Here is a 70,147-nt window from a genome sequence, read left to right as displayed (position 1 = left end):
AATCAACGAGGGCAAGACCATCATCATCCTCGCCTTCTTCCGCCATTAGCACCTGGCGAGAGGCGAGCTCATCGGAGCCCGTGTCGACTAGTTCTGTCGACTCCTCCACCACGGTAACCAACGGCCTGCCTTCCTAAAAAGGCAAGGGCTCGAGATGGGCCACAAGTCGACCCTCATCCTCGAGTAGATCGGAGAGCGCCATGCCCCTCCAGTGCACAATGTGCCCCTCAGGCGTGGAGGTGATCGTCAGATCACCGGCATCAAAACTACCCGAGGCCTCCCGACTTGCGGTGGCCTCGGGCCCTCCGAGCTGGAGCAGAGAATCTAGGTTTTTCTCTAGCGCGTAGAGAAACCCAGAGACGTTGGCCTCCTGAAGATCAGTGACCAAGTTGCGTGAACCAAGTTTGAATTGGTTACACGAATTCTTAGATTGGAACGAGTCCAACCTAAGAGAAGTTGCTGCAACGTCGGAAGAAGTCGAGCTTGGAGGAGTCTCCACCTCGATCGTTGTTGCAGAAACACAGATCGGCAAGTTGTCGAGCTCGTCGACGAACTTGTCTAGGTCGCTGCGGGGATCCGCAGCGGGAGTCTTTGGCTTCATGTCGACGAGGAATCGCCGAAAATTGTCCGCACCATCTGCGATGCAGACCCATGAACCAAAGACGAATGTCGTACCCTGGGAGGGAACTGACCTGATGAATTTGAACGATGCCATCGAGCTCGCTAGTGAATCTTCGACACGCTCCCCTACCTGGCGCGCTAGCTGTCGGTGTTTAACCGGCTGCCCACCGAGGGGTATACCTAAGGTGGTAAGTTTTGGGTGAGGGGACGCCGAGATCAGGAACTCGAAGGTGCAAGGAACACAAGACTTAGACAGGTTCGGGCCGCACGAAGCGTAACACCCTACGTCTTGTATGGTGATTTGTATTCCCTTTGGTGTAGAATGACCTAAAGATCATCTGTTTTGAGAGGGGTCCCTGAACTCCCTTATATATCTGAGAGGCTAGGGTTACAAAGATACTAACCAATACCAGCTAAGGAATCGTACTAGAACATATCCCGAGTAGATTTCCCCTGTATCGGTTAGCCTCATCTCCTATTTAAACAGAATAAATAAGAGATAAACAGGATGAATAAGAAATAAGACGGACTTAATCTCTTAGACCTCTTTAAACTATGTTATGTACCCAGCCCGGTGGCCCCGGGTCTGACAAGCGCCGCTGCCACAGCACAGACAGCCGAACAACGGTCGAAACAGAACAGCCGCCGCCGCAGGCTCTGCGCGCCTGAGCCCTCTCGCCTCTACGCGCGTGAGCCGTCGCCCTCCTGCGCAGCGCCCGGCCCTGCCCTGCTCCGTCGCCCCCTGCCTGCTTTCCCCCCTGCAGGCCGCCGCCGGGAGCAGAGCGCTGCCGCACAGAACAGACCGCCGGCGCCACTTTCTCTTGCGAAATTCGATCGCCTCGGTGCTCCTCCGCTGCGGGTAAGGCATGGAATCGAACCCCCTCCCTCTCCTCTTTCTTTTCCCCCACTTCCCGCGCTCTCCAGTGGCCAAAATCGCTCCAATTTTGGCCGGCAGCAAGCTCCCGTGCGGCAGCCATGGAGGAACATGAGATTTTGCACTCCAGTCCCTGGAGAAAGATGTAATTTTCCTGTTCTTTCTTGTATCATGTAAAATTTGCAGAAAACCCCCTGGATCTATTACACCTTCTCAATCCAGCCCCACCATAGAATTTTTTAGATCTAACCCTAATCTTTTCTGTATTTGCAAGCACTATTTTCTGAGTCTAGTATTTCTTTTCTGCTAACCCCTGAAAGCTATAGTTAATTACGTATAGGCCCCTGCAGCTCTGTTTCATGCGTAGTTTCCGCGTTTTAGATCTGTTTCGATCAGTTCTTTTTGCTTTGGTCTTCTAAAACCCTAAGCTATCGTTTAGCGGTGTTGTTGTACCATAATTCCCATTTTTAAAATTAGATATCAATTTAATTTGAATAACATTCTCTCATCTAGTTTTCCGAAATAAAATCCAATTAAGTCTTTACTCTGGTTTTCATAATTAATGTTAATTTGATTAATATCAACTTAAATATGTTTGTAATTTAATCTATTTAGTTCAAATCGAATCGTAAAGTTATGCGTTTAGATGTTCTCACAAGTTTTCTTTTCTAATTAATTGTTTAATTCGGATAATTTGTACATAGAGAATTATATATAAAATTTGACTAAGTTCTACTTCGTTTTTATAAATGCAATTATAATATGAGTTAATTATAATTAGGGATATTTCTCTTTTATATTTTTTACATTAGTTTTCTAAATTAAAATAAATGGAAGTCTACAGTTCTTTTATTTCTTTTATAATATAAATCTTCCGATAGCTGTATCTTTTCAACCCTAGCTCCGTTTTCCGCGTTCCTTTCGCCCTCGTCACCGTAGCAACGAGCCCTATCCTTTAGTACGCTCTTCTAAAGCTTTTCTTTTGTTTGGTGTATCTGTGTTTAGTCGTTCTTGTTTGTTTGCTTGTTTGTATGGTTGGGCCGATGCTTGTGTGACATTAGAAGGAGCGCGATCGAAGAGTTTTGAAGATTTAGAGTTTCAAGAACAAGAATTGAAGACTCTGAGCAGCTATTCTCTAAAAGAAAGGCAAGTGTTTCCTTGATCATGCTTTTGTCCTAATAATCACAATAAATATAACTTTTTATTTTTATGCATGCATGTGTCCTAATATTGATGGATTCTAAACAAGGATATGCCTAGTCTTTATGATCATTCCTTGTCAACCTAGGTTTTACCTTTATGTTGGGTAGCTATTGCTTAGTTGCTATAATTGGTTATGGTTTGGGAATAATATATAATCATGATGATAACGATGATGATGCTACACCTGTTTTATCCATATTCATGCTTTTTGTGTTGTTGATCACAAGATCATATGTTTTAATTGGAACATGGAGAACCACCTAGGAAAACAGTGCAACCACAATACTATATGGCTGTGTCTTGGCTAATTAATTAGAAACTCTAGCTTGTGATGATCTTACCGAAAAGGCAAAAGGGGAGTGCGTTGATGGGGTATAGCCCGGTCCTCTTGAGGCGTAGATATGTTCCAGATTTAGGCGTCTTCCTCATTAGGGAGGGTTATGACCACTGCGGCCTGAAACTTTAGCGGATTGTCATAAGTTAGGGAATCTTTGTAAAGGCCTCGTAGTGAATCTCTTGCCACTTACCTCGGAAGTGTTTAAGAGGCTAGCTACCTCGGGCAAATCAGGAGACACGAATTGTGGGTAAAGTGTACAACCTCTGCAGAGTGAAAACTGATATATCAGCCGTGCTCACGGTTAAGAGCGGCTTGGACCCTCACATGATTAATTGAACTTGAAGATGAATTAAATCGTGGACCATGGTTATGGTTATGGTTATTGTGGACTATGGTTGTGGTTATACTTATGCTGTATCTCTTCTCTCTCTTTTTAATGTGGATTTTTGGTATGAACTTATAGCTTAGTAATCAGGTGCTAATAAAATTTGACCAACTAAAATTGCTTATCGCAGTAAGCCAGTCAGCTTTTCCTTGATTTTGGCCTCCATGTCATATATTTTCCAACACTTGCTGACTACCAACCATAAGTGTACTCACGCTTGTTATAATTGCTGCTCAGAGGAGAAAGTGATGTGAAGTTTTTTTAAGATGATGCTGAGTTCTAGGTTTGAGCAACCCTCGGTCGATTGCCTGTGAAATTTGGAGTCTTCGTTTTCAGGATAAGTTGTATAACTCTGATAATCTTTATCTTTATAGTGTTTAAATTCTCTTTTCGTGATACTGTTGCTGATTATTCACTGATGAAGTTACTATATGTATGGAACTTGATCCTAACATATATATAGTTATGCATTCGGTTTTATCCTTTAAAAACCGGGTGTGACACAATTATCTACGCACCAATTTAGATGATATCCTGTTTAATTACAGGATAATACCTAATCCCTTGTAGCAACAGATACACGCTGTTCGGCTGATACACGCTGGATACGGCTGCTGTCTCCTCTCTGGCTGCAGCTGCCGATAGGCTGCTGGCTGGCTGCACGATACGGCTGCTGCTGGCTGGCTGCAGGATACGGCTGATACTGTTCACCCGTCGCTCTCGCTTACTGGCTGCCTGCTCTGCCAATCAGACTCCCACCCTGCCGCCGCAGTCTTCTAAGCCGAGGCCACATCGCCACGACCTCGAGCACGTCTCCGCCATGGCCTCCCCATCCCCTCTCCTGCTCGCCCTCGTGGCGGCGGCGCTCCTCCTCCGCACGCCCACCGCAGCCGCCGCGCCCGACGACCACCTCGTCACCGGCCTCCCCGGATTCCACGGCTCCTTCCCCTCCAACCAATACTCCGGGTAACAACAATAATCTTCCTCCCACGCCGCCTTCTGCGATCATCAATTAGTTCGAGCTGCTGGCTGCAGGTATGTGACGGTGGACGAGGCCAGCGAGCGGAGCCTCTTCTACTACCTGGCGCTCTCGGAGCGCGACCCGGCCGCCGACCCCGTCGTGCTCTGGCTCAACGGCGGCCCGGGCTGCTCCAGCTTCGACGGCTTCGTCTACGAGAACGGGCCCTTCAACTTCGAGCCCGGGAGCACCCTGCTGCCCAGGCTGCAGCTCAACCCCTACAGCTGGTCAAAGGTAAAGCTGATCGCTGCTGATGCAGCTCCTTCGCTTCGACTTCTCGAGATTTCTTCATCCTACCATTACAGGCTTACAGTTACAGCCCGATGTCACTATCTCTCCCTAGGAGTAGGTGCCCTTTTGTCCTGAGTAGGTGCATAGAAAAAACATTATACAATTTATAAACGAAGTAATTATTGTGGTTTGTTGGATCCTTCGTCCTAAAGACCTAAATCATATCTGAATACTAATTAAAAAAACGGACCACTAATACTCTTGTTTTGCTTGCACTTGCACATTTCTGCAACTCTTGCTACACCACCTGTTTAAAGGGTACTTGGTTTATATACCTTTTGGCAAAAGTATGGATTCAAGACGTTCACAGTTACCATTCAGAAAGTTACTATAATATCATGAAGTGCGTCCAGTGTGTTTGGCAGTTCATTTTGTGCTCAATCTGTAGTCCTTCTCTCCGCCTGTTTACTGGCCCTGTCAATTTGCCAATCCAAGTGATTTCAGATTTCTAATTTGTATAGGTATCAAACATCATGTACCTGGACTCTCCTGCTGGCGTCGGGATGTCGTACTCGTTGAACAAATCGGATTATACGACAGGTGACCTGAAAACTGCAGCTGATGCGCACACATTCCTTCTGAAGGTGCTCTGCTTCACTACCTCTAGTTGTTGCTTTGCCTTCTATCAGGTGCTTTGTGTGTGGAACTTGATGCGGATTAACGTGCTGCTGCAGTGGTTCGAATTGTACCCAGAGTTTCAGTCGAACCCGTTCTACATTTCCGGGGAGTCATACGCGGGGGTTTATATTCCCACGCTTGCTGATGAAGTTGTCAGAGGTTGCCACTGACTCCCTAAGATACAAATCACTGAGCACATGACTAAGATCATCAAAAGTTTTACCTCTCCTATGTTTATGTGCTGACAGGGATAGAAAAAGGTGTGGAACCAAGAATCAATTTCAAGGTTATTCCTTTCCTTCAGTCTCATTGCATTGTTATTCCATTGCACACCTGTATGCGGCAAATTTATGTATGAGTTACAAACAGAAGTTTGCTACATCTATTCAGGGCTATCTGATTGGCAATGCATTCACTGATGTCGACTATGACTTCAATTCCTTCGTTCCTTTTGCGCATGGGATGGGGCTTATCTCAACTGACATGTTCGAGGTCTGTGATTCAGCTCTTAAGTCTAGTTTCGTTGAAAGCACTACTGCTTAGAGAAGAATCTGTCACTCTGAATCATCTTGGTGATAGATGATCGCAGTTGCAGATGTAGGTATCGACACCAAAGATAGTTTTCGTTTCTGACCACATAGCAAACTAAAAATGATCTTTTCAGGATGTCAAAGCCAGTTGCCACGGTACGTTCTTTGGCGACGTAGACAACCTGTGCCAAGAGAAGATAGAAAGAGTTCATTGGGTAATATGCAGGGCATACAGATCGACCACATATGTGCAATCTTGTGGGTTCTGTAGTAAGGCTCCATTTCTGGCGTCTGCAGGAACTGAAAGACCTGAACAAGTACAACATCCTTGCACCCTGCTACCATCATCCTGAAATCCAAGAGGTAGAGTTCGCCAACAGCAGCTTGCCGTTGAGCTTTAGGAGGCTCGGAGAGACCGATAGGTCATTTCCAGTGAGGAAGCGTATGGCAGGGCGTTCATGGCCCCTCCGTCTTGCTCTGAGGGGTGGACGAGTTCCAATGTGGCCAGGGCTTGGTGGTAGATCACTTCCCTGTACGGTATGAAATTTAGGATGATGTCCTGCTTAACCGATCTTGCAACTTTTACATTTTTCCTCCTCCATAAAGTAAAGCTTTCAATTAGTGGTCCAGATCATTTCAAAAAATAACAAAAAAAATATTGAGCTTTCTTTTCTGTTTCACTTGGTGCTAATTTTGAGGACTTGTTCAATTGTCAATGTGATCACAATATTTTTCAGATTATAACTATCTTAGTTGCTAATTTCATTAATATGGTAGTCAGTATGGTTGGTTGTGTTTGTCATTAATTGAACAGAACAATGGTACTTACTTGATCTTTGGACAGCTCTTTTTGGCCCTTCTTTTTGTTTGACATTTGCTTGTACTTGCAGAGTGATGAACTTGCTACTACATGGCTAGATGATGAAGGTGTCAGAGCTGCAATTCATGCCAAATCGGTATGATGATGTGTAAGGAATCAAAAGTTATATTTGAAGTAACCCTAAAATTTAGAACTAACCTGCTCTTCCTTGGGAATTGCGTCAACAACCATGACACATCAGAAAAGCTTAATAGGGTCATGGGAACTTTATACAGCAAGAATAGACTACACTCATAATACAGGAACAATGGTGAGCTATCATAAAAAGTTTACAGCCCTTGGATACCGCGTGCTAATTTACAGGTACAGAAAAAACCAGTTAATTCATCTTTTGGGGATGTTAAGTATGAGTAATTAAATATTCAAATAAAGTGCAAACAAACTAGGGGCTACAATAGAATAGTTTTGGTTGGTTCTTGGAAGCATATTCTCTGGTTAGGAAATGAGCATAAGCCAATGTACCAAGCAAAGGAGATTTCATATTTTATTTGAACTGGCAATCAGAGGAGCATAAATCTCATGTCTTATTTGTTGAATTTCTGTTTTCAACTCAAAGCAAAGGATGTGAATGTAAAAAGTATGAAAAGAATATATATTGTTGAATGCTTGATACTACTAAATTTCACTGTAATATTTCGCAGCAGTAATGCTACTAGCCTACTACTAAGGATACTTGGTCTAGTAAAGGCATTCCTTCAGCACCTAAGATATGGTCCTATATGAAAGGGCATTTTTAGATGAAGCTTCTAATCTAACATATTATAGGCTAATTGCGAAGGCTGAAGCATACGCCTTAGAGAAAATGGCAGATGATATAGTAGAAACATGTCTAATAACTTACAAGACTATCTCACAATGTTTGGCCGTTACATTGCAGTGGAGACCATGATCTATGCATTCCTTTCCCTGGAACTGAAGCATGGGTGCGGTCAATAGGCTACCAAGTTGTCGATAGATGGCGGCCATGGTACTTTGGTGATCAAGTGGCTGGGTACAGTTTTCTCGGTCCTTCCCCTTCACCTTTTTGCCTTGGAATAAAAAGATCTCACAGTACATGAATGATCACTCATTTAAAAGTTCTGCACTAACATGGCCCTTTAGAGCAATCAATCAATGAAACCTTAGTGACCATGAGAGTTCAGGAAGAATTTGTTCAATTTAGTTAGTGATTAATAATAATACTTGGGTGCCAGTTAAAGTTCCTCCAAAACTGGTTCTGCAATGAAAAAAAAATGGTTCTGCCTTTGAGTAGAAACAACGATGGAATTGAAATGAATGTGTCTGGTAGGACTCAAATTTGATTTGCTTCATCTTTTGGAGGAAACAGTATGTCCCAAAACTTTGATACTAAGTTAATTTGTACCATTGCAGATATACGCAAGGCTATGATCGCAATCTCACCTTCCTCACAATAAAGGTACAGTTCCTTCACCTCTACTTGCACCTGAAAATACATCTTGCATGTGAGACTAGTGTTTCCTCACGTTCACATTTCAACTAGATGGTTCAGTATTGAATCTCCTTACCTGAATGAGGATGTCAACATAACATTGATCAGTTGCGCTGCCATCGGCTGAACTCGGTGAATTCCCTCTTGCAAACATGTTTGAATCTTATAACGTGGCCGTGCCAACATTTCAGGGAGCCGGGCACGCTGTCCCTGAGTACAAGCCCAAGGAGTCGCTCGCGTTCTACAGTCGCTGGCTGGCAGGAGAGAAGTTCTGAAGTGATCTGATCGGAGTTGCAGCAGAAAACTTGCAGGCCGCCTTTTGCGCTCTCGAAAAGTTGCGGTCAGATCCAGATGCATGCCTTGTTGATGCAGTCGGTACAAAATGTAAGTGAATTCAAAAGATTTTGTTTGGATGGGTAACGATTTAGATATGTCCCTATGTGGGAGATGATATATCCAATCAAGCTTCATGCAAATTGGGAAAACTCAAATGCTTGCTCCTTCGAATTGTGAAGTATCAAAAATTCTTCAAATAGTGAAATTGTTTGAAAATGCAAGCCAAGCTGAAAAACATTGCACCGATGCACATAGAAACAAGATGAGACCCAAAAACAAAGTGCAGGGGAAATTCAAATGCTGCTGCATCCGAGAAAGAGAACTCCATTAGACCAGCACTGCCATGTAGGGTTATAATGTACCAAAAAGGTTGAACTGCAAGCACAAATAAATATTATACAACCTGGAGGTCCACCTACTACCAGGAAAATGTTACATCAATGAGGATATTACACCAATCAATCAACCCAGGATCTCCTTTCCCCAATGACGCAAGTTCAATGTTCATCTCATCCACTATGATCAAGTTCACCGGAATTCAGCTGTCACTTTTCACCTAAATGGACTAAGCTACTGCAGAGGCAGAAAGTAGTAACAAGGTAATCTAGTAGAGATAACAAACGACACTCCTACAGACATGCCTCCTCAAGTGAGGGAGGTTCAGGAAGCAACCACGCCACCATAGCAGCCAGCAGGTACAGTTCACCTGAACTTTGGCTTCTTGGAGGGCGGAGCTCCCTTGAAGCCGCTGCGCTCAGGCGCGCGCGACTTGCCAAAGGTCTTCGCCTTGCGGCGCCTCCGCTCCTCCTCGCTGTCCGACTCAGCACCATGCTCCCGATCCGCGTTACTTGCCTCGCGCTCCAGCTCCTCCCACGTCTTACCCTTCTCCTCCTCCGAGTCCTCGTCGGACTCCTCATCAGCATCATCAGATTCCACCAGGGACTCACTGTCAGAGTCATCATCTTCTGACTCGGACTCAGGCTCAGCGTCAGAAGGCTCATAGCCCTGGTCCGACTCCTCTGTCTCCTCAGTCTCAGAGTCGCTCGCCTCCATGTTCAGGAACTCCCAGCCACCGTCATCAATGAACTTCTGAGGATCATCAATGATAGTTTTCAGGATTGGACGCCAGTTCAGATTCAGCCTGCTCTCGTAGTACTTGAGGTCAGTTGTATCCAGCCACTCCTTTATCGCGTCGAGTGATGTTGAAGGGATGGAATCTATGCGGAGAACATCCTTCTTGAAGTCCTTGAACACGATAGCCATGTCAAAGTTCTTTGTTCCAAAGCCCACCCTCTCCAGGTTAACAATCTCTATCTCGCTCAGGCTCACCACAAGGAAGGGGGTCTCAATCAGCTCAACCAAACAAGTAGAAGTTGGAATTATGAAAGCAGAAGCCTTGTAAGGGACCCCATGAAACCCAAGCTCTCTCAAAGGGACATCAAACTCCAGATCGAGCCCTTTGAACTGTGGCTGTGACCAGTGGTCATTAACCTTGTTCACAAAGTTCTGGAAATCCATGTTTATTCTGTTCTTCCTGTCCCTCTCACGCTGCTCTTCCTCAATCTCATCAGGATCGAGTGCAGATCTCCTACTGCCACCAAGAGTTTGTACAACATCCATCACTTCAACATAAAACTGGACATCCTTTGTCTTCTTGTTTCCAACCATGATATGGTTGTGCAAATGGAAATGAAGCAGAGTAATCATTTCTTTCTCTGCAGGCTGGAAAAAGGCATGCTTTATATTCCCGTACATGATGTCCACACGCTCATCAGCCCTTGAAGTAGAATATCTGAAACCATTGAAATGAGCCTCAAGATTTCCTGTGAGCTTCCTCCCGCGGCCACCAAAAGCAGGTCGGATCCACACATCAGAAAGTCTCATCATCTTCATTCTGTTGTTTCCCATCTGAAGCTTCTCCTGAGTAACAAGGGTTGCCCTTTCAGCTCTCTCTGACTCCCTTGAAGCAACTTGCCTCCTCAACGTTTTGATCTGCTGAACAACTTCACTGCTATGCCGTGGGTCTTTTGAGCGGAATGTAATTTCTTTCAGGTAGATAGCACCTTGAGAATTCAGCTTGCTATCATTTGAGAATGGCATGCCAGGCACATTGAAGAAGATGCGGATAGTACAGGTACGGTTGTCCTGGTGGCTTGTCACACTCTTCACAGTAGAAACATGGAAAGGCACCATGCTGCCATAAATAGGTAAGAGAACAGCTTCGTTCTTCTGATCTACCTGTATCACCAACTCTCTTGCAAAAGGTACATCATTAACATTCTTGTATGCAACAAGCTCATTCGACGCTCTCGCAGGACCACGTCCTTCACCAGAACCAGAACCACCCCCAGCAAGCCTTCTAGCAGTCTCTTCATTCTTTTGACGAGCAAGTTCAGCCTGGTGCTGTCTCCTGAGCTCTTCCTTGGACATCTCCTGGTTGTCCGACCTGAGAGTTGCCTTGGTTGGCACGACATCCACGGGCTTCGACTCCACTTTCGCTGCAGGAGCATCTTCCTCATCTTCATTGAATGAATAGGCAACATCCTTAACAGCCTTGGAGCATGGTGCCGTCAAGATCTCATTTCCTTTTTCAGTGACATAAACAGTATCAGCTAACAACAGCGAAAACTGCTTCGTCTTCTCACTGGTGGTTTCTGCCTGGAGATTATGCAAACCAAGAGAAACATTAAAAATCATTCCCTGTTTTACCCGACGATCATTCTTGGCATTCAGATTTAAGCCAGATTCTCGGAACTCAAGGCCTATTCCAGTTCCAGCTGACTTTGTTAAATGGGGAAGTAGTTCAGGAGCGTCTCTCTCAATCACTGCCACTGCAGCTTGATAAACCGCACTCATCTGATTGCCTGGTTTCAATGTTTGTACAGCAGCATCATGAGCTTTCAGAAGGGTCTCATATGCTTTACTCTGCGTAGGGGTAGCATCTATCAGATATGTCCGGGCAACATTTGAACAATAGCTCGAGTATTTGGACCCAATTGCACAGATGATAACACTTGCAGAATCATAATAGAGATACTCATCATTGCTAGAGGCACCAGGCTTGAGATCAAACTTCCCCCCACTTTGAAAGACTGGTGGGTAGCAAATATCAACATTTTCAGGCTTCAACTTCACCTTTACCTTGAGGGGGTCAAGAATAGCCTTTTCTGTGTCATCCATCAATGTGGAGTGTGAGACTTTCTTCTCCTCATCAATAACCTTCTCCAACTTTGGAACCACAAAATTTCTCAGTACAGATGTAGTTAAGTAAGCAGCCTTCTTCACACAAGTGATCTCTGTGGTGTCCTTCACAGAGAAAAGCTCAGAGAAGCCATTTGTCACATCTGTAAGTTGTATAGATGACCCAGATAACTTGTCTGCCCATGTTTCAAGAAGCTTACCCTCAGGTGCCTCTTTTGAGATGTGCCCAATAATTGGATTGCCTGATTTCGACTGATTGCGAACAGTCTGCAGTATGTCATCCATCAAGTCAGCACCATCTCCATTCTTAGCTTTTACATGCAAGACAATGTCAGCACCAACAGCCTCACTTGCAGCCTTCTTGAGGGTCCCAATCAGATTTGCTTTCTTCTGACTACACAAGACATGTATTTGCTTGTGCATGAAGACAATTATCGTTTCTGGAAATTCATATCCAAGTAACCAAATATCCAGAGCAGAGGATTTCAAATAACGAAGATCCTCAGAAGGAGGTGGGGTAGCAATTGCAATAGCATCAGAAGAACCCCAAAGATCAGACTTGTGTTCCTTCCAATGGTCATAGAACACCTTCAGCCGCTTACTGAAGTTATCTAGATTGATTGTATAGGTTCCAGAACCCCCTTTAGCATTACCATTATCAGCCATCTTTTTCAAGAAGCTAGCATTAACCTAGGCAACTGCAGAAAGAAAATTGACCAAGTTAATCAAATGCAATCACCCATCATTTGAAGATTACATGCTTATCCTAACAGCAGGTAATGTTATGAAAGTATGAGCATGTCAAAAGATATTGTAAAACAAAGACAAAACTGTACAGGCAAAAACGATGGAGCAAGATTGTTAAAACTGTTAGTTTTTTTCTGAAACACACAGGAGAGCTGTGCATCAATATATTAAGAAGAAATTGTGAAACTAACAGTGGTTATCATAATGGTTTTATTCCTCTAAGAGAAAGTCTTGCAAGAAGCATCAACAATTATGGATCAGCTATTGTTATAGCAAGCAATCATTATCCCAATAACACCAAAATAACACTGTAAAAAGACATTCTTTTTAACATTAAACAAAAAAATAACTAGTCCAAACTTGCATCTCAATAGCATATCAACTGCCACGGATCAATCTAGATAGGGGAATCAGGATCCAAATCCTTAGGAACTTACTTCGTCCAAACGGACCCTAAGTGGATTATGAAACATGAATCAGTATCCATATGACTGGTAACTAATGGAATGCAGAACTCGGATCATTGTTTCGATAAATATCAAAAGACATTGTTGAAGCGGTGTGCCTCAATAAGACATGGTGGTACAAAAAAATGTTTAATGATGGAATTATGTAACATAGTGTTTTGCGACATTCATGAACTAATAATCATGTCAAAGAGAACAGCGCCACATGTATTTTTCTTTTATAATGACAACACTTGGAGATTATATTACCCACATAACATGTTATGGGCATGTATCAAAAGCATATTTACTAATCATGCTGCATCTGAGATATTTAAAATATAAGTCGAATCAGTACTTCGAGTGTCATAACAACATTCCTAAAAAAAGGGTGTATTTAATAAAGTAACGGCATACAAACAACACCTGAAACGTGTCCTGCAATTTCCTTAAAAAGATCCCCCATTTATGTCATGGCACTATTAACCTTTAAATGAACCAAACGTGTTACAGATTTCCAAGGTAACCGCTACTTATAACACTGCAAACCTTAGAAACTCAAAAGGGGATTGCACACGTGGGCGTCGCCGCGTGGGTGTGGGCGTGGCCGTTAGCTGGAACTGTGGAAACACTTTCAGTTTCTTTGCAACGACTTCTGCCACACGAGACGGATGCGGCTTCCGAATCTGGCGCACGCACCCCTGAGGAATCCTGGATCTAGCACGCACACCTCTGCACCAGATAGCCACGCTCCACCCTGGAGAAATGCCTCCAGCTCCAGAATCTCGATCTATGCCATGCCCATGAACACTAGGGGACGATCACCATCTACAAGACCAAGGGAGAAGAGCAATCTTCCCAATCGACATCACCATCCAGGACCACGGTAGCTCAAACACACGGCCCTAAGCCTCAGCTCCGGCCTAGGGTTCCTTCAACGAACCCTACGGTCGGTGTGACCAAGACCGTCCCGATGCCATGGGGAGAGGCCTTCGGCCGAAACGGACCCGAACCCCGCAAGGACATCGCATTTCGGACGCAACAGCTCCCCCGCAACGCGGGGCGCGAATCCGCCACGGTACCGAGGCGGATTGGGGCGCCCGTCCGCGGGATCACGGCACCGGAAACACCCCACCGGAGCGGAATCGAGCGGGGCGGAAGAGCAAGCGAAGGCTAGGGTTTCCTTACCCGACGGCGCGAGGAGGTGCGAGAGGCGCCGCGACGCGCGCTCCCGGCAGTAGGGGTAGGGCGCACCAAGGCTGGAGAGGCGGGGCGCGCTCGGCGCGGGGGGCGGCGGAGCTCGCCGGTGGAGACAGGCTCCGGGGGCAGGACGGAGGGGCGCGCCGGCTCGTCGGGGGTGGCCGCCGCCAGCGGGAAGAGGGGGGATGGATTTTTGGTTAGGGCTTGGGAGTGACGGCGACTGGGTGCGGGTGGGGGTCTGGGGGAGGAGTGTTATGGTGTGGGGAACGGGAGGGGGGAAGGGATGGGCTGATGGCCGCACCCCGCGCATCCACCGTTCATCCGGTCCAGCGGCGTGCGTTGGCGCACCACGCGCCCGCGCCCCCGGCGCGAAGGTTCTATTCTTCTGTATCGTCCTCCGGCTGCCAAATCCCACGCGGGAGAAATGCAAGCACTCAAGCAGAAGGGAGAAGAGATCTATCTAGAATTAATGCAATTTCTTTTCATAGGAAAAATATTTTAGACCAACTACCACTAAATACGCCCGTTCATAACTATATGTTGAACTAGTTGTTAGGTATATGTAATCTATATTCATAACTATAGCAATATGTGTAGATGACAGTAGTGAAATTGAATAAATTAGAGATCTAGCTTAGGAGGGATTTGAAAAAGGTAATATAAATTGGTCGACCAGTTTGCAGTAGAAGAAGCATGACGGTGCATGCGACCTCGATTTGATTCATGTGCGCATACAATTCGAGACATAAATTGGATCATTCGGTGCAAAGACCTCAGATATGTAGGTTCACGATGCAAAGCAATATGACCGGTTATTGAGTAGTTATATAAACTTACATTTGCGTTTTCTTCCAAAGTGTGGAACACCTGCATATTCGATCCCGCGAACTTATACAGACCAACACACATCAAAATACATGTGTTGGCCAAGCTATTGGTGGGAAACTTTAGTTGCCTAAGATACTTGTATTCCTCTTCCCTTTCGCAACGGTTACCAAGGTACAAATAGCTATAATTTGGATCGAAATGGAGGTATTGTATAATCAACACTAAGAAACGGATGCGCTCTATGTAATTAGAAGTTTAGGACTAAGGAACGAGAAGCATTATGTTTTCTTGGCAGAATGTATCAATCTCTCATTAAATTTAGCATGGTAGGGGTAGGAGTGATTGAGGCATGGCCTAAGGAGGCATTTTTAGGTATAAAACATACAGATATGATTGATAAATAGTCAGCAAACTTGGGATAGCATTTGAGGGATCTAATGGAAGGAAAAATCTATCAAGCACGATGTGATGCTGCCGGAGGTGGACAAGGGAGATTAGAGCTAGGTTCTTCGGTGTTCGTTGACTATAGAAGCAATGCTAGAGGATAGTGGAGGCTAAAAAGGCCCATGCCCCTAAATTAAATATGCTAATTCCTCAGGTATAACGGTGATTATTCAGGCTTAATTGTTGCTAATCCATTTAGATAATCACTAAGATCCCCCAACATTGACCAAAAGCTCCACCAATATAAGGGGGAGCTGGGGTGGAGACGGCTGAGGGATGAGCCCCGATGGGTGGTGGGCAATGGCAACAAAAGAGGTGATTGAGATTGTCGGAGCAAGGTGATAGGCAGTGGTGACGAGGACATCAAAAGAGGCAAAGGGTGAGGAGGAGGCGAGAGAGTGGATGACAGCGAAGGCTAGCAAAATTATTAGAGGTAGATAGGATGTGCAACCGGCGGGCATTTGAAGGATGAAGACCGCGTTAGGCTCTAGGAGGAGAAAATAGAGTTACAAGTGTAGAAAGAAAATGACAAGTGTGGTAACAATCCTGGCTAGCCACATGCAAGGAGGTGGGACTCTTTTTATCCCTTTGAATCAGAAATAAGAACTTTTATCCCCTAGCAGGTATGGATGGGTTATGAATATTAGTCTCAATTTATAATCATATGACCCCGTATCTACTTGACGATATTGATGACAAGCAGCTTCATATATGGTAGTTATATTTTCTTTAACAATGATATAACATATTATATAGCGGAAAATAATGAGGGTTTATAGTGATTTTTTGTTTTAACTAAGATTATGTAGTATGTTGAGTTACTCTCCATTTTAGTCATAACAAATCAATTATCTCTAGAATATATAAGTACCAATTACCAACGTGGTTTTCAGTACGGAGAAGCCAAGGCTTATACGTAGGTACGAGGATTGAATGGAACAACTTTTTGTTCATGGTGTGCATGAGTATCCCCTCTCATCCTCCACTGGGTTCTGCCTCCATTGCCATCCTTAGAAACGATTACCTTTCTAAAGTAAATTGAGCAAGCTAGTTAGAATGTTAGATTTGAGGATGGAACTCAAGGCCAAGCTCAATCGTAGCCTCTCCCCTGTCCATTTCATATTATCCATGTCGGCGTTGGTATATATGTATATAATGGTGGAGGAAAATCTACCAGAAGTAAGCATATCTTGTACATCATGATCCTAGAAGGGATCTTGCTCTACCAGAACCCACGTGGATGTTACGGTAGAATTTTTAATCTATTTTGGACGCGTGCTAGGGTGCAGTGTGTCTACTTATCCTCCGGATAGAGGGGAGCAGGAGGAAGAAGGAAGCGCATAGAGAGATGACACAATCCTTTCCCTACAGAGTTTACAGTTTTCTTATCCCTGTTAGCGCTGGAATTTTTCTTTGCTATTAAATTCCTTGGTTTCCAAAAGGGGCAGATAAGCTCAAAGATGGACTTCCTACAGGTTTTGAGAGGAGGCCTTTTTTATTTTAGGTTTATATATATAGGAACAATGTGGAGAATTTTCTAAAGAAAATTGCTAGCACCTTGTCAATTTACAAACATTTTCACTCGTCATTTGACCTCTAGTTGAACGCTCATGGTTCCAAAAAATGCACCAAATGACAAAATTCCGGTCCACAAGTAATCAACACTTCCACAGACATGAAACTAACCAACATTGCATCTCAAAGAAACTGATGTTAAAAAGGAACATTAATCAAGCTGAAATTTCTGCTCCTCACTGAAGCTACTTATAGCAGCATTTCTTGCTCGCAAGCATCTTTGCTGCAACAAGTTGCATTGTGTAATGAGAGGCACTTGGTGGTGCTGATGACAAGCACAGGAGCGGCGAATCCGCTGGAAGAGCATAAGCAACTGCATGGTCCCTACAACTGTGCATCCAGGTCAGCTGCAGTAGTCGAGCCACTGGCGTAGACAGGGTGGAGCACATGACCAGCCATAGGGTCAACATGAACCCATTTCCTGCCAGTCAGCTTGTTGCGCTCGAACCGAACATGGCCTTCCTTCAGGCAGAAGAGAGTGTGATCCTTGCCCATGCCAACATAGTCCCCAGGGTGGAAGCGCGTTCCTCTTTGGCGAACAATGATGTTTCCTGGTTCCACTTTCTGGAAAGTTAACACAAATGTACATAGTCAATTAACAGACTAATAGCATCAGATCAATTCCTATGCATGATAGTTATTCAGAAAACAAGTATCAATATGGCACCTAAAGGCTCCAAATGGTAGCAATTTTGATGCAACTAATAAAGTTATTCCGAATCCCATCAATGTCATGGAGTAAGAATTATAGAAAGGGTGTACCTCTCCACCGAACTTCTTGACACCCAGGTATTTGGGATTGGAGTCACGGCCATTTTTTGTCGATCCAGCAGTCTTCTTGGTGGCCCAGCGTCTAAACACCAAGCTCATTCCTCCAGAAGATTCTGGAATTGAGAATATCTCAGGCAGGTAAAATACTTGTTCAGAATGGAAGAAAAGTACGAGTCACACCAACTGCACAGACGTTATCACCTGTTGCGCTAGCATACACTGAAGCATTTGAGATCAGTTCTTTGACATTCACTCTCCGGAAAACCGATGAGAAAGCCATTTTGCTTGCCACGAGCCACCTGCAGTCATGAATGATTTTGTTAAACTAGTCTATACACAAACATGACAGTATCGGATAAGAAATCTAAGTACAGCCAGGCATCGTCAGATTTCCAACTTCGTCAACTGCAGTCATTTTGGTGCTTTGGTTTTAGTCTGTTATCAAGCCTAAGTCTAAGCCTGTAATGTCAAAACTAGGTTCCCCACTCAACTACAATAAACTGATTCTTGGTAGTTCTTGTATTTACTGTTTTTCATTTGCACGACTCTTTTTGATGTCAGAAAATGCAGCAAGCAAGGCATTCAAAACACAGGGCATATTGAGAAACTGCAAAGATGATTGCATGTCTATCTTCCATTTCACCAAGAAAGGAACAACAAATTAATGAATCATAAGCTCCTGAATATATAAATTATTGATAATATGTCTGTCAAAGACTGGACTATTTTGAAAAAAAAGAGATTAGTATACTGTTTCTTTCAATACTGGAATTTGTTAAGATGGCTGGGTAGTACAAAGTTGTAACATATTTGGAATGACAATGACAGAAAAATAATAAACATAGTTCATAGTAATTTTGGCAGACATCAATGATAAAGCTTCATTATTAATGAACAATAATACAACATAGAGGGTAGACGTAATATAGAAAGGCAGCAGCCTATAAGAATGCATTTTGAGCTGAAAGTTCTCACTTAGTACTAAATCTGCAAAAGCTTTTTTCATACAGAACAACAGCTTTTGCTGGGATAGATCCGCAAGTTTTCTTCTGTAACAACAAATATTTTCATATTCTTGATATTATCTAGTAAAATGAAATCAAATTTATGAAATCAAATTTGTGCAAGAAGTAAATATTAAATACACAAATTAAAGAACTAATGTTTCATAACACCATAACCTTCCCCCGAGCTGTATGCGTAGTTTTGCACGTTTTGAACAGTTATATTGGGACAAGTTTAAGGTGATTCAAAATCAGTACCAGCTGTTTAGAATTAAGAGCGAAAACCAAGAACATGTTAACCAATTTCATTGACTAATCACATCTGAAAAAAGCCACCGAAATGCAGCCATAAGGAAATGTTTCGAGAAATCAAAGCTCTAGCTCTAACGATTACTACGGTAGCTCGGTGTTGACTGCTGGATCACGCATTCATCCACTAAAAACATCGTTCCGTTCAGAACTAGCCTATAAGGCAGTGAAGATCGCTTGGGTCGGAAGAGAAGGCAACGCAAGGTGGGCAGCACGCACTCGGCCGCCAGGGCACCAGCGGTGTTCGCGCCTAGCAGGCATTTCACCGAGCAGGTGGTGGCCAGTGCCCGCATCAGGCACGGACGGCGCAGCGCAAGACCGTGCATCCCCAGCACGCAGCACATACAGTACGAGATCAGCACATCCGCAGCTCACATAAACGGATGGGGGGATCCCGCGGAACAAGAACTAGCAGTACGTCCTTGCGTTGCCTTCTCTTCCGACCCAAGCGATCTTCACTGCCTTATAGGCTAGTTCTGAACGGAACGATGTTTTTAGTGGATGAATGCGTGATCCAGCAGTCAACACCGAGTTACCGTAGTAATCGTTAGAGCTAGAGCTTTGATTTCTCGAAACATTTCCTTACGGCTGCATTTCGGTGGCTTTTTTTCAGATGTGATTAGTCAATGAAATTGGTTAACATGTTCTTGGTTTTCGCTCTTAATTCTAAACAACTGGTACTGATTTTGAATCACCTTAAACTTGTCCCAATATAACTGTTCAAAACGTGCAAAACTACGCATACAGCTCAGGGGAAGGTTATGGTGTTATGAAACATTAGTTCTTTAATTTGTGTATTTAATATTTACTTCTTGCACAAATTTGATTTCATTTTACTAGATAATATCAAGAATATGAAAATATTTGTTGTTACAGAAGAAAACTTGCGGATCTATCCCAGCAAAAGCTGTTGTTCTGTATGAAAAAAGCTTTTGCAGATTTTGTACTAAGTGAGAACTTTCAGCTCAAAATGCATTCCTATAGGCTACTGCCTTTCTGATATTGCGTCTACCCTCTATGTTGTATTATTGTTCATTAATAATGAAGCTTTATCATTGATGTCTGCCAAAATTACTATGAACTATGTTTATTATTTTTCTGTCATTGTCATTCCAAATATGTTACAACTTTGTACTACCCAGCCATCTTAAAAAATTCCAGTATTGAAAGAAACAGTATACTAATCTCTTTTTTTTCAAAATAGTCCAGTCTTTTACAGACATATTATCAATAATTTATATATTAAGGAGCTTATGATTCATTAATTTGTTGTTCCTTTCTTGGTGAAATGGAAGATAGACATGCAATCATCTTTGCAGTTTCTCAATATGCCCTGTGCTTTGAATGCCTTGCTTGCTGCATTTTCTGACATCAAAAAGAGTCGTGCAAATGAAAAACAGTAAATACAAGAACTACGAAGAATCAGTTTATTGTAGCTGAGTGGGGAACCTAGTTTTGACATTATAGGCTTAGACTTAGGAAGGCTTAGTCGTGCAAATGTAATCATTTGAAGATTACATGCTTATCCTAACAGCAGGTAATGTTATGAAAGTATGAGCATGTCAAAAGATATTGTAAAACAAAGACAAAACTGTACAGGCAAAAACGATGGAGCAAGATTGTTAAAACTGTTAGTTTTTTTCTGAAACACACAGGAGAGCTGTGCATCAATATATTAAGAAGAAATTGTGAAACTAACAGTGGTTATCATAATGGTTTTATTCCTCTAAGAGAAAGTCTTGCAAGAAGCATCAACAATTATGGATCAGCTATTGTTATAGCAAGCAATCATTATCCCAATAACACCAAAATAACACTGTAAAAAGACATTCTTTTTAACATTAAACAAAAAAATAACTAGTCCAAACTTGCATCTCAATAGCATATCAACTGCCACGGATCAATCTAGATAGGGGAATCAGGATCCAAATCCTTAGGAACTTACTTCGTCCAAACGGACCCTAAGTGGATTATGAAACATGAATCAGTATCCATATGACTGGTAACTAATGGAATGCAGAACTCGGATCATTGTTTCGATAAATATCAAAAGACATTGTTGAAGCGGTGTGCCTCAATAAGACATGGTGGTACAAAAAAATGTTTAATGATGGAATTATGTAACATAGTGTTTTGCGACATTCATGAACTAATAATCATGTCAAAGAGAACAGCGCCACATGTATTTTTCTTTTATAATGACAACACTTGGAGATTATATTACCCACATAACATGTTATGGGCATGTATCAAAAGCATATTTACTAATCATGCTGCATCTGAGATATTTAAAATATAAGTCGAATCAGTACTTCGAGTGTCATAACAACATTCCTAAAAAAAGGGTGTATTTAATAAAGTAACGGCATACAAACAACACCTGAAACGTGTCCTGCAATTTCCTTAAAAAGATCCCCCATTTATGTCATGGCACTATTAACCTTTAAATGAACCAAACGTGTTACAGATTTCCAAGGTAACCGCTACTTATAACACTGCAAACCTTAGAAACTCAAAAGGGGATTGCACACGTGGGCGTCGCCGCGTGGGTGTGGGCGTGGCCGTTAGCTGGAACTGTGGAAACACTTTCAGTTTCTTTGCAACGACTTCTGCCACACGAGACGGATGCGGCTTCCGAATCTGGCGCACGCACCCCTGAGGAATCCTGGATCTAGCACGCACACCTCTGCACCAGATAGCCACGCTCCACCCTGGAGAAATGCCTCCAGCTCCAGAATCTCGATCTATGCCATGCCCATGAACACTAGGGGACGATCACCATCTACAAGACCAAGGGAGAAGAGCAATCTTCCCAATCGACATCACCATCCAGGACCACGGTAGCTCAAACACACGGCCCTAAGCCTCAGCTCCGGCCTAGGGTTCCTTCAACGAACCCTACGGTCGGTGTGACCAAGACCGTCCCGATGCCATGGGGAGAGGCCTTCGGCCGAAACGGACCCGAACCCCGCAAGGACATCGCATTTCGGACGCAACAGCTCCCCCGCAACGCGGGGCGCGAATCCGCCACGGTACCGAGGCGGATTGGGGCGCCCGTCCGCGGGATCACGGCACCGGAAACACCCCACCGGAGCGGAATCGAGCGGGGCGGAAGAGCAAGCGAAGGCTAGGGTTTCCTTACCCGACGGCGCGAGGAGGTGCGAGAGGCGCCGCGACGCGCGCTCCCGGCAGTAGGGGTAGGGCGCACCAAGGCTGGAGAGGCGGGGCGCGCTCGGCGCGGGGGGCGGCGGAGCTCGCCGGTGGAGACAGGCTCCGGGGGCAGGACGGAGGGGCGCGCCGGCTCGTCGGGGGTGGCCGCCGCCAGCGGGAAGAGGGGGGATGGATTTTTGGTTAGGGCTTGGGAGTGACGGCGACTGGGTGCGGGTGGGGGTCTGGGGGAGGAGTGTTATGGTGTGGGGAACGGGAGGGGGGAAGGGATGGGCTGATGGCCGCACCCCGCGCATCCACCGTTCATCCGGTCCAGCGGCGTGCGTTGGCGCACCACGCGCCCGCGCCCCCGGCGCGAAGGTTCTATTCTTCTGTATCGTCCTCCGGCTGCCAAATCCCACGCGGGAGAAATGCAAGCACTCAAGCAGAAGGGAGAAGAGATCTATCTAGAATTAATGCAATTTCTTTTCATAGGAAAAATATTTTAGACCAACTACCACTAAATACGCCCGTTCATAACTATATGTTGAACTAGTTGTTAGGTATATGTAATCTATATTCATAACTATAGCAATATGTGTAGATGACAGTAGTGAAATTGAATAAATTAGAGATCTAGCTTAGGAGGGATTTGAAAAAGGTAATATAAATTGGTCGACCAGTTTGCAGTAGAAGAAGCATGACGGTGCATGCGACCTCGATTTGATTCATGTGCGCATACAATTCGAGACATAAATTGGATCATTCGGTGCAAAGACCTCAGATATGTAGGTTCACGATGCAAAGCAATATGACCGGTTATTGAGTAGTTATATAAACTTACATTTGCGTTTTCTTCCAAAGTGTGGAACACCTGCATATTCGATCCCGCGAACTTATACAGACCAACACACATCAAAATACATGTGTTGGCCAAGCTATTGGTGGGAAACTTTAGTTGCCTAAGATACTTGTATTCCTCTTCCCTTTCGCAACGGTTACCAAGGTACAAATAGCTATAATTTGGATCGAAATGGAGGTATTGTATAATCAACACTAAGAAACGGATGCGCTCTATGTAATTAGAAGTTTAGGACTAAGGAACGAGAAGCATTATGTTTTCTTGGCAGAATGTATCAATCTCTCATTAAATTTAGCATGGTAGGGGTAGGAGTGATTGAGGCATGGCCTAAGGAGGCATTTTTAGGTATAAAACATACAGATATGATTGATAAATAGTCAGCAAACTTGGGATAGCATTTGAGGGATCTAATGGAAGGAAAAATCTATCAAGCACGATGTGATGCTGCCGGAGGTGGACAAGGGAGATTAGAGCTAGGTTCTTCGGTGTTCGTTGACTATAGAAGCAATGCTAGAGGATAGTGGAGGCTAAAAAGGCCCATGCCCCCTAAATTAAATATGCTAATTCCTCAGGTATAACGGTGATTATTCAGGCTTAATTGTTGCTAATCCATTTAGATAATCACTAAGATCCCCCAACATTGACCAAAAGCTCCACCAATATAAGGGGGAGCTGGGGTGGAGACGGCTGAGGGATGAGCCCCGATGGGTGGTGGGCAATGGCAACAAAAGAGGTGATTGAGATTGTCGGAGCAAGGTGATAGGCAGTGGTGACGAGGACATCAAAAGAGGCAAAGGGTGAGGAGGAGGCGAGAGAGTGGATGACAGCGAAGGCTAGCAAAACTATTAGAGGTAGATAGGATGTGCAACCGGCGGGCATTTGAAGGATGAAGACCGCGTTAGGCTCTAGGAGGAGAAAATAGAGTTACAAGTGTAGAAAGAAAATGACAAGTGTGGTAACAATCCTGGCTAGCCACATGCAAGGAGGTGGGACTCTTTTTATCCCTTTGAATCAGAAATAAGAACTTTTATCCCCTAGCAGGTATGGATGGGTTATGAATATTAGTCTCAATTTATAATCATATGACCCCGTATCTACTTGACGATATTGATGACAAGCAGCTTCATATATGGTAGTTATATTTTCTTTAACAATGATATAACATATTATATAGCGGAAAATAATGAGGGTTTATAGTGATTTTTTGTTTTAACTAAGATTATGTAGTATGTTGAGTTACTCTCCATTTTAGTCATAACAAATCAATTATCTCTAGAATATATAAGTACCAATTACCAACGTGGTTTTCAGTACGGAGAAGCCAAGGCTTATACGTAGGTACGAGGATTGAATGGAACAACTTTTTGTTCATGGTGTGCATGAGTATCCCCTCTCATCCTCCACTGGGTTCTGCCTCCATTGCCATCCTTAGAAACGATTACCTTTCTAAAGTAAATTGAGCAAGCTAGTTAGAATGTTAGATTTGAGGATGGAACTCAAGGCCAAGCTCAATCGTAGCCTCTCCCCTGTCCATTTCATATTATCCATGTCGGCGTTGGTATATATGTATATAATGGTGGAGGAAAATCTACCAGAAGTAAGCATATCTTGTACATCATGATCCTAGAAGGGATCTTGCTCTACCAGAACCCACGTGGATGTTACGGTAGAATTTTTAATCTATTTTGGACGCGTGCTAGGGTGCAGTGTGTCTACTTATCCTCCGGATAGAGGGGAGCAGGAGGAAGAAGGAAGCGCATAGAGAGATGACACAATCCTTTCCCTACAGAGTTTACAGTTTTCTTATCCCTGTTAGCGCTGGAATTTTTCTTTGCTATTAAATTCCTTGGTTTCCAAAAGGGGCAGATAAGCTCAAAGATGGACTTCCTACAGGTTTTGAGAGGAGGCCTTTTTTATTTTAGGTTTATATATATAGGAACAATGTGGAGAATTTTCTAAAGAAAATTGCTAGCACCTTGTCAATTTACAAACATTTTCACTCGTCATTTGACCTCTAGTTGAACGCTCATGGTTCCAAAAAATGCACCAAATGACAAAATTCCGGTCCACAAGTAATCAACACTTCCACAGACATGAAACTAACCAACATTGCATCTCAAAGAAACTGATGTTAAAAAGGAACATTAATCAAGCTGAAATTTCTGCTCCTCACTGAAGCTACTTATAGCAGCATTTCTTGCTCGCAAGCATCTTTGCTGCAACAAGTTGCATTGTGTAATGAGAGGCACTTGGTGGTGCTGATGACAAGCACAGGAGCGGCGAATCCGCTGGAAGAGCATAAGCAACTGCATGGTCCCTACAACTGTGCATCCAGGTCAGCTGCAGTAGTCGAGCCACTGGCGTAGACAGGGTGGAGCACATGACCAGCCATAGGGTCAACATGAACCCATTTCCTGCCAGTCAGCTTGTTGCGCTCGAACCGAACATGGCCTTCCTTCAGGCAGAAGAGAGTGTGATCCTTGCCCATGCCAACATAGTCCCCAGGGTGGAAGCGCGTTCCTCTTTGGCGAACAATGATGTTTCCTGGTTCCACTTTCTGGAAAGTTAACACAAATGTACATAGTCAATTAACAGACTAATAGCATCAGATCAATTCCTATGCATGATAGTTATTCAGAAAACAAGTATCAATATGGCACCTAAAGGCTCCAAATGGTAGCAATTTTGATGCAACTAATAAAGTTATTCCGAATCCCATCAATGTCATGGAGTAAGAATTATAGAAAGGGTGTACCTCTCCACCGAACTTCTTGACACCCAGGTATTTGGGATTGGAGTCACGGCCATTTTTTGTCGATCCAGCAGTCTTCTTGGTGGCCCAGCGTCTAAACACCAAGCTCATTCCTCCAGAAGATTCTGGAATTGAGAATATCTCAGGCAGGTAAAATACTTGTTCAGAATGGAAGAAAAGTACGAGTCACACCAACTGCACAGACGTTATCACCTGTTGCGCTAGCATACACTGAAGCATTTGAGATCAGTTCTTTGACATTCACTCTCCGGAAAACCGATGAGAAAGCCATTTTGCTTGCCACGAGCCACCTGCAGTCATGAATGATTTTGTTAAACTAGTCTATACACAAACATGACAGTATCGGATAAGAAATCTAAGTACAGCCAGGCATCGTCAGATTTCCAACTTCGTCAACTGCAGTCATTTTGGTGCTTTGGTTTTAGTCTGTTATCAAGCCTAAGTCTAAGCCTGTAATGTCAAAACTAGGTTCCCCACTCAACTACAATAAACTGATTCTTGGTAGTTCTTGTATTTACTGTTTTTCATTTGCACGACTCTTTTTGATGTCAGAAAATGCAGCAAGCAAGGCATTCAAAACACAGGGCATATTGAGAAACTGCAAAGATGATTGCATGTCTATCTTCCATTTCACCAAGAAAGGAACAACAAATTAATGAATCATAAGCTCCTGAATATATAAATTATTGATAATATGTCTGTCAAAGACTGGACTATTTTGAAAAAAAAGAGATTAGTATACTGTTTCTTTCAATACTGGAATTTGTTAAGATGGCTGGGTAGTACAAAGTTGTAACATATTTGGAATGACAATGACAGAAAAATAATAAACATAGTTCATAGTAATTTTGGCAGACATCAATGATAAAGCTTCATTATTAATGAACAATAATACAACATAGAGGGTAGACGTAATATAGAAAGGCAGCAGCCTATAAGAATGCATTTTGAGCTGAAAGTTCTCACTTAGTACTAAATCTGCAAAAGCTTTTTTCATACAGAACAACAGCTTTTGCTGGGATAGATCCGCAAGTTTTCTTCTGTAACAACAAATATTTTCATATTCTTGATATTATCTAGTAAAATGAAATCAAATTTATGAAATCAAATTTGTGCAAGAAGTAAATATTAAATACACAAATTAAAGAACTAATGTTTCATAACACCATAACCTTCCCCCGAGCTGTATGCGTAGTTTTGCACGTTTTGAACAGTTATATTGGGACAAGTTTAAGGTGATTCAAAATCAGTACCAGCTGTTTAGAATTAAGAGCGAAAACCAAGAACATGTTAACCAATTTCATTGACTAATCACATCTGAAAAAAGCCACCGAAATGCAGCCATAAGGAAATGTTTCGAGAAATCAAAGCTCTAGCTCTAACGATTACTACGGTAGCTCGGTGTTGACTGCTGGATCACGCATTCATCCACTAAAAACATCGTTCCGTTCAGAACTAGCCTATAAGGCAGTGAAGATCGCTTGGGTCGGAAGAGAAGGCAACGCAAGGTGGGCAGCACGCACTCGGCCGCCAGGGCACCAGCGGTGTTCGCGCCTAGCAGGCATTTCACCGAGCAGGTGGTGGCCAGTGCCCGCATCAGGCACGGACGGCGCAGCGCAAGACCGTGCATCCCCAGCACGCAGCACATACAGTACGAGATCAGCACATCCGCAGCTCACATAAACGGATGGGGGGATCCCGCGGAACAAGAACTAGCAGTACGTCCTTGCGTTGCCTTCTCTTCCGACCCAAGCGATCTTCACTGCCTTATAGGCTAGTTCTGAACGGAACGATGTTTTTAGTGGATGAATGCGTGATCCAGCAGTCAACACCGAGTTACCGTAGTAATCGTTAGAGCTAGAGCTTTGATTTCTCGAAACATTTCCTTACGGCTGCATTTCGGTGGCTTTTTTTCAGATGTGATTAGTCAATGAAATTGGTTAACATGTTCTTGGTTTTCGCTCTTAATTCTAAACAACTGGTACTGATTTTGAATCACCTTAAACTTGTCCCAATATAACTGTTCAAAACGTGCAAAACTACGCATACAGCTCAGGGGAAGGTTATGGTGTTATGAAACATTAGTTCTTTAATTTGTGTATTTAATATTTACTTCTTGCACAAATTTGATTTCATTTTACTAGATAATATCAAGAATATGAAAATATTTGTTGTTACAGAAGAAAACTTGCGGATCTATCCCAGCAAAAGCTGTTGTTCTGTATGAAAAAAGCTTTTGCAGATTTTGTACTAAGTGAGAACTTTCAGCTCAAAATGCATTCCTATAGGCTACTGCCTTTCTGATATTGCGTCTACCCTCTATGTTGTATTATTGTTCATTAATAATGAAGCTTTATCATTGATGTCTGCCAAAATTACTATGAACTATGTTTATTATTTTTCTGTCATTGTCATTCCAAATATGTTACAACTTTGTACTACCCAGCCATCTTAAAAAATTCCAGTATTGAAAGAAACAGTATACTAATCTCTTTTTTTTCAAAATAGTCCAGTCTTTTACAGACATATTATCAATAATTTATATATTAAGGAGCTTATGATTCATTAATTTGTTGTTCCTTTCTTGGTGAAATGGAAGATAGACATGCAATCATCTTTGCAGTTTCTCAATATGCCCTGTGCTTTGAATGCCTTGCTTGCTGCATTTTCTGACATCAAAAAGAGTCGTGCAAATGAAAAACAGTAAATACAAGAACTACGAAGAATCAGTTTATTATAGCTGAGTGGGGAACCTAGTTTTGACATTATAGGCTTAGACTTAGGAAGGCTTAGTCGTGCAAATGTAATCATTTGAAGATTACATGCTTATCCTAACAGCAGGTAATGTTATGAAAGTATGAGCATGTCAAAAGATATTGTAAAACAAAGACAAAACTGTACAGGCAAAAACGATGGAGCAAGATTGTTAAAACTGTTAGTTTTTTTCTGAAACACACAGGAGAGCTGTGCATCAATATATTAAGAAGAAATTGTGAAACTAACAGTGGTTATCATAATGGTTTTATTCCTCTAAGAGAAAGTCTTGCAAGAAGCATCAACAATTATGGATCAGCTATTGTTATAGCAAGCAATCATTATCCCAATAACACCAAAATAACACTGTAAAAAGACATTCTTTTTAACATTAAACAAAAAAATAACTAGTCCAAACTTGCATCTCAATAGCATATCAACTGCCACGGATCAATCTAGATAGGGGAATCAGGATCCAAATCCTTAGGAACTTACTTCGTCCAAACGGACCCTAAGTGGATTATGAAACATGAATCAGTATCCATATGACTGGTAACTAATGGAATGCAGAACTCGGATCATTGTTTCGATAAATATCAAAAGACATTGTTGAAGCGGTGTGCCTCAATAAGACATGGTGGTACAAAAAAATGTTTAATGATGGAATTATGTAACATAGTGTTTTGCGACATTCATGAACTAATAATCATGTCAAAGAGAACAGCGCCACATGTATTTTTCTTTTATAATGACAACACTTGGAGATTATATTACCCACATAACATGTTATGGGCATGTATCAAAAGCATATTTACTAATCATGCTGCATCTGAGATATTTAAAATATAAGTCGAATCAGTACTTCGAGTGTCATAACAACATTCCTAAAAAAAGGGTGTATTTAATAAAGTAACGGCATACAAACAACACCTGAAACGTGTCCTGCAATTTCCTTAAAAAGATCCCCCATTTATGTCATGGCACTATTAACCTTTAAATGAACCAAACGTGTTACAGATTTCCAAGGTAACCGCTACTTATAACACTGCAAACCTTAGAAACTCAAAAGGGGATTGCACACGTGGGCGTCGCCGCGTGGGTGTGGGCGTGGCCGTTAGCTGGAACTGTGGAAACACTTTCAGTTTCTTTGCAACGACTTCTGCCACACGAGACGGATGCGGCTTCCGAATCTGGCGCACGCACCCCTGAGGAATCCTGGATCTAGCACGCACACCTCTGCACCAGATAGCCACGCTCCACCCTGGAGAAATGCCTCCAGCTCCAGAATCTCGATCTATGCCATGCCCATGAACACTAGGGGACGATCACCATCTACAAGACCAAGGGAGAAGAGCAATCTTCCCAATCGACATCACCATCCAGGACCACGGTAGCTCAAACACACGGCCCTAAGCCTCAGCTCCGGCCTAGGGTTCCTTCAACGAACCCTACGGTCGGTGTGACCAAGACCGTCCCGATGCCATGGGGAGAGGCCTTCGGCCGAAACGGACCCGAACCCCGCAAGGACATCGCATTTCGGACGCAACAGCTCCCCCGCAACGCGGGGCGCGAATCCGCCACGGTACCGAGGCGGATTGGGGCGCCCGTCCGCGGGATCACGGCACCGGAAACACCCCACCGGAGCGGAATCGAGCGGGGCGGAAGAGCAAGCGAAGGCTAGGGTTTCCTTACCCGACGGCGCGAGGAGGTGCGAGAGGCGCCGCGACGCGCGCTCCCGGCAGTAGGGGTAGGGCGCACCAAGGCTGGAGAGGCGGGGCGCGCTCGGCGCGGGGGGCGGCGGAGCTCGCCGGTGGAGACAGGCTCCGGGGGCAGGACGGAGGGGCGCGCCGGCTCGTCGGGGGTGGCCGCCGCCAGCGGGAAGAGGGGGGATGGATTTTTGGTTAGGGCTTGGGAGTGACGGCGACTGGGTGCGGGTGGGGGTCTGGGGGAGGAGTGTTATGGTGTGGGGAACGGGAGGGGGGAAGGGATGGGCTGATGGCCGCACCCCGCGCATCCACCGTTCATCCGGTCCAGCGGCGTGCGTTGGCGCACCACGCGCCCGCGCCCCCGGCGCGAAGGTTCTATTCTTCTGTATCGTCCTCCGGCTGCCAAATCCCACGCGGGAGAAATGCAAGCACTCAAGCAGAAGGGAGAAGAGATCTATCTAGAATTAATGCAATTTCTTTTCATAGGAAAAATATTTTAGACCAACTACCACTAAATACGCCCGTTCATAACTATATGTTGAACTAGTTGTTAGGTATATGTAATCTATATTCATAACTATAGCAATATGTGTAGATGACAGTAGTGAAATTGAATAAATTAGAGATCTAGCTTAGGAGGGATTTGAAAAAGGTAATATAAATTGGTCGACCAGTTTGCAGTAGAAGAAGCATGACGGTGCATGCGACCTCGATTTGATTCATGTGCGCATACAATTCGAGACATAAATTGGATCATTCGGTGCAAAGACCTCAGATATGTAGGTTCACGATGCAAAGCAATATGACCGGTTATTGAGTAGTTATATAAACTTACATTTGCGTTTTCTTCCAAAGTGTGGAACACCTGCATATTCGATCCCGCGAACTTATACAGACCAACACACATCAAAATACATGTGTTGGCCAAGCTATTGGTGGGAAACTTTAGTTGCCTAAGATACTTGTATTCCTCTTCCCTTTCGCAACGGTTACCAAGGTACAAATAGCTATAATTTGGATCGAAATGGAGGTATTGTATAATCAACACTAAGAAACGGATGCGCTCTATGTAATTAGAAGTTTAGGACTAAGGAACGAGAAGCATTATGTTTTCTTGGCAGAATGTATCAATCTCTCATTAAATTTAGCATGGTAGGGGTAGGAGTGATTGAGGCATGGCCTAAGGAGGCATTTTTAGGTATAAAACATACAGATATGATTGATAAATAGTCAGCAAACTTGGGATAGCATTTGAGGGATCTAATGGAAGGAAAAATCTATCAAGCACGATGTGATGCTGCCGGAGGTGGACAAGGGAGATTAGAGCTAGGTTCTTCGGTGTTCGTTGACTATAGAAGCAATGCTAGAGGATAGTGGAGGCTAAAAAGGCCCATGCCCCCTAAATTAAATATGCTAATTCCTCAGGTATAACGGTGATTATTCAGGCTTAATTGTTGCTAATCCATTTAGATAATCACTAAGATCCCCCAACATTGACCAAAAGCTCCACCAATATAAGGGGGAGCTGGGGTGGAGACGGCTGAGGGATGAGCCCCGATGGGTGGTGGGCAATGGCAACAAAAGAGGTGATTGAGATTGTCGGAGCAAGGTGATAGGCAGTGGTGACGAGGACATCAAAAGAGGCAAAGGGTGAGGAGGAGGCGAGAGAGTGGATGACAGCGAAGGCTAGCAAAACTATTAGAGGTAGATAGGATGTGCAACCGGCGGGCATTTGAAGGATGAAGACCGCGTTAGGCTCTAGGAGGAGAAAATAGAGTTACAAGTGTAGAAAGAAAATGACAAGTGTGGTAACAATCCTGGCTAGCCACATGCAAGGAGGTGGGACTCTTTTTATCCCTTTGAATCAGAAATAAGAACTTTTATCCCCTAGCAGGTATGGATGGGTTATGAATATTAGTCTCAATTTATAATCATATGACCCCGTATCTACTTGACGATATTGATGACAAGCAGCTTCATATATGGTAGTTATATTTTCTTTAACAATGATATAACATATTATATAGCGGAAAATAATGAGGGTTTATAGTGATTTTTTGTTTTAACTAAGATTATGTAGTATGTTGAGTTACTCTCCATTTTAGTCATAACAAATCAATTATCTCTAGAATATATAAGTACCAATTACCAACGTGGTTTTCAGTACGGAGAAGCCAAGGCTTATACGTAGGTACGAGGATTGAATGGAACAACTATTTGTTCATGGTGTGCATGAGTATCCCCTCTCATCCTCCACTGGGTTCTGCCTCCATTGCCATCCTTAGAAACGATTACCTTTCTAAAGTAAATTGAGCAAGCTAGTTAGAATGTTAGATTTGAGGATGGAACTCAAGGCCAAGCTCAATCGTAGCCTCTCCCCTGTCCATTTCATATTATCCATGTCGGCGTTGGTATATATGTATATAATGGTGGAGGAAAATCTACCAGAAGTAAGCATATCTTGTACATCATGATCCTAGAAGGGATCTTGCTCTACCAGAACCCACGTGGATGTTACGGTAGAATTTTTAATCTATTTTAGATGCGTGCTAGGGTGCAGTGTGTCTACTTATCCTCCGGATAGAGGGGAGCAGGAAGAAGGAAGCGCATAGAGAGATGACACAATCCTTTCCCTACAGAGTTTACAGTTTTCTTATCCCTGTTAGCGCTGGAATTTTTCTTTGCTATTAAATTCCTTGGTTTCCAAAAGGTTAGTCCGAGTCATCGCTCCTCCCCGGTATCAGCTATGAAGAGCCGATTGCATCAGTACCAGATCGGATTTTTGGGACAGGCAATATATATATATATAATAATAAAACAGATCTTGCTTAATGAATGTCAATCTAATCCAATCTACGATAACTAAGCCCTCACTGCACGATCGGAATATCCTACACGTGATTGAGCCTAACGAATACGCAAAAGCATCGAAACAAACAACCTAAACAGAGATCCTAAAAACAACCCAAGAGCCGATTCCTAGAGAAACCTCTACTCAAGCTACGATTCGATACTAAACGTATTGCCAAAACTTTCAACTCGTTTGCAAGGCCTAATTGTGCACATATCGAGCTAAATCTCTAATAGATAGAAACTAGCCATAACAGATTGGATCTATTAATAAAAACGAAGCAAGATGCAACCATCGCATCCATGATCGAACACGATGATTGCGAAGCGCACATGAGCAACGAACAGAGCAGGATCGGGACATAAAGAAATTAATGTTACCCTATGCGCGCTATGATAACTAGTGCTACTCGCCATCTACAAGGCTTCAGAACGAGCAACACATGAAATGAACGAGCAAGGGTAATGCTGCCCCGATCACGCAGAGCATGATCGGGACCGCATGGCACTTACCCGATGAAAACCCTGGAACAGGGGAGGCGATGCGCCGTGAGTTGTTGATGAACGATCTCTCTTTCTTGTTTATTCGTGGTACATATTTATAGTCCGTAGACTTGTTCTCTTTAACTAACCCTAACCCAACACGACACGAATCTTAACTGCTTATTCCTAAATTACACGGCCTTTCTGGCCTCAATCACCCGCACAGGGTCCGATTCGCAAGCTTCTCGTGATTGTCTTCTAGGCCCATCTTGCTCGATGGCCCACTTCCGGCCCGGTCAAATTATGGCGATAACACATGCCCCCCTTGTTTCGGCGATGGTAATTCCGAAATCACCTATTTAAAAATCGCCACGACCCTTCGGCTTCCGATCCGTACAGCCATGCCCTTTCGACTTCCAACGGATGTGACTGCTCTGAATCAGTCTCCTAGGGAACTGTCACGGTGCCGATTCACTTCACCTCTCTATTTGCCTTTATAAACTTACCCCCGGCATCTTCCCCAACTATCTTTCTCTCACAGCCATTGTCAATTACGCTCCTTCTCTTCTTTTGCCATGGCTTCTTCTTCTTCTTCCTCTGTCATTTCTTATGAATCTGAATCCTCCCAAGAGCCAACTCCAGAATACGATCCGATTGCCGCTTACGAAGTCCGTGCCCCCCTGCATTGGGACGCAGAGGAATGGGACTTTCGTTCCCAGTCAGAGGATGACGAATCCCTGACTGATGGTGAAGATCTCGCACTCCTCCTCGGAGCCGAGCTGGAGGAAGATGAAGACGACGCATCTTGGGGGGAAGACCTCTCTTCCTCGGAAGAAAGAGCCGATTCCTTCTCCGAGGAAGATCTGATGGCAGGTACCTTCCTTTTTGGCAAGTCATCGGATGAAACTTCCGACGACACCGAAGAAGCCGAAGATGATGACGGCTTTGCCAGCGACAGTAGCGGGGATGACGACGACGGCAGCAGCAATAGCGGTGATAGCGGTGCTAGCGTTGCTCCGCCGACCAAGCACCGCAAGACCGCTGGCGTGTACTGGTGGTAGGCCGTAGTGTCCCCATTAGGCTATCTCAAGGAGTAGTTAACTCCTCTTTTGTACTTACTGGCTTGCTGTGAATGGAATCCTCTTCGTATTACCACTTTTCTTGCACATAACATTCTGCTCAAGAGCCGATGGCAACGTATCGGCCTTAGGATATACCAATCCAGATCCGAAATAACCTTCCAATTTGCTTTACCCTCTGCCGGATCTCAAGTCCAAAGCAAATCTCCGATGGTCCTGGAATCTAGGCTGACTGCGCACCTCTTTTGCTCATAAACCCTAGCCGCAAAATCCTCCTCTGCTCCTTGAAACGCACACTCGATCCTGCGCCGCCAACCTTAGATCTACTCTCCAAGATCTCGATTCCAGACTCCCGATGGCGGAATCTTCGAGCACCGCCGCCGCCGTCTTTGGCCTGAAGGTAAACTTCGACCCCCATTAAATTAATGCAGCAACCGTGGAATTTACTGCGTGGTTAAATGACTCCTTCCTTGGCAACATTGTTTTCTTGGGGTTTTTTCAGGCTTCCGATATCTTCTTACCACACCCTTCTTCCCCCAATTCTTACTGCCTCGGACCTCGTTCCTTCGAGAAGCCCATAGATCTGATTTCATCCGAAGCCAATCGGATCCCTTTCGTGAGTCAGGACATAGACCTAGAGTCTTGGTCATATAGCCTCCGCGCTTGGCCAAATCCTCCTGAAGGTTGGATAGTTTGGTATAACAGAATGGCGGACGCCTACTAGCCCTTGTGGGAATCCATTGGGATAGCCGATGCCCTGTCTCTGTCCCTTTCTCCTCTTGAAAAAGATGAGAACCTTCTGAAGACTATCGGCTACTTCTGGTCCGATGCCTTGAATTGTTTTCTTTTTGGGCATGCCTTGAACTCTCTGTAGTCCCCTTCAAACTGTCTTCCAAGGCAGAATGTACTAACTGGAGTACCTACTTGAGCCAACACCAGAAAAGCAAGGGTTCTGTATCGGAGAAGGAACACACGGCCTTCCTAAACTTGTGGCTTGAACATTTTCTCTTCTGTGGCCCGTCCCTTGCTCCCACTAAGATTTGGCCAAGGGTCACCCTATTGGCCTTGGTAAATTATTCCTTGGGGAACTTTACAGATATCTTCACCTAATGACTTCGAGCCTTCTTTCACAGAAAAAACTCAGAACTGGTGGTCCGTGGTGGTTCGTCCAGTTATGGGCTCATCTTTACTTCCAGAGCTCGATCCCCAATTTCCCTTCTCTAGTCGGCAATTCTTTTCCTGACCTGAGTGGGAGACAGATTATGTGTACCAATTTTGGGCAGGCTCTATACAGTCTCCCTGGCGGGAAATTGAATCCCCCAGATGCTTCTCATTGGTTTAGGATTTTCTACAAAGGCTTAGATAACCCAAACTTCCTCCCATATGCCGATCCTGAACTCTTTGAGAACCCAGTTATGTTCCGGCTGGCCGATCTTGCCCATGACGCCGACACTAGGCGCCTATACTCCATCATGGTTCGGCCCTGCCTCTTTCCAGTTGGCATGAGTACCTCTAATCGGATCATCAAGCCCGGTTATGAGTTTTACCAGCCGATCGTAGCAGCCCGGCAGTTTGGTCTCGGGCAGGTGCCTCCCTATTTTCTGCTTCACTTCTTGACATCAAACAGGGTGGATCTTCCTGATGCTCTGACCACCCAGAGGTGTTACAGTCTGTTTACAGACCTTCCCTTATCTGTTCCTGCCAATCTTACCTTTACTTCTTCGGCTATCGATTTTGATGGATGGTGGCTGATGTGGAAAACTCACGTTTTCCGAGGAGCTCTGGGTCCGATGCTGCAACGGATCCATCCTGAATATGAAATTCCCGCCGGAGAGGTATTGCTTCTTGACTAACATTTTCTTTTTTGACTTTTGTTAGACTCTTTCTGATTTCATTCTTTGTTTCCGCAGCAAGAAGATGGCCCAGAGCCGATGAACGATGATGGATCGCCCTTTTGTTTCCTGCCAGTTGCCCCTGTGGTTCTCTTTGGCAAGAATGCACCTCCTCCTTCGAAGAGCGTAATGCAAATTCAGCCGAGCACTGTCAAGCTGACTCCCAAGCGGAGGCGATCCTCTGAAGCTGTTGCCCCCCGAGCTCGCGCTAAGACGAGGAAGGTTCTTGTCAGAAAGGTCCGGAAGGAAACTGCGCCATCTTCCCCTAATCCGGCATCTCCAGTCGTCAACCAGGTTCGGCCCTTCCCCCTGCTTTCGTAATTGGGCCTCTGTTTATGTCTTCTTTAATTATACTCTCTCCTCCTGTAGCCTGTCGTTGTGGAAGTCTCCAGCGGGGAGGAGCCCCCATGCTACAAGGGCTCATCTTCGGAGGTGCCAGAGGACGTGGACGCGCCCATCAGGGCTTTGATTACTCTCCGTGACCCTGGCGCGGCAATCCTGGAGGGTCCTTCTGCATCGGCCGATGTCCCAGTTGCTTCGCCAGGTCCGCAGGAACCGGTCGTGACCGCGTCCCTTGTTGGCCCCTGTCCCTGTCTGGAAGGGCCATCCACTGCCTCGGCTACTGCCGATCTCCTTGCACGAGAGGCACCTCTAGCAGAGCCGACCGCTATCTCATCGGCTGTTACTCCAGCGGAGCCGACCGCTATTTCACCGGCTATCGCTTCTTCTTCTGAAGACGTGGCTCATCTGGCCTCTTCCGTCACCGTTCGTCCTTCGGAAGGGATGCGCCCCCAGAAGCCGATCGTTCCTTCATCGGCTATCGTCACCTCTTCGGGACAGGTATGCCTTTTTTCTTTGTAATTACTTTGGTCTTCCTCCGCAGTACCTTACTCACCCTCTTTTCCTTCAGAACCTGAATCTTTCACAGCTGCTCGCGTTTGATCCTGCCTCAATCGGGTCGGCCATATTGGAAGCCAATGGCCCTCCCCCGGACCTGACTAGCACTGCCAGTCGACTCCTTCGCATGAAGGATCTTCTATCGGGTCCGATCGATGCCCTGATTCAAGATTCCAGCACGGTGAGGCAGGTCCTTGATGAGGTCAACCCCCGTCTCCCCGTAGCCTTCAGGTCAAGCTTTTGCCAGCCGGGTACCTTCCTTCTTTCCGAGCAAAAGTGGCAGAGGCTCACCATAGGATTGAGACTCGGCATTCCCAATCGCTCCTAAGGGCTATCATCACCGAGATGTGCTAGTCAATAAAGCAGAAGAAAGCCGCACTCGATGCCAAGGTCGACACATCTGCCTCTGCCCAGCGGCTTCACCTCCTGGAGAAAGAATTAGAAGACCTCGAAGCTAAAGTCCGGGCCACCAAGCAGCGCATCCAAGAGGAGAAGGATCTTATCGCGGGTTCCAAGCAGGAGGCAGCAATCTTGACCGCCGAGCTAAAGGCAGACTTGACTGAGCTAAGCGGCCTGAGCAAACAAGTGGTGCCGGGGGCGGACGAAGAGGATGAAGCAGTAATTGCTGAAGTTGACCGCATTCGTCTTGATGCTATTGCTGCCATCAATGATTTCCTTCAGAAAACCTACCCAAGATGAACTCTGTATTCTTATGTAATGAACCTAAAGTCGATGGTGATACATCGGCTATTTGGTAACTTGTGATGTTTAATTGCTACAAGCAAACTTCTAAAGTCGACGACATTACATCGGCCGTTCTAATCCCTTTTGTTAATGTATGAGCCGATCGTGCTCATCGGCCTCATTCTCTGTCTTGTCGAACCCAAAACGCCATCGACTTAGCCTTTGTCTCCTTTCTTAGCTCGCTGGTCACATCGGCTTATTGCCTGATGGCTTTACTGCTCGTCGGCCCACATACTTGGGAAGTATTTCTTAAGGTGTTGACCATTGACTGCTACTGGAAACTTGACGCCATCCAATTCTTCAAGCATGTACGCGTTCCCAGGTAGGACCTGGTCAACCCTGTACGGCCCGTGCCAGTTTGGGGACTGATGAGGACATCACTCCTTTGGATATACAAGAGGTTCCTTCGCTGGACATTCAAACCATTCAAGCTCCAATCACAAGAGCTCGCGCGCGACAATTAAATTTAGAGGTGAGCTCGCTCCTAAGCGTTTCTGTTAATAATTGTGAGAATGGTTTGCTACCTAATTTTTACAATGTGATTAGGAACCAAGGAGAGGTCCAGGGAACACATGGAGAGGAGCATGGAGGTGTGGAGGAACAGCAACGGCCGCCAAGCCACATGGAGACCCAATCCAATTTAACTTCGAGTCCACCTCGGAGTCCAGGAGCAGCCTGATGTAAATTGGACGCCCAGGCCACATCCGGAGTCCGAATTCGACGATCCACATATGGACGGAAAGATAATTTCATGGAGCTTCTATTGGCGTTGGTTTCAGGTCCAAACTCCTTCTGAGTCGTCGGAAATTGTCCGAGGAAGTTGGCGTCCAGATTCTGTCCCGGTGCTGCGACATCGTATTTTGGCCTTTGGGCCGTGTATCTTTGTTGAGCCCATTAGGGGCGCGTCCAGGGGGAAGCCACGCCCCTATCCCCTATATATCAGCAGCCACCGCCCTCATTAGGGTTTGGGTTTTGCTTTAGATCAATCTGTCTTGAACAGTCGCCGTCTTTCGGTTTGTAGAACCCCAACTTTCGAACTTAATCATTCATCTGCAGTTGTCACTTAAATTTGAGTGCTGCGTTTCTTTCGAGTTCTTGCTTGTGTTCTTCGTTTCGCAGGCAGGGATTAGCCTTCTCGGCGAGGTCAACCGGATTGTGACTACGGTTGATAACCAGAGGAGTTGTGGTGCTAAGATTGCGGGGTTCGAGTTGCTGACTTGAAGCCGGATCGGTGTGTCGCATTCCGACCAAAACGAGTTTTCCTTCACCTGACGGAAGATCGGGCACCCCCGTTCATATCAAGTGGTAATCAGAGACTCAGGTATTCCCGTCAGGCTTACCCTAGTTTAGTTTGTTCCATCGTCCTATAACCCCAGAAAATTGCCATACAAAAAAATATTCCGCTGTCCTAGAACCTTTGTTTAGCCTTTGCAATTTCGTTTTCAGACTTGCTTTGTTCAGTTTGTGTCCGTAGTCGAGTCGTGTTGCTGGTTTAGGGTTTGTCTTCGTCGTAGTTCAACCGCACCATCGCTCTGTTTTTGTTTCCGCCGCTGTCCCATCCACCATTACCCAGATCCCAAGTCGATCCATCCCATTACTCGACTTGCCCTCGCTAGCCGCCTTGTGTGAACTCTCGCCGCGCCAGCCCTAGATAGGTTGCGAGCCGCCTTGTGCCTTCCGCCTTGCACCGCAGCCCCCCTTGGTTTCATCTGGCGATTACCCTAGCCGCTGCTGATCTATCTGCCGGGTTGTGCCTTCGAAACAAAACATAACTTGAGATACCTTCCATAAAACAGGCATAACTTTTCGCTCGGTTCTCCGTTTTGACTGAAATTTTTACAGGAGCTTGGCAACGAAAAGTCAGGCCGATCTCAAAAAATTCAAAAAAAATCAGGAAGATAATTAAAAAATTCAGTTTCTGTCCGGCACGCTTTTCGGCATACCTGTTTGATTTTCTGTAGACCACACCTGATCTCTGTTTCAGGTGAAACTTGGTGTGGTTCCTATTCTGGTGTTGCTTGTGCTGAGAAAAATATCAAAAAAATCATTGAAAAAAGAAAATCGAAATCAACTAGGCTTTGCACTAGTGCCTTTTTGGCATTGCTAGTACAATATTTACGGTACTGCCATTCTGCTTGTTCTGTGAGTTTCTTCCATTGTTCTTTATTCCAACTTGTTGTGCTACACGTAGGACACGTCTTAGCCAGCAATTGTGACTTGTACTTTGGATATTTATTGAACTTTGCTCATCTGCACTCGATTTTGTTCCACATACACATACATATTGTGCCTGTCCTACAGCTCCATATACATACACTTCATCTCAGTGCAGCGAAGGACCCTTGCAATCTTGGTACCCTCTTCTCACAGGTTTTTCACCATCCACCGGTTGTACCATCCCACTGCTTGTGTTGGTAAGAACTTAGTAAGAACTTGGTAAGACGCGTGTGAGGGTGTGATTCCACCAACAAACCCACCTAGTTCATAGGGTCTTTTTGTTTCACTCACCATGCCGGACGACAGGCCTATTTTGTCTAGTGAATTGCAGACCATGATGGACGAACTCAAGGAGTTTTTCGTTAAGGAGATAAATAAGGTGGCGCAAGACGTCCAAGGGGCCAATCATACGATTGAGGGGGTGAACAAACGCCTCTCTACACTGACGGACAGGGTTCAACGTCTTGAAGTCAACCCTTCCAAGAGCAAAGACGACGATGATGACTGGCTAGAGGATGAGGATGATGATGACATCATTTTTGGGTCTGATGGCGAGCCTGATATGGCTAAGACTCGTGCGGAGAAGGTCCGTCGTCAACGTCTTCGCAAGAATAAAACAGGTATGGGAGGAATCAAACATCGGCGCACTACAGGTAATGATGACCCTTATGCCAAAGTCAAATTTACCATACCTTCTTTCCATGGTCGTTATGATGCAGAGGAATACTTAGATTGGGAGATGACTGTTGAACAAAAATTTGCTTCCCATCTTGTTCCTGACCAACATAGGGTTAGACAAGCCACTAGTGAATTTAAAGATTTTGCTATAATCTGGTGGCAAGAATGTGCTCAATTAAATATACAACCTGATTCATGGGACGCGCTTAAGATAGCAATGCGTGATCGTTTTGTTCCTGCATCTTATAAACGTGATATGCGTAAGAAATTACAACGTTTAGATCAGGGTGATATGTCTGTTCAGGAGTATTACGCAGAGCTTCAAAAGGGCATGGTTCGATGTGGTGTAGTTGAGGATGCTGAGGATAAAGTGTGTCGTTTTTATGGTGGTTTGAAACGTGAAATTCAGGACATTGTTGACTATAAATCTTTTACTACCACCAACCAGTTGTTCCAGCTTGCTATGCTTGCAGAAAAAGAATTGCAGGGACGACAACAACAGCAGCCTCAGAGCAGGAGCACCCCCAACAGATCCTACATGCCCAAATCTTTTACTCCCAACGGACCTTCCACTTCCACGGTGGTGTCACCAGCTCCAGCAACCACGCCCGCCGCTGGTAAGTCTCGTGTGCAGGAACAGACCAAGAGTGCTTCCCCAGCAGCGCGCTCTTCCTCTGGCATTCAGTGCCATCGTTGTCAGGGCTTTGGCCATGTGATTCGAGAATGCCCAAGCAAGCGGACATACATTGCCACTGCTGATGGTGGCTACGTCAGTACTTCGGATGCTGAGGACGACACTGAAGATGTCCCACCTTCTAATGAGGGTCTTTCATTGAGTGCGGGTGATGCGGGCTCTCAGCGGATTTGTATTGTCCACCGTGTCCTCAGTACACAATTGGGACAGGCAGACAAGATGCAACGCCATAATTTGTTCCAGATTTTATTTGTGATCCACGATCGGCGTGCACGTGTAATCATTGATGGAGGCAGCTGCAACAACCTGGTTAGTGCTGATTTGGTCCAGAAGTTGGGTTTAGCCACACGTCCTCATAAACATCCTTACCATGTTCAGTGGCTAAACGACTCAGGTAAGGTAAGGTTAAGGTAAATCAAACTGCACGGGTGCATTTTTCTCTTGGTCCATATTCTGATTATGCAGATTGTGATGTGGTACCCATGGACGCATGTTCGCTTTTGTTGGGTCGTCCATGGGAATTTGATAATGATGCTGTCCACCATGGTAGAAGTAACACATACACACTTATGTATAAGGGCCAGAAAATCACTTTGCACCCAATGACCCCTGCTGAAATTGTACAAGCTGATAAAGAACGACTTGCTTCACCTGATGTTGCTGCCCCAGTTGCAACCCAGGCCGCTATTAAATTGAAAACTCATAATATGCTTGTAACCAAATCTGATCTATATGATATGGATGTTTCTACTGTGTGCTATGCTTTGATATGTAAGGATGCTTTATGTCCTATTCGTGATATAGCTAGCACTTTGCCTCCTGCGGTCGCTGACATGTTGCAGGCGTATGAGGATGTGTTTCCAAATGAGCTACCACCAGGGTTGCCACCTTTGAGAGGTATTGAGCACCAAATTGATTTGATTCCGGGAGCGTCTTTGCCCAACCGAGCAGCTTACAGGACCAATCCCGAGGAGACTAAAGAGATTCAGCGACAAGTCCAAGAGCTTTTGGACCGCGGGTATGTGCGTGAGAGCCTTAGTCCTTGTTCTGTACCTGTGCTTTTGGTTCCTAAGAAAGATGGTACATGGCGCATGTGTGTAGATTGTAGAGCCATTAACAACATAACTATTCGATACCGTCATCCTATACCTCGGTTAGATGATATGCTTGATGAGTTAAGTGGCTCTATAATTTTTACAAAGATTGATTTGCGTAGTGGATACCACCAGATTCGCATGAAGTTGGGTGATGAATGGAAAACTGCTTTTAAGACAAAATTTGGTTTATATGAGTGGTTAGTGATGCCTTTTGGTTTAACTAATGCACCTAGCACTTTCATGCGTTTGATGAATGAGGTTTTACGTGCTTTCATTGGTAAATTTGTGGTGGTTTATTTTGATGATATCTTGATATATAGCACGTCACATGAGGAACATTTGGATCATCTACGTGCTGTTTTTGACGCCTTGAGAGCGGCAAGCTTGTATGCTAACCTTGAGAAGTGCATTTTTTGCACCGATCGAGTTGCTTTTCTTGGCTATGTTGTGACTCCTCAGGGTATTGAAGTGGATGGTGCAAAGATTGATGCCATTAGGAGCTGGCCTACTCCTCAGACTATTACACAGGTACGAAGTTTTCTTGGTCTTGCAGGGTTCTATCGGCGTTTTGTGAGAGATTTCAGCACCATTGCTGCCCCACTACATGAGTTGACGAAGAAAGGTGTTTCTTTCCATTGGGGCCCAGCACAAGATAAAGCTTTTGATACTTTGAAAGCGCGGCTTACTTCGGCGCCCTTGCTGCAACTTCCTGACTTTGGTAAGACTTTTGAGCTTGAATGTGATGCCAGTGGCGTTGGCATTGGTGGCTTGTTGATGCAAGGAGGTAAACCTGTTGCTTATTTTAGTGAGAAATTGAATGGGCCTACTCTGAATTATTCCACGTATGATAAAGAATTTTATGCTCTTGTTCGTTCTCTAGAGACGTGGCAACATTATTTATGGCCTAAGGAATTCATTATTCATTCTGATCATGAATCACTTAAGTACCTTCGCATGCAAAATAAACTGAACCGTAGACATGCCAAGTGGGTTGAATTTATTGAATCTTTTCCATACATTATTCACCACAAGAAAGGGAAAGATAATATTATTGCTGATGCCTTGTCTCGTCGTTACACCATGTTGTCTCAACTTGATTGTCGCATTTTTGGATTTGAGTCGATTAAGGGACAGTATGAACTTGATGCTGCTTTTAAAGATGTGCTCCTAAATTGTAAAGAGGGTCGTGCTTGGAATAAATATGTGCTGAATGATGGGTATTTGTTTAGAGCTAACCGCCTATGCATTCCAGTTGGATCCGTTCGTCTTCTCTTGTTGCAGGAAGCACATGGTGGAGGGTTGATGGGTCACTTTGGGGCCACAAAGACGTTGGATGTGTTGGCCAACCATTTCTTTTGGCCACAGATGAGGCGAGATGTTCAGAGGTTCGTGAGTCGTTGCACTACATGTCAAAAGGCTAAGTCACACTTGAATCCACATGGTTTGTATATGCCTCTTCCTGTTCCTTCTATTCCTTGGGCGGATATTTCTATGGATTTTGTGTTAGGATTGCCTAGGACTAAGAGGGGGAGAGATAGCGTTTTTGTTGTGGTGGATCGGTTTTCTAAAATGGCACATTTTATACCATGTCATAAAAGTGATGATGCTGTTCATATTGCTGACCTCTTTTTCCAAGAGATTGTACGCTTGCATGGTATGCCTTCTACTATTGTTTCAGATCGTGATGCAAAGTTTTTGAGTCACTTCTGGCGTACTTTGTGGAACAAGTTGGGTACAAAATTGTTATTTTCTACCACTTGTCATCCGCAAACTGATGGCCAAACGGAGGTGGTGAACCGTACCTTGGGGACCATGTTGAGGGCTGTTTTAAAGAAGAATTTGAAGATGTGGGACGAATGTTTGCCTCATGTGGAGTTTGCCTACAATCGAGCAACACATTCTACCACCAAGGTAAGTCCTTTTCAGGTAGTGTATGGTTTTAACCCTCGAGCTCCTATTGATATTTTACCTTTGCCTACTAGTGAGCGAATTCATAGTGAGGCTAAAGACCGTGCTGAATTTATATTGAAAATACATGAAACAACTAAGCACAATATTGAAAAGATGATTGAAAAATATAGAGTTGCTGGTAGCAAAGGTAAGAAAGAATTAAAGTTTGAACCGGGTGATCTTGTGTGGTTGCACTTGAGAAAAGAACGTTTTCCAGATTTGAGGAAGTCTAAGTTAATGCCAAGAGCTGATGGTCCATTCAAAATACTTGAGAAAATTAATGATAATGCATACAAACTTGAGTTGCCCGCCGAATTCGGGGTTAGTACCACCTTTAATATTTCAGATTTGAAACCTTACTTGGGAGAAGAGGATGAGCTTGAGTCGAGGACGACTCCGATTCTAGCGGGGGAGGATGATGAGGACACCACTCCTTTGGATATACAAGAGGTTCCTTCGCTGGACATTCAAACCATTCAAGCTCCAATCACAAGAGCTCGCGCGCGACAATTAAATTTAGAGGTGAGCTCGCTCCTAAGCGTTTCTGTTAATAATTGTGAGAATGGTTTGCTACCTAATTTTTACAATGTGATTAGGAACCAAGGAGAGGTCCAGGGAACACATGGAGAGGAGCATGGAGGTGTGGAGGAACAGCAACGGCCGCCAAGCCACATGGAGACCCAATCCAATTTAACTTCGAGTCCACCTCGGAGTCCAGGAGCAGCCTGATGTAAATTGGACGCCCAGGCCACATCCGGAGTCCGAATTCGACGATCCACATATGGACGGAAAGATAATTTCATGGAGCTTCTATTGGCGTTGGTTTCAGGTCCAAACTCCTTCTGAGTCGTCGGAAATTGTCCGAGGAAGTTGGCGTCCAGATTCTGTCCCGGTGCTGCGACATCGTATTTTGGCCTTTGGGCCGTGTATCTTTGTTGAGCCATTAGGGGCGCGTCCAGGGGGAAGCCACGCCCCTATCCCCTATATATCAGCAGCCACCGCCCTCATTAGGGTTTGGGTTTTGCTTTAGATCAATCTGTCTTGAACAGTCGCCGTCTTTCGGTTTGTAGAACCCCAACTTTCGAACTTAATCATTCATCTGCAGTTGTCACTTAAATTTGAGTGCTGCGTTTCTTTCGAGTTCTTGCTTGTGTTCTTCGTTTCGCAGGCAGGGATTAGCCTTCTCGGCGAGGTCAACCGGATTGTGACTACGGTTGATAACCAGAGGAGTTGTGGTGCTAAGATTGCGGGGTTCGAGTTGCTGACTTGAAGCCGGATCGATGTGTCGCATTCCGACCAAAACGAGTTTTCCTTCACCTGACGGAAGATCGGGCACCCCCGTTCATATCAGGGACCACTTGCCGTATGCCGCGTCCTTAGTTCCCAATGGTAATACCGCTTCCCAAACCAAGTCTCCTACTTGGAATTCCTTCGGTCTGACCTTTTTATTATATGCACAGGCTACTTTAGCCTTGTTCTCCTCAATCTTCTCTAGCGACCATAGCCTGAGTTCCGTGAGATCCTCCACATTGTCACTCATCAGAGTAGCTTATTCTTCTGCAGATAAGTCATTCTGGAATTCCACACGCCTGGACCCGGCTGTAATTTCCCACGGTAACACGGCTTCCTGCCCGTAAACCAAGTGATAAGGGGAAGTTTTTGTTGCCCCATGACAAGATACACGGTACGCCCATAATGCTTCTGACAAGACCTCATGCCAGCGCCTGGGGTATTCATCGATCTTCCTCTTAATCAACTTGATAAGGCTCTGATTGGACGCCTCGGCTTATCCGTTCGCCTGAGCATAATATGGAGACAACCTAATCAACTTGATACCCATATCAGCGGCAAACTTCTTGAATTCCTCTGAAATAAAAACCGAACCACCATCCGTCGTAATAGTTCGTGGGATCCCAAATCTGTGGATGACGTGTTCCTTGACGAACTGAATAACATCTTTAGATGCCACCGATTTCATTGGGACCGCTTCTATCCATTTGGTGAAATAATCTGTGATAGCTAAAATGAACTGATGACCCTTGCTAGATGGAGGATTAATTTTGCCAATCATATCCATGCCCCAACCTCTGAACGGCCATGGTTTAATAATGGGATTCATTACGGACGCTGGTACCATCTGGATCTTTCCGAACCTCTAGCATGCTTGACACACTTTATAATACTTAAAACAATCTTCAAGCATGGTGGGCCAGTAGTACCCTGATCGCCTAATTGGCCACTTCATCTTGTGAGCCAACTAATGAGTCCCGCACGTTCCTTCGTGGACTTCGTGCAGGAGCCGATTGGATTCGATCGGCCCTAAACATTTAAGCAACAGTCCCTCCAAGGTCCTCCAAGGTCCGCCAACGCCTGCCCTTTAACTGCCTTGGCGGGTTGATATCGGATATCGAACTCTGATAATGCAAACATCCATTTTCCCAATCGGCCTTTCAACACAGGAGCCGATAGCATATGCTTTATAACATCCGATTTGCAAATGATGATTACCTCAGCTGATAGCAGGATATGGCGAAGCTTGGTGCATGTAAAAAATAAACAAAGGCAAAGTTTCTCCATATCGGGGTACCTTGTTTCTGCGTCCAACATCCTCCTGCTGAGATAAAACACCATCCTCTCCTTGCCATCATATAATTGTACTACCACTGAAGCAATAGAGGTGTCGCCAACTGACAAATATATGTAAAATGGCCTATCTTGCTGTGGTGGCACCAACACAGGAGGTCTCGACAAATATTCTTTAATTTCTTCGAATGCCCGTTGTTGTTCTGCCCCCCAGCGGAATTCTTCATTGGTTTTGATTTTCACCAACTCCATAAAGGGTTCAATCCGCCCAGATAGATTAGAAATAAACCTCCTGACGAAGTTAATCTTGCCAATAAATTGCTGGAGCTCCTTCTTGGTAGTGGGTGGCGCCATGGTGCGCACGGCTTCCTGACTTTTTAGGCCAATCTCTATTCCTCTTTCATGAACCAGAAAACCCAAAAACTGCCCGGCTGACACACCAAAGGTCCATTTTTTTGGGTTCATCCTGAGCCTGAACTTTCTAGTTCGTTCCAGAACCTGCCGTAGATCATCCAGATGTCCTTCGACCGATGCTGACTTTACTACGACGTCATCGATGTAAATTTCCACCAGATTGCCGATCAGATCATGGAAGATGTGGTTCATGGCACGCTGATACGTTGAACCGGCATTTTTCAAACCGAAGGTCATAACCACGTACTCGAACAGACCCACCGCTCCGGGTACTCTAAATGCAGTTTTGTGTATATCTTGAGGGGCCATGAAAATCTGATTATATCCAGCGTTACCATCCATGAAACTCAAAATTTTGTGACCGGCAGCCGCATTAATCAATATTTCTGCTACAGGCATTGGATATTCATCCTTCGGAGTGGCTCTATTGAGATCTCTGAAATCCACGCAAACCTGCCACCGGCCATCCTTTTTCTGCACGGGTACAACACTTGAGATCCATTCGGCATACCTGCAAGCCCTGACAAATCCGGCTTCTAACATTTTCTCTATCTCTTTTTTTCACTTCGACCAGGACATCGGCTTTCATCTGGCGTATTCGCTGTTGGAACGGTCAAAATCCGCTTTTAAGAGGGAGCCGATGCTCCACTATATGCCTATCAAGCCCAGGCATCTCCGTATAATCCCAGGCAAAGCAATCGGCATATTCCTTTAATAGAGTTATCATCGGCTCTCGTAAGGATGGATGCAACTTTTTGCTAATAAACGTTGGTCGTGGCTTATCCCCAGAACCAATATCTATTTCTTCAAGTTCGTCAGCCGACGTGAAACCATATCCTAACTTCCCGTCCTCTGTTAGATCAATACTGAAAATGGGAAAAGGAGATAGTAAAAAGAATTCTGGCCGATCGTTAAGATCGGCCGATCCACGCATCTCATTACTTTCCAAGTTCTTATGAAAAGAATAAGGCCGGCTGCCAGCGCTGACCATCTCATAACAACTATGTAAAACACTTGTCATCAAAAATTCAATTTTTTGGGGCCGATTGAAGGAATCGGCCTCCATAAATATGTTGTAATGACTTATCCCATGCAACTCTTCTACTCTGTAAGGCCAGTGGATAAGACCAGCCTTACTCCATTTTTTGTAGCCTCGATGCGATCACACCCCTCTAAACTCATCCCTGAAATCGGCTCTTGATCTTCCGCATCCCAGATGCTCATTGCTGCATGCGAAATTTCAATCGAGTCGTCTGCTTGGACTACTTCCACTTCGTCTCCATCCCATTGGATCAAACATTGATGCATTGTAGAGGGGATGCAACAGTTGGTGTGGATCCAGTCTCTGCCAAGTAAAACATTGTAGGTACTTTTGCTGTTGACGACGAAGAACGAAGTCGGGACGGTCTTGTTTCCAATGGTGAGATCTACACTGAGGACGCCCTGAGCTTCTGAAGTCTGCCCATTAAAGTCGCTTAGCGTGACATTAGTCTTGATCAGATCTCTGGTGGACCGCCCCAAGCGGCGCAGAACTAAGTATGGCATGATGTTGACTGCCGCTCCTGTGTCCACCAGCATTTTATTAACGGGGTGACCATTAATATACCCTTTAAGATACAAAGCCTTCAGATGCTTGTAATTCTTGGCTTGCGGCTTCTCGAATATCACTGGCCGTGGTCCCGAGTCAAGCTGGGCCACCGATGGTTCTTCGTAGGTCCGAACATGGAATTCTGCAGGAAGTACAAAAACCATGTGTGTATCAGCCGATGCCTTCTTATCGGCTTTTGTCGACTTGGGCCGCCATTCTTTCCTTGAAGTGCGCGCCTCCTTCTCCTGTACATAGTGGACTTGTTCTGCCAGATCAGGCCGCGCTTTTCTCAAGGTCTCGATGTACTTGGCCTCAACTTCTTCCAAGCTACGTAGCCGCTGAACCCTACGCTTTTGAGAACGATTAAGTCCATCTGGGCACCAACGAGGACGATGATACCTATCTTCCTCTTCATCCTCCCTTCGTAATGATCGTACCCAATCTTGCCGGGTTGGAGCAGGTCCTAGCCGCTAAAAAACTGAATCCCTTGCATCTGGTTTTACAGGTCTACACTCCGGGCAATCCGTGATAGTAGGCAGCCGAGCCATACTGGAATTCCAACAGTACCTGAAGAAGGGACAGTACCAATGATCGCGGGTATCTTCATGCTTCCTCAAGCGCTTTCCAGTGCGATGTTCAAATTCTTCTTCCTCAGATTCCCGTTGGAGGCGCTGCTGGTACTGGTATTCATATTATCTGAGAAGATCAGAGGAGGTTGGCCGTTGATTCCTTACATACCTTACTTGTCTTTTTGTGACGTACTCTTTCTTCTCTTTTTGGGACCGATCGCTGGGATCAGCCTCTCCGTTCTTACCCTGGCGGCGTGATGTCACCCCCGCCATGTTGATGCCAAGCGCGAAGTCCAGCTGTCGCCTCACAGACCGATCGTAATTCTCCACCATGTTGACACCAGGGAATGGCTGGGTGTCGACTTTCATGGCAGTTTGGCCTAGGATCAATCGGCCCTGCTCAATAGCCAATTGGATTTGCCGACGGAGCTCCTTGCAATCACTGGTGCCGTGGGTAAAAGAATCGTGCCACTTACAATATGATCTTCCTTTTAACTCCTGCGCCGTGGGAGGTTTGTATCCTTCTGGAAACTTCAACTGCTTTTCTTTTAATAACAAATCGAAAATTTGTTTGACTTTACTGACATCAAAATCAAACCCTTTTGCAGGCCCAGTCTGCTTTACCCACTTGCAAGGTACAGGATTTGCGCCGCAAGCCCATTCTGCAGCCGATACTTCTAGCTCTTCCCCGGAATCATCGGCTTCTTCTGTATCAGCTACTGCTACTTGACGCTTAAATTTCTCTTGGTATAACTCGGGATGACGCTGCTCATGCGTCGTCAGCTTCTGGACTAGATGCGCCAAAGAAGTGAATTCCAATTGAAAAGCCAGATCCCTGATCGGCTTCAATAATCCCACTGATGCCAATTCAACAGCTTCTTTTTCTGAAATCCGTGTTGAATAGCATCTGTTCTTCATCTCCCTGAAGCGTCGAACGAACTCTGCCACGGTCTCTCCATGCTTCTGTCGGAGCTGCGCCAGATCGGCAATTCCTGCTTCCGCAGCTTCTGAATGGTACTGAATATGGAATTGCTCTTCCAGTTGCTTCCAGGTACGGATCGAGTCAGGACCTAATGACGTATACCATCCAAAAGCCGGTCCTGTAAGCGATTGCGAGAAGAACCTTACTCGCAACGGATCCGATACGGAAATCATACCCAATTGTGCCACATATCGGCTCACATGTTCGATAGAACTAGAACCTTTTGCCCCACTGAATTTGGTAAACTCGAGGAGCCGATATTTAGGCGGCAATGGGATTAGATCATAATCGCTTGGATACGGCTTAGTATAGCCGATTGCTCTCCTTTTTGGTAATATGCCAAACTGATCCCTCAGGATGGCGCTGATTTGCTCCACTGTTTGTGACCCAGGGGCCGAGTGCATACTGTCGTGACTCGGCCTGGTAGCATAAGTTGCCAACCACGCTTGTTTGTCCGCGTCGGCTCCAGAAACCCCTCCAACTACCTTCTGCGCAGCATGTACCGAGTTATTGCTGTCCGGTATGTATGCACACATGTAACCATATGGAATTTCCTTGGGTGGCTCGCTGAAGAACTGGTGATCCATGGGATCACCTCCCACTTTATAAACCACATAAGCTGGAGCGCCATGTGATTCTGCAGCTGCAAGTGCATAAGGCAATGGAGGTCTGGTCTGGAACGGCAATTCTCCCTTATGACTGCCCAAAGTAGGCCCAGTTGGAGAATGCTGATGCTTCAGAATTTCTTGGACCACTCGCAAGGCTACACGCTCGAAAGCGTTGACCAAACTTTCAGAATATCGGTGCAATGAATGAGCCACCGCATAATTTACCTCCTGCCGCAAAGCTCTGGTACGATCTTCAGAAGGGGTAGACAGATCTACTCCATCAAGAACACCCTCAGGTGAAAACCCTCTCCACCTGACACCATGGTTGCGAGTCCTTTCAAAAGAGCCGATGAGGTCGGCTTCAAATTGAGCCTTGATTTCGTCGTATCTTTGCTTATGCTCGGCAGAGAGCTCTTCATAAGTGATTGGATCGTCTCTTGCCATTCTGCCGTCCGCGGCTGATGAAGCCAACGGTGGTGATGATGTCGATGAAGATGGTGATGACGAAGTTGATGAAGATGGTCCCACTGGGCGTGCCAGAATGTGTTGTCGATCGAAACCCACCGGCGAGCAACGACAGGCAACACGAGAAGCCGGGAGGCTTCCGGGACGGCTGGTGGGCCCCGATCCCTCGGTCAATGGCCCAGCAATCTGGCACACACCCTGGCTTAGAGTCGCTAAGCGTGCCACCTGATCCTGCACCCGATCAGGAAGGTGTGACGTATTAAATTCCTGTAAGCACAGACACTTGTAAAGGTTAGTCCGAGCCGTGATCGGCTCATCGCTCCTCCCCGGTATCGGCTATGAAGAGCCGATTGCATCAGTACCGGATCGGATCTTTGGGACAGACAATATATATATATAATAATAAAACAGATCTTGCTTAATGAATGTCAATCTAATCCAATCTACGATAACTAAGCCTCACTGCACGATCGGAACATCCTACACGTGATTGAGCCTAACGAATACGCAAAAGCATCGAAACAAACAACCTAAACAGAGATCCTAAAAACAACCCAAGAGCCGATTCCTAGAGAAACCTCTACTCAAGCTACGATTCGATACTAAACGTATTGCCGGAACTTTCAACTCGTTTGCAAGGCCTAATCGTGCACATATCGAGCTAAATCTCTAATAGATAGAAACTAGCCATAACAGATTGGATCTATTAATAAAAACGAAGCAAGATGCAACCACCGCATCCATGATCGAACACGATGATTGCGAAGCGCACATGAGCAACGAACAGAGCAGGATCAGGACATAAAGAAATTAACGTTACCCTATGCGCGCTATGATAACTAGTGCTACTCGCCATCTACAAGGCTTCAGAACGAGCAAGACATGAAACGAACGAGCAAGGGTAATGCTGCCCCGATCACGCAGAGCATGATCGGGACCGCATGGCACTTACCCGATGAAAACCCTGGAACAGGGGAGGCGATGCGCCGTGAGTTGTTGATGAACGATCTCTCTTTCTTGTTTATTCATGGTACATATTTATAGTCCGTAGACTTGTTCTCTTTAACTAACCCTAACCCAACACGACACGAATCTTAACTGTTTATTCCTAAATTACACGGCCTTTCTGGCCTCAATCACCCGCACAGGGTCCGATTCGCAGGCTTCTCGTGCTTGTCTTCTTGGCCCATCTTGCTCCATGGCCCACTTCCGGCCTGGTCAAATTATGGCGATAACACTTTCTAAAGTAAATTGAGCAAGCTAGTTAGAATGTTAGATTTGAGGATGGAACTCAAGGCCAAGCTCAATCGTAGCCTCTGCCCTGTCCATTTCATATTATCCATGTCGGCGTTGGTATATATGTATATAATGGTGGAGGAAAATCTACCAGAAGTAAGCATATCTTGTACATCATGATCCTAGAAGGGATCTTGCTCTACCAGAACCCACGTGGATGTTACGGTAGAATTTTTAATCTATTTTAGACGCGTGCTAGGGTGCAGTGTGTCTACTTATCCTCCGGATAGAGGGGAGCAAGAAGAAGGAAGCGCATAGAGAGATGACACAATCCTTTCCCTACAGAGTTTACAGTTTTCTTATCCCTCTTAGCGCTGGAATTTTTCTTTGCTATTAAATTCCTTGGTTTCCAAAAGGGGCAGAAAAGCTCAAAGATGGACTTCCTACAGGTTTTGAGAGGAGGCCTTTTTTATTTTAGGTTTATATATATAGGAACAATGTGGAGAATTTTCTAAAGAAAATTGCTAGCACCTTGTCAATTTACAAACATTTTCACTCGTCATTTGACCTCTAGTTGAACGCTCATGGTTCCAAAAAATGCACCAAATGACAAAATTCCGGTCCACAAGTAATCAACACTTCCACAGACATGAAACTAACCAACATTGCATCTCAAAGAAACTGATGTTAAAAAGGAACATTAATCAAGCTGAAATTTCTGCTCCTCACTGAAGCTACTTATAGCAGCATTTCTTGCTCGCAAGCATCTTTGCTGCAACAAGTTGCATTGTGTAATGAGAGGCACTTGGTGGTGCTGATGACAAGCACAGGAGCGGCGAATCCGCTGGAAGAGCATAAGCAACTGCATGGTCCCTACAACTGTGCATCCAGGTCAGCTGCAGTAGTCGAGCCACTGGCGTAGACAGGGTGGAGCACATGACCAGCCATAGGGTCAACATGAACCCATTTCCTGCCAGTCAGCTTGTTGCGCTCGAACCGAACATGGCCTTCCTTCAGGCAGAAGAGAGTGTGATCCTTGCCCATGCCAACATAGTCCCCAGGGTGGAAGCGCGATCCTCTTTGGCGAACAATGATGTTTCCTGGTTCCACTTTCTGGAAAGTTAACACAAATGTACATAGTCAATTAACAGACTAATAGCATCAGATCAATTCCTATGCATGATAGTTATTCAGAAAACAAGTATCAATATGGCACCTAAAGGCTCCAAATGGTAGCAATTTTGATGCAACTAAGAAAGTTATTCCGAATCCCATCAATGTCATGGAGTAAGAATTATAGAAAGGGTGTACCTCTCCACCGAACTTCTTGACACCCAGGTATTTGGGATTGGAGTCACGGCCATTTTTTGTCGATCCAGCAGTCTTCTTGGTGGCCCAGCGTCTAAACACCAAGCTCATTCCTCCAGAAGATTCTGGAATCGAGAATATCTCAGGCAGGTAAAATACTTGTTCAGAATGGAAGAAAAGTACGAGTCACACCAACTGCACAGACGTTATCACCTGTTGCGCTAGCATACACTGAAGCATTTGAGATCAGTCCTTTGACATTCACTCTCCGGAAAACCGATGAGAAAGCCATTTTGCTTGCCACGAGCCACCTGCAGTCATGAATGATTTTGTTAAACTAGTCTATACACAAACATGACAGTATCGGATAAGAAATCTAAGTACAGCCAGGCATCGTCAGATTTCCAACTTCGTCAACTGCAGTCATTTTGGTGCTTTGGTTTTAGTCTGTTATCAAGCCTAAGTCTAAGCCTGTAATGTCAAAACTAGGTTCCCCACTCAACTACAATAAACTGATTCTTGGTAGTTCTTGTATTTACTGTTTTTCATTTGCACGACTCTTTTTGATGTCAGAAAATGCAGCGAGCAAGGCATTCAAAACACAGGGCATATTGAGAAACTGCAAAGATGATTGCATGTCTATCTTCCATTTCACCAAGAAAGGAACAACAAATTAATGAATCATAAGCTCCTGAATATATAAATTATTGATAATATGTTTGTAAAAGACTGGACTATTTTGAAAAAAAAGAGATTAGTATACTGTTTCTTTCAATACTGGAATTTGTTAAGATGGCTGGGTAGTACAAAGTTGTAACATATTTGGAATGACAATGACAGAAAAATAATAAACATAGTTCATAGTAATTTTGGCAGACATCAATGATAAAGCTTCATTATTAATGAACAATAATACAACATAGAGGGTAGACGTAATATAGAAAGGCAGCAGCCTATAAGAATGCATTTTGAGCTGAAAGTTCTCACTTAGTACTAAATCTGCAAAAGCTTTTTTCATACAGAACAACAGCTTTTGCTGGGATAGATCCGCAAGTTTTCTTCTGTAACAACAAATATTTTCATATTCTTGATATGATCTAGTAAAATGAAATCAAATTTATGAAATCAAATTTGTGCAAGAAGTAAATATTAAATACACAAATTAAAAAACTAATGTTTCATAACACCATAACCTCCCCCCGAGCTGTATGCGTAGTTTTGCACGTTTTGAACAGTTATATTGGGACAAGTTTAAGGTGATTCAAAATCAGTACCAGCTGTTTAGAATTAAGAGCGAAAACCAAGAACATGTTAACCAATTTCATTGACTAAGCACATCTTGTCAGACCCGGCGTCACGGGACTGTAGCTTAAAAGAGGTTTAAGAGATTAAGTCCATCTTATCTCTTATTTATCTTATTTATCTCTTATTTTAAGTAGGAGATAGAGCTAACCGATACAGAAGGAATCTACTCGAGATATGTTCTGGTGCGATTCCTTAGCTGGTGTTGGTTAGTATTCTTGTAACCCTGGCCTCTCGGATATATAAGGGAGGATAGGGACCCTCTCAAAATAAGATCTCCAGATCATTCTACACCAAAGGCAATACAAATCACCATACAGGACGTAGGGTATTACGCATCTTGCGGCCCGAACCTGTCTAAGTTTTGTCTTCCTTGCACCTTCGAGTTCTTGATCTCGGCGTCTCCTCCGCTAAACTTACCACCTTGGGTATACCCCTCGGTGGGCAGCCGGTAAAACACCGACAGCTGGCGCGCCAAGTAGGGGGACGCATCGAAGATCCATCGGTGAACTCGATGGCATCTTTTCAATTCGTTTTTGGCTCGTGGGTCTGCATCGCAGATGGTGCGGACAATTTTTGTCGATTCCTCGTCGACATGAAGCCAAAACTTCTGCGGCGGGTCCTCGCAGCGATCTCGACAAATTCGTCGATAATCTTGATGACTTGTCGATCCACGCTTCTACTGCAAAGATCGAGATGGAGTCTGCTTCCGGCGTGACTTCATCCGGTGCTGCAACAACTCGGTTCCAATCTAAGGATTCGCGTAACCGATCCCGACTCGGTTCGCGCAATTTGGCCACTGATCTTCAGGAGGCTGACATCTCCGAGTCTCTCTCTGTGTTAGAGAAAGACCTGGATTTTTTGCTCCAACTTGAAGGGCAAAGCCACCGCATGTCGGGGGGCTTCGGGTTGTTTTGGCGCCAGTAATCTAATGGTCACTTCCACACCGGAGGGGCGCTTCGTGCATTGGAAGGGCATGCGCCTTTTCGACCTACTCGAAGACAATGATTGGCTGGTGCCACACCTCAAGCCTTTGCCTTTCCAGGAGGGCAGGCCGTTGGCTACCGTGGCGGAGGAGTCGACTGAACTAGTCGACGCAAGCTCCGATGAGCTCGTCTCTCGCCAGGTGCTGATGGCAGAAGAAGGTGAGGACGATGGCGACTTCCCCATCGTCGAATTCGATGCTGTATTTGAAGATGAGGTCACAGCCAACGCCGGCGACGAGAACGACGCCGATCGTGAGGCGCGGAGGGCCAGGAATAGAGCCCGCACAATCCGGCGGAGGAGGGTCAACGAGCGTAGGCGATCTATGCATCGCGAGCTTGACCCTGAGTTCGCCGCCGTAAGCGAGCGGGGCTTCAGGACTCCGGTGGCCAACATTGCCAGGGTCATGGCCATACTCGAGCGCAGTAATGATCCGAATGTGCATCAAGCACTTCTTTACACGCAGAGGGCCTAGATCCAGCTGGATCAGCAAAACCCAGCATCTACCGTCCGGGAGGAGCGTGTGGGTGAGAGCCGGAACCAGGCTCACGGCCGAACGGCTGGCGGTCGTCCTCGACCTCAACCCAGCCACGACAACGACAACGCCTGTGGGAGTCACGCCCCTGGCGGGAGACAGTAGCCACCTCCAGGGGGCAACCCGCGGCAGGCCAATCACCGGCCTCTTCCAGAAGACCTGCGTCAACACATCAATGAAGGCCGCAATGCGCAGTCCGTGATCGACTCCAGGCGCAAGGTACACGAAGAAGTCGAGACCGAAGGTACTGACTGCAGTGACCTTTTCCAGCTTTCTCTACGCGGTTCAGCAGCTACAAGTACCCTGAGGGCTTCAAGCCGATCGGCATCACCAAGTATGACGGCAAGCAAGCTCCTCAGCAATGGCTGCGCTGCTACTCTATGGCCATTGAAGTCGCAGGGGGCTCCAACATCACCAAGGTCGTTTACTCCCCGATGGCCTTGGACCCTGCGCCGCTCACATGGCTGGAGAGCCTCAGCAACAACTCGATCGACTCCTGGGAGCGGCTCAAGAAGGTCTTCATCAACAACTTCCAGGGGGCGATCGCCCGCGCAGGTACTCGTCATGATCTTGCTCAGTGTAAATAGGAACGTAACGAGCTTCTGCGGTCCTACACACATCGCTTCTTCAACATTCGTGCTACCGTCGCGAACATCTTGGAGGACGACATTATCGACTGTTTCTACAACGGCATCACCGACCCGGGCATCTACAGAGATTTCGGGCGGAACAAGCCAAAAACTGTTGCGGGCCTTCGTGATATGATGCACGACTGGTCCGAACAGGAGGAGAAGATGCGGGAGTGGTTCCCGCAGTGCCAAGATAGCAATCTGAGGCGTCAAAATGACAACCGCAACGACAAAGGCCAGCGGGACTTTTCGGGTCCACCCCGAAAGCGCAGGCCAGATGATCTCATCGTGGCCATGGATCATCCCCGCGAGGCAAGAAGTCGACGACTCAGGAGGAGTTCGAGAAGCTCCTGTAGAAGAAGTGCCCATGGCATTCAGGATCCAATCACGCGGCTATCGACTGTTACCACCTCAGGAGGACATTTAGCAACTCCGGAGGTGGCAAGAAGAACAAGAAATCGGCGAACAAGGAACCTGAGGATGACGACCAAGAAGACCAAGGCCGCAACGCGAAGTTCCAGGATGCTTCGGAGACCGTCAACGTCATCTTCAGGGGCGACGGTGACTTCGGCTCTAGGCGGGACCAGAAGTTGCTTCTCTAGGAGATCATGTCCATCGAGCTGGCGGTACCATGACCACTCCGTTGGTCGGAGGTCCCCATCTCGTTCTCCCGCGATGATCAGTGGACGAGCTTCTCGGAGCCCGGTAAGTTCCCCCTGGTCCTAGATCCAGTGGTGGCTGAAGTCAGGCTCACCATGGTGCTCATCGATGGTGGGAGTGGTCTCAACCTCATCTTCGCCAGCACTCTGAGGAAGATGGGTCTGGACTTCGCGGACATGCTGGTTCCAAGCAAGTCCCCCTTCTATGGAATCGTCCCAGGTAACGCGGCGCACCCGCTTGGTATGGTAGTTCTTCCAGTCACCTTCGGCACGAGGGAGAACTACCGCACCGAGTTCATTAAATTCGAAGTAGCTAAGTTCGAATCCTCTTATCATGCCATATTGGGTCATCCGGCACTCGCCAAATTCATGGCAGTGCCGCATTATGTTTATCTGCTTCTCAAGATGCCAGGACTCAGTGGAGTACTCACTCTCTGAGGTGACTTGAAGAAGTCATACGATTGCAATCAGAAGGCGATCCAGTATGCTTTGACTACTCGTGTGCCAGATGCTTCAGGGGAAGTACTCGCGGCCACGCAGCAGCTCTCCCAGTCCGGGCTGGAGATCCCCTCGAAGAAGGCCAGCAAGTCGAGCATTCAGTCGACTGACGACGTGGCCCTCAAGACGATCCAGCTCGAGGAGGGTGACTCATCTAAGACCGCCATCATCGGCGTGGGCTTAGGAGAAAAATAGGAACTCGCGCTCGTCAGCTTCCTTCGGGCTAACCGAGACATATTCGCGTGGAAACCAGTTGACATGCCAGGGGTGCCCAGGGAGCTGATCGAGCATAGTTTGAATGTACACCCACAGGCCGTGCCCAAAAAGTAACGCCTACGGCGTTTTGCCCACGACAAGCGTGAGGCAATCAAACGGGAGATAGCTAAACTCCTCGCGGCTGGATTCATTAAAGAAGTAATCCATCCAGAGTGGGTAGCAAATCCCGTCCTTGTACGAAAAAAGAATAATGAATGGAGGATGTGTGTTGATTACACTGATCTCAACAAACATTGCCCGAAGGATCACTTCGGGCTACAGCGCATTGATCAAGTCGTCGACTCGACGGCGGGTTGCATTCTACTCTGTTTCCTTGATTGTTATTCAGGTTATCATCAAATTGCGCTCAAGGAGGGCGATCAAATCAAGACCGCGTTCATCACCCCGTATAGGATATATGCTTACAAAACTATGTCCTTCGGGTTGAAAAATGCAGGAGCAACCTATCAGCGCGCTATCCAGATGTGCTTTGCCGATCAGCTGCATCGGAATGTTGAAGCCTACGTGGATGACGTGGTCATCAAGACCAGAAATTCCGACGACTTGATCGCAGACTTGGAAGAAACGTTCAGCAGCCTACGCAGATTTCGGTGGAAGCTCAACCCAACCAAATGTGTTTTTGGAGTGCCATCAGGAAAATTGCTCGGTTTCATCATCAGCAACCGGGGAATTGAAGCCAATCCTGTGAAGATCACGGCCATCACTGATATGGAGGCTCCGACCATAATCAAGGATTTGTAGAAGCTAACAGGATGCATGGCAGCCTTAAACAGATTCATCTCCCGACTCGGGAAGAGAGGACTACCCTTCTTCAAGCTCCTGAAGCGCCAAGATAAGTTCCAATGGACGGAGGAGGCCGAGCGGGCTCTGCAAGATCTGAAACATCACCTTCAGTCTCCGCCGATCCTTACATCACCATTGCCGGGGGAAGATCTACTACTTTTATAATACATCGCGGCAACAACTCATGTTGTCAGTAGTGCTATTGAAGTCAAGCGAGGCGAGGAAGGCCATGCATTCGGAGTACAGAGGCCTGTATATTTCGTCAGCGAGGTACTTTCTGAATCCAAGGTACGATACCCGGCAGTTCAGAAACTTTTATATGCAATTCTAATTGCATAAAAAAAAAGCTACGTTATTATTTCGACGAGTATAAGATCACTTGGATTATGGATTTTCCGTTGGTGGATATTCTTCATAATCAAGATGCCACGGGGCGTATATCAAAGTGGGCAGTGGAACTGGGGGCTTTGTCTATCAACTTCAAGCCATGCACTGCAATCTAGTCTCAAGCTCTAGTCGATTTTATGGCTGAGTGGAGAGAAAATCAAATTCCAACTCCAGTTGACAAGCCAGAGCATTGGACCATGTACTTTGATGGATCTCTCAAGCTCGATGGTGGCGGCGCTGGAGTCCTGTTTATTTCTCCACGGGGCGAACAGTTGAAGTATGTCCTTCAGATCCTTTGGGAGGTATCCAATAATGAAGCCGAGTATGAAGCCTTGCTTCACGGGCTTCGTTTGGCGATATCACTAGGGATCAAACGACTACTTGTGTACGATGACTCTCTTCTTGTGGTTCAGCAAGTCAACAAAGAGTGGGACTGCAACAAGGAGATGATGGATGCCTATATACAGGAAGTACGCAAGCTGGAGAATAAGTTTTCCGGCCTGGAGGTTCACCATGTGGTACGGGAGCATAATGTTGGTGCTGACATGCTCTCCAATCTAGGGTCCACCCGTGCACAGGTTCCAGCGGGAGTTTTCGTCCAGGAGCTAAAACAACCATCCATTAAGTCCTCACCACAAGTAGCCACTGATGATGGCCCCCAACAGCCTGATCCGGAGGTTATGATGCTCGGGGAGGACTGGAGAAAGGCTTATATCGACTTTATTCGGAATCAAACACTTCCGGCCGGGGTGGACGCAAGAAGCACAGAGCCAGCCCGTGTCATGCGCAAAAGCAAGGGTTTCATCCTGGTCGACAGCAAGCTCTATCGGCGCGGCGCACGGTCCGAGGTGCTCATGAAATGCGTCACCAAAGAAGACGGCTACGACATATTGCGGGAGATACACGAGGGCATTTGCGGCAACCACGCGGCTTCAAGAACACTGGTGGGAAAAGCATATAGAGCTGGTTTCTGGTGGCCCACTGTAGTGTCCGATGCTGAAGACCTCGTGAGGAGATGCCAAAACTGCCAATTCTTTGGAAAGCAATCTCACGTCCCGGCTCACGGTCTCATCACCATACCGCCATCTTGCCCGTTTGCTTGCTGGAGCCTGGATATGATCGGGCCCTTCACGATGGCGCCAGGCGGTCTCACTCATGTCTTGGTGGCTATCGACAAGTTCACCAAGTGGATCGAGTACAAGCCGATAGCCAAGCTCACGCCAGATCGAGTTGTTGACTTCATCTCTGATATCTTGCATCGCTTTGGCTTCCCCAATACCATCATCATGGACCTGGGATCAAACTTCACGGCTAACCAGTTCTGGGAGTTCTGTGAAAACACGTGCATCGAGGTCAAATATGTCTCTGTTGCACACCCAAGAGCCAATGGTCAAGTCGAATGGGCGAATGGCATGATAATTGAGGGCCTCAAGAAAAGACTTTATGATGAAAACAGCAAGAAAGGAGAAAAGTGGATACATGAGCTGCCACATGTCGTCTGGGGGCTCCGGACTCAGCCGTCCAAAGCCACAGGACAAACTCCGTTCTTCCTCGTCTACGGCTCTGAAGCTATCCTGCCAGCTGACATCATGTGGAAATTCCCACGGGTCAAAATGTATGATGAAGGCGAGGCGGATGAAGCGAGGCAGTTAGAGCTCGATTCTGTCGAAGAAGCTCGCTGCACCGCTCTTGTTCAGTCAGCCCGATACTTGCAGGGGATTCAGCGATATCACGATTGCAACATGAGGGAACGATCATTCAGCATCGGTGACTTGGTCCTACGTCGCATTTAAGACGAGTCCGGCCTACACAAGCTCAACTCAAGATGGGAGGGCTTGTTCGTCGTTAAGCAGGTTACAATACCAGGATCATATCGACTACAATATCCCGAGGGCCAAGATGTTCCGAAATCTTGGAACATTTAGAACCTGCACAAGTTCTACCCATAAGAAAGTGTTCGAAGATGGCTGATCTCCGGGTGCTCAGGTGGTCTTTTTCTCTTCCGAATCAAATTGGAGTCCTCGCGCCACAAAATTCGGATTGTAAATTTCTCTATGAACATACAGAGGCTACGGCCACGTGCATGTTTTATATAAATCGCCACCTTGTCGCAAGATTGACGGAGGCTACAGTCACATCCTTACTTTATCGACTTCTCGCCATGACCTTAGATGGTCGTTCGTGATGATGATCACATCTTTCCCAACAAGATCGATCCGTTCGAATGGTTTATGCCTAACTTGTTGGATGGGCTCGCGTACGGAGCTATGTCAACTATGCCCAGAGTCACTGCACTCGGGGCAATCTCGACTCCTTGCCAGCAGCGTGGCAGTTGCGCGATGATGCCCGCATTATTTCCCAACAGATTCGATCCGTTCGATTGGCTTATGCCTACCTTGTTGGACGTGCTCACATGAGGAGCGATCTCGACTACACCCAGAGTCAGTGCACTCAGGTTAGTTTCGTTTTCTTTGCCATAAACACGGCAATTTCGTGATGATGCTCGCGTTCTTTCCTAATAGGTTAGACCTACCCGCTCGGGTTACGGCTAACTTGTTAGTTGGGTTCCTACTCTAAGCTACTACGACTACTTCCAGGGTCGGTGCACCTGGGATAGTGTCTACTACTTAGCCTCTGAGCCTGGATGACAATTCAGCTAAGACACATACAAGTAGAGACATCAAATAAAATTTATACACATGACAATGAGTACTTGTTCTTTACACCCTAATCTTGCAGTACACTTTGTACTATCTGTTCTACTACAAGTTGGGCTTCTTGGAGGTACTCGTGGAATTGCTGTTCCGTGCACTCCGCAGCCACTCCCTGTGCGAACATTCCCAGCGAAGCTTCTGGCCAAAAGGACTTTACAAATGCCAGGGCATGGCTGACGCATGCGACGGGGCCTCCATAAAGATCTTCATGACTCTTCCGGGCGCCCCGCAAAGTCGATCCAGCAGGGGATGCTTGTCTGCTTTGCCCCCTTCTGCTAAATCCACCATATCCACGAGCGTCTAGGCAGCTTCCTTGAGAATTTCCAGTTCCTTCTCCCGCCGGCTTTTCTCCTCGCCTAGTGTCTTGATTTGCCGAAGGTAGTCGGTGAACTGTTCTTCAGTATCGGCAACTACCTTCTGCAGCCTCTCAACATCATCTGTACGGCGATACAGCATATTCTTCACGTCAGTAAGCAGCTCTTCTTTGTATTTTAAGATTTTCCTAAGCTCTGGGGTGAAGATATTTTCAGTGTCCAAAGAAACCCGTTAAGGAAAGTACTCGAGGGCAGCAATGGCTTATCTTGGTGCGCTTTCTTCTGCTCTTTGAGCTGCTTCTGGTGCGCCGTCTGTTGTTCCTCGAGTTGTTTTTGGAGCTCAGAGTTGGCTTTCTCAAGGTTTCATAGGTCATTCTTGAGGAGCCATGTCTCTCGAGTCCGTTCATGTTTCAGCGTGTCGAGCTCTCTCTGAAGATAGCAGTTCTTCATTATCTCCTCGGATATGCGCTTGTCTTTGGCAGCAAGTTCTTGGTGACCACTCACAACAGCTTTCAGCTTATCGGATTTCTTCTCCGATTGAGTGATCACGTTCTGCATAGGGGGTGAGATTAAAAACAGGTCATTCGACAACGACTACAAGCAGAGGAGTTGTCACGACTTACCATGGCATAGTCGTACAGTTCCTTGTATGTTTGCTCGAAGGTCTTTTTATTGCTGGCCGTCAGCAGCGGATCGTCAAATCAGTTCCATGGGGATATGGTTCTTGTACCCGTGCCCCATCATCAGCAGCTCCCTAGGGGTCGCGGCCTCCGCGGCTTCTTCAGGAGGCGATTGTTCAGCACCTACAAGACAGGAGGCATTCAGCACATAACGCCGGGGGTCTTAGCAACCAGCCCGGGGCGGTCAGCCGCTTACCTGTGCCATCTGCAGGAGCGGCATCAGGGGCCTCAACTTGTTCCTCGCCACCAGCTCTGGCTTCGCCTTGTTGGAGCTCGGGAGGCGGCAAGTCGGGCAGCGCCGCGTCTGCCTCGGGGGCTGGCTCTATGGGCGTTGCCCCTTCCGGGGCTGATGGCTCGGGCGCTGGAGTTGTCGTGGCTGGCTCCGTGGGCGTGGACTCCCTTGGGGATGATGGCTCAGGGGCTGGAGTCGTCGAGGCTAGTTTTGACTTGGGTGGAGTGGCGCTTGCAGACCTAACAAAGCCGATTCAGTTATATCATCACACAAGTCAAAAAAAGCAGAATGTTTACTATGCTACAAGATGCAAGCTTACAGAGTCAATTTCTTCATAACGACCTTCTTCACTCGTATGGCCCGTCGCGGGGTGGTCGTCGCCGGCGACGGGGTCACACCAGCCGATGGCGCGGTGCCCGCCACGGCAATGGTCACGGTTGCAGCTGATGCTGGTTCTGTTCCCACTTCTTCGAGCTCGGTCCTGGGTGGAGAAGCGGAAGGACTACAACTGGATACCGTCAGTGTGCAATCATATTAATGTTTGGTGATTCAACAAGGGCAGCAAGTTCATACCTGGAAGATTCGACTACTTGTGCTTTCCGCTTGCGCGTCACCCGGCGACCCTGCGGGACCTGAGGCAGAGTTTTGGTCAACTCCATGGCTGGTCCGGGGGAGTTGTCCCTCCTCGCCTCCCCCTCGGCTTCCTTCTCTGCCAGGGGGCTCCCGTCCTCTGTGGACTCGCTGCTGTGCAGAGCCTGGGCTATCCGAGCCCTCTTTGCTTCAACAGCGGCGCTGGGGAGGAGGTGGTCTGGCCGAGGGATGTCGGGTTGCGGCGGGTAGCTGCGGTACAGTTCTGTGTGCCCTTGCAGAAGGTTTTCAGTTAGTAGCGGCGGAACAGAGTCTGTTTCCAACAAAAAGTAGTCGAATACTCACCGGTTTCGGAGGATTTTGTGCGGAAAACAATCCTGGGACGTAGGGGACGGTGTCCACGTCCAGCAGCACCCCCTAACTCGGAGGAGTGCGGCGTCATCTGACAGCTCTTCTGCGCACAGGCGAGACGGATCCTCAACGCCCGTGTACTCGAATCTAAGGTTGTGGCGCTGTTGGATTGGCTGGACTCGACATTTGAAAAAGGAGAACATGATGGACGCGCCAGTCACTCCTATCAGCTTATGAGCTTCTATGGTTTCTAACAATTCCTCGACTTGGTCCATGTCCCCCCTAGACAACTCGATATTCCACTCCGGCCTCACAACAGGTGGATTGTTCGACTTTTCTGGGAGTTGGGGGGCATGATTTTCGATATAAAACCAGTGGTTTTTCCACCCGCGAATGTTGGAGGGGAATTTATATGCAAGGTATTTGTTGCCGGCTTGCTGTCGCAGTTGGATACCGGCGCCCCCTGCAACTGATGGATTCTTTGAGGTGGGCTGTGGTTTGACTCGGAAAAGGAAGCGGAACAGATCCCAGTGGGGTTCAATTCCAAGAAAAGCTTCGCAAAAATGAATAAAGATGGAAATATGGCAAATGGAGTTCGGGTTGAGGTGATGGAGCTCAAGCCCGTAATAGTAAAGGAGGCTACGGAAAAAAGAACAAGAGGGGAGGGCCAGACCCCGTTCGGCAAAATGGTAAAATGTGACGATTTCGTCAACATTTTTCATGGGGAAAGGTTCGCGGAACGAGGAGCGCCAATTGATAAGATTCTTATCTTGGAGTAATCCCTCGGAAACTAGCTTATTCAGATCGTTGAGGGAGCACTTACTGTGGGTCCATTCCCCGGTCGGTGGCTGCGCCTCTTTCTTCTTCCCCTCTTTCTCCAATTTCTTGGGCGCCCATCTCCAGATCCGCTTGCCACGAGTTTCTCAGGGGCTGCGGAGAGAGGGGCGGGGATATCTGGGGGATGGGGATTTCTTCGGGAGGATGAAGGCGGCGCGCGGCTCTATTTGGGGATTTTTTGGCAGTTCTTGGCGGACCGCAGATTGGAAGCACAGTGTTTGCTTGGCGTTACCACGGGGTTAAATAACCAGCGGTTGGGGAAAAGTTTTACTATTTTGACGTTGAAAGGTCGTTTCCAGAAATATTTGGAAGATGAGGGATCATTTGGTGGATTTTTCAGATAATATATTCGATTAATCATTTTTTCAGAGTTAATTGTCCTGAAAAGTGGGGTTTTTTGAATTTCAGATCTAACTTCCATCATTTGTACCATCGTCCAGGTAATTTACCGTGTGGGCGTTTTTGCACTGTATGCCACGACTTTTGGATCCTTATCTCCAAATTTGGGGGATTTGGATTCAAGGCTCGAGGGCTGCGGGGTACGTAGCATCGACTACTTATTTTTTCAAATTTATTTGAAAAAGTAAGTAAGGAGGATTCAAGACTAATACGACCCTCAGCCTGATTCTCCGATTCAACCTAAGGCTCGGGGGCTACTCCATATAGAGTGCGATTTTTCAATCGCACACCATATTAAAAATATAATTCGGGGCATGAGCACCTCATAGCTTCATGCAGCCAAGTAAGTACTCGAAGAAGAACTTTAGGACGGAGCTTCGAAAGAAGCCGAAGACTACTTCCAAAATACTCGATAAGCCTGTAGTACTCAGCTACGAAGAGCTCGGGGGCTTGTCAGACCCGGGGCCACGGGACTGTGTACATAACGTAGTTTAAAAGAGGTTTAAGAGATTAAGTCCGTCTTATCTCTTATTTATCTCATTTATCTCTTATTTTAAGTAGGAGATAGAGCTAATCGATACAGATGGAATCTACTCGAGATATGTTCTGGTGCGATTCTTTAGCTGGTGTTGGTTAGTATTCTTGTAACCCTGGCATCTCGGATATATAAGGGAGGATAGGGACCCTCTCAAAACAAGATCTCCAGATCATTCTACACCAAAGGCAATACAAATCACCATACAGGACGTAGGGTATTACGTATCTTGCGGCCCGAACCTGTCTAAGTTTTGTGTTCCTTGCACCTTCGAGTTCTTAATCTCGTCATCTCCTCACCTAAACTTACCACCTTAGGTATACCAGTGGGTTGCGGGCGAGCGGCAACCACGGGGAGGACGCGGGCGCTGACGGGAGGGGAGGGGGAGAGTACCTGCGTCTGGATCGTCGGTGGTGGTGCGGGTGCTTGTCGGTGCGCGTGCTGGCAGAGGACGAGCCTCTGCAAGGGGCGGCGGGCGGCGGCGGCCTTGGGAGAAGGGATGGACGATGGCCTGGGGGCCTTTTTGACCTGACCAGGCGGACCTGTTTGTTTGTTGTTGCCACTGGACCCAGCCCAGCCCAACCCAAAACCTCCATAGGCCGGATGTGGTGCCGGCCCATGAGAGTACAGCGAGTGACATTTGCTGGGCGTACTCCGTAGCAAATTGTTGGGCCACTTGCGTGGTTGGTGCACTGCCGACAAGGCGAGTTCTGTATCTGATCAAGAGATCCGTTCACGTCACTGTGTCAGTCAGTACCAGACCCTCGGCTGGTTCTAGCAGAAAGAGCCGGAAAAAAAAAACGAATGCCTTTACCATTGTCACCACGCACCTCCAGTATCCCGGACCACGCATGCATTTTCCACGGCCGGCGTCACGTAGCAACTATAGATTATTATACTAACAACCAAGCACAAAGCAGGAGGGAGGCCAGGGCTCGCACGTCGCGGCGGCGCTGCGCTCACGGCCGGCCAGCAGCCAGCCACGTCGCGGGCGACGGCGACGGCGATGCACGATGGTCCGCACCACACAGATTAAGGGCGAAAAACGCACGCCGATGCGGTAGCTGCGCGGCGCGGCGCTCGTGCCTGACTAAGCATGGACAAAATTTTGGGGATAAATTTAGGTTTCAATATTGGACCATTACATTTTTATTATATCATTATTATTTTTAACGTTATAGAAGTAAAACCTACTTTTCATTAGGTCAGCATCTTTGATAGAAACATGCATAACACGCTCATCTAACTAGTCAATTTAAAGGCGGCCCTCGAGCTGAAAGCTTGCATACAACAACTCACGAGTAACCACTAATAATCTATGTATCTATTTTATTTTATTTATGAAGTGTACTTCGCTAAGATATGGGACGATCAAAGTAAAAAGAATCTGACAATAACCGCCAAGATTTTATTTTATTTTTATCTATGCAATTGGAGAGAACAAGATGCATGCTTGGAGCGCCCACCTTGAATGAGAAGATCCAGAGATGACGACGGCCGACCCACATGCATTGTAGGGATCCCAACAGATAATGCGCCGCACGCAAACAAAATCGTCACAGCGCGGCGTCCAGCACCACACACCGCCACGGATCTCCTGCTCACCGGCGACGGCGACGATGACCTACTGCAATAATGCAGCCTGCAAGTGACCTCGCTCGCGATCCCGCCGTGCATCGATCGCCGCCACCCATTCCCCGGCGAGGCGGCGATCCACGCCCAACACGGCGTCTACCAACACCTCGCCAACACGCCTCTCCCCCTATATATAGCAATGGCGGCAGGAACTCATCAAATGGGACACGAACAACGTAGCCACTCCACCACTCCGAGCAAATAAAGCGGCCACACCTTCTAGCTACCTACTGAGCCAGCACCCAGCCACCAGCCATGGGGTCGCTGCCGCCGGCGGAGGGGGAGGGGCGCCGCCGGCAGCCGCCGCCGCACGCGGTGATGATCCCGTACCCGGCGCAGGGCCACGTCACGCCCATGCTGCAGCTGGCCAAGCTCCTCCACGCGCGGGGCTTCCACGTCACCTTCGTCAACAACGAGTTCAACCACCGCCGCCACCTCCACGCGCGGGGGCCAGCCGCGCTCGACGGCGCCCCCGGGTTCCGCTTCGCCTCCATCGACGACGGCCTCCCGCGCTGCGACGCCGACGCCACCCAGGACATCCCGGCGCTCTGCCGCTCCACCATGACCACCTGCCTGCCCCGCTTCAAGGACCTCGTCGCCAGGCTCGACGCCGAGGCCGACCGCGACGGCCGCCCGCGCGTCACCTGCGTCGTCGCCGACAGCACCATGACGTTCGCGCTCCGCGCCGCGCGGGAGCTCGGCCTCCGCGCCGCCACGCTCTGGACCGCCAGCGCCTGCGGCTTCATCACCTACTACCACTACCGCCACCTCGTCGACCGCGGCCTCGTCCCGCTCAGGGACGAGGCGCAGCTCGCCGACGGCTACCTCGACACCGTCGTCGACTGGGTCCTCGGCGCGCCCGCGGACCTGCGCCTCCGCGACTTCCCCAGCTTCGTGCGCACCACGGACCCCGACGACGTCATGCTCAACTTCTTCATCCACGAGACCGCCGGCATGTCGCAGGCGTCGGCGGTCGTCATCAACACCTTCGACGAGCTCGACGCCGCGCTGCTCGACGCCATGGCCAAGCTCCTGCCGCCCGTCTACACCGTGGGCCCGCTCCCGCTGACGGTGCGGAACAACGTGCCGGCGGACAGCCCCGTCGCCGCCATCGGGTCCAACCTGTGGAAGGAGCAGGACGCGCCGCTCCGGTGGCTGGACGCCC

The 70,147-nt window shown here is 46.4% G+C and overlaps 6 protein-coding genes across 6 annotated transcripts in view; 2 read left to right on the top strand and 4 right to left on the bottom strand.

The window, feature by feature from the left end:
* Positions 1–4,101: 4,101 nt before the first annotated feature.
* Positions 4,102–8,698, top strand: LOC112899586 (serine carboxypeptidase 1-like). The gene is made up of 13 exons (XM_025968113.1): positions 4,102–4,386; positions 4,456–4,672; positions 5,191–5,313; positions 5,404–5,506; positions 5,596–5,633; positions 5,738–5,839; positions 6,012–6,092; positions 6,175–6,414; positions 6,768–6,833; positions 6,939–7,060; positions 7,635–7,748; positions 8,129–8,174; positions 8,399–8,698. The coding sequence occupies exons 1-13, from the start codon at positions 4,241–4,243 to the stop codon at positions 8,480–8,482; spliced, it is 1,482 nt and encodes a 493-aa protein (XP_025823898.1). The 5' UTR covers positions 4,102–4,240; the 3' UTR covers positions 8,483–8,698.
* A 149-nt stretch (positions 8,699–8,847) lies between these two features.
* Positions 8,848–14,394, bottom strand: LOC112899585 (FACT complex subunit SPT16). The gene is made up of 2 exons (XM_025968112.1): positions 14,126–14,394; positions 8,848–12,442 (listed from the first exon to the last, which is right to left on the bottom strand). The coding sequence occupies exon 2, from the start codon at positions 12,408–12,410 to the stop codon at positions 9,246–9,248; it is 3,165 nt and encodes a 1,054-aa protein (XP_025823897.1). The 5' UTR covers positions 12,411–12,442; positions 14,126–14,394; the 3' UTR covers positions 8,848–9,245.
* Positions 14,395–16,997: 2,603 nt separating this feature from the next.
* On the bottom strand, positions 16,998–22,463 carry LOC112899587 (50S ribosomal protein L27-like). Its single transcript, XM_025968114.1, has 4 exons — positions 22,211–22,463; positions 17,957–18,054; positions 17,747–17,868; positions 16,998–17,548 (listed from the first exon to the last, which is right to left on the bottom strand). Exons 2-4 carry the CDS (start codon positions 18,033–18,035, stop codon positions 17,309–17,311), a joined length of 441 nt encoding a protein of 146 aa, XP_025823899.1. The 5' UTR covers positions 18,036–18,054; positions 22,211–22,463; the 3' UTR covers positions 16,998–17,308.
* Positions 22,464–25,083: 2,620 nt separating this feature from the next.
* On the bottom strand, positions 25,084–30,549 carry LOC112901364 (50S ribosomal protein L27-like). Its single transcript, XM_025970258.1, has 4 exons — positions 30,297–30,549; positions 26,043–26,140; positions 25,833–25,954; positions 25,084–25,634 (listed from the first exon to the last, which is right to left on the bottom strand). Exons 2-4 carry the CDS (start codon positions 26,119–26,121, stop codon positions 25,395–25,397), a joined length of 441 nt encoding a protein of 146 aa, XP_025826043.1. The 5' UTR covers positions 26,122–26,140; positions 30,297–30,549; the 3' UTR covers positions 25,084–25,394.
* Positions 30,550–53,898: 23,349 nt separating this feature from the next.
* LOC112900038 (50S ribosomal protein L27-like) lies at positions 53,899–55,104 on the bottom strand. Its single transcript, XM_025968738.1, has 3 exons — positions 54,858–55,104; positions 54,648–54,769; positions 53,899–54,449 (listed from the first exon to the last, which is right to left on the bottom strand). Exons 1-3 carry the CDS (start codon positions 54,934–54,936, stop codon positions 54,210–54,212), a joined length of 441 nt encoding a protein of 146 aa, XP_025824523.1. The 5' UTR covers positions 54,937–55,104; the 3' UTR covers positions 53,899–54,209.
* A 13,997-nt stretch (positions 55,105–69,101) lies between these two features.
* Positions 69,102–70,147, top strand: part of LOC112901338 (7-deoxyloganetin glucosyltransferase-like) — a 1,864-nt gene continuing 818 nt past the window's right edge. Inside the window, exon 1 of the mRNA XM_025970232.1 lies at positions 69,102–70,147. This exon is cut by the window's right edge and continues 818 nt beyond it. Within this exon, the coding sequence (XP_025826017.1) occupies positions 69,238–70,147 (910 nt within the window). The 5' untranslated portion in view covers positions 69,102–69,237.

Source organism: Panicum hallii, chromosome 7 (assembly GCF_002211085.1).
Source record: "Panicum hallii strain FIL2 chromosome 7, PHallii_v3.1, whole genome shotgun sequence".
In the NCBI taxonomy this organism is placed as follows: Eukaryota; Viridiplantae; Streptophyta; class Magnoliopsida; order Poales; family Poaceae; genus Panicum; species Panicum hallii.
This window is presented reverse-complemented; position numbering and strand designations above follow the sequence as displayed.

What these genes read in the sequence shown, in the direction of transcription:
- LOC112899586 (XM_025968113.1), top strand. Translation starts at nt 4,241, where the DNA reads ATGGCCTCCCCATCCCCTCTCCTGCTCGCCCTCGTGGCGGCGGCGCTC. An exon ending in GTAGATCACTTCCCTGTACG is followed by an intron (nt 6,415 to 6,767) that starts GTATGAAATTTA and finishes TTGTACTTGCAG; the next exon opens with AGTGATGAACTTGCTACTAC. An exon ending in TTTGGTGATCAAGTGGCTGG is followed by an intron (nt 7,749 to 8,128) that starts GTACAGTTTTCT and finishes GTACCATTGCAG; the next exon opens with ATATACGCAAGGCTATGATC.
- LOC112899585 (XM_025968112.1), bottom strand. Translation starts at nt 12,410, where the DNA reads ATGGCTGATAATGGTAATGCTAAAGGGGGTTCTGGAACCTATACAATC.
- LOC112899587 (XM_025968114.1), bottom strand. Translation starts at nt 18,035, where the DNA reads ATGGCTTTCTCATCGGTTTTCCGGAGAGTGAATGTCAAAGAACTGATC. An exon ending in AGTGTATGCTAGCGCAACAG is followed by an intron (nt 17,869 to 17,956) that starts GTGATAACGTCT and finishes TCTCAATTCCAG; the next exon opens with AATCTTCTGGAGGAATGAGC. An exon ending in TCAAGAAGTTCGGTGGAGAG is followed by an intron (nt 17,549 to 17,746) that starts GTACACCCTTTC and finishes TTAACTTTCCAG; the next exon opens with AAAGTGGAACCAGGAAACAT.
- LOC112901364 (XM_025970258.1), bottom strand. Translation starts at nt 26,121, where the DNA reads ATGGCTTTCTCATCGGTTTTCCGGAGAGTGAATGTCAAAGAACTGATC. An exon ending in AGTGTATGCTAGCGCAACAG is followed by an intron (nt 25,955 to 26,042) that starts GTGATAACGTCT and finishes TCTCAATTCCAG; the next exon opens with AATCTTCTGGAGGAATGAGC. An exon ending in TCAAGAAGTTCGGTGGAGAG is followed by an intron (nt 25,635 to 25,832) that starts GTACACCCTTTC and finishes TTAACTTTCCAG; the next exon opens with AAAGTGGAACCAGGAAACAT.
- LOC112900038 (XM_025968738.1), bottom strand. Translation starts at nt 54,936, where the DNA reads ATGGCTTTCTCATCGGTTTTCCGGAGAGTGAATGTCAAAGGACTGATC. An exon ending in AGTGTATGCTAGCGCAACAG is followed by an intron (nt 54,770 to 54,857) that starts GTGATAACGTCT and finishes TCTCGATTCCAG; the next exon opens with AATCTTCTGGAGGAATGAGC. An exon ending in TCAAGAAGTTCGGTGGAGAG is followed by an intron (nt 54,450 to 54,647) that starts GTACACCCTTTC and finishes TTAACTTTCCAG; the next exon opens with AAAGTGGAACCAGGAAACAT.